Source organism: Pongo pygmaeus, chromosome 3 (assembly GCF_028885625.2).
Source record: "Pongo pygmaeus isolate AG05252 chromosome 3, NHGRI_mPonPyg2-v2.0_pri, whole genome shotgun sequence".
In the NCBI taxonomy this organism is placed as follows: Eukaryota; Metazoa; Chordata; class Mammalia; order Primates; family Hominidae; genus Pongo; species Pongo pygmaeus.
Window position 1 is genome coordinate 2,826,643 of NC_072376.2, and position 51,705 is coordinate 2,878,347.

Below are 51,705 nucleotides of genomic sequence, written 5' to 3' on the forward strand. Positions count from 1 at the left end.
TCTCCACAGCTCCCTCCACCCACCTGGCCCTGAGGGCTCCCCAGGGAAGCCATTTTCTCCCAGGAAGCCGCCTCCTCTTCTCGCCCCTGCCCTTAAACCAAGGAATCTGGGCCTACTATTAGGGAGAGGGGGACGGTGGAGGAAAGGGAGCCTCAGAGCAGGCCAAGTGTAAAGCACCCGGTCTCCTGTGCCTCCCAGCCCCCAAGACGACCTCTGGGCCACCGGGGTCCAGACCTGGTCCAAGGGGCGAGGTCCCCCTGGGAAGTGCCTGAAAAGTACCATTTGGAAACAAAGACAAGGTTCCCGGGTGCCCAGCAAGCCCTCGCCTGCCTCCCCTGCTCTTGTCTTGGCCTGGGCCTAAGTCGCACTCACGGGGCAGGGGTGGGGCCGCCCAGGATCAGGACCACGGGGCTGGGGGGGTGGACAGCGCCCTTTCCACCTGGATCGCTGGGCACCGGGGTGTCACAGGGAGGGACAAGCAGGAGGAACAGACACGCTACCTCACTCACGGGCGAGAACTAAGCACCTACTGTGGACCCGGCGTCTAAGCCCGCGACAACGCCAGCCTTCACCCCCCAGGGGCCTAGTCCCGGGGCCGCGGGGGCCACGTGCAGTTCCCCGCCCACCCTGAGGTCCCGGCCCCGCCCCACGCCCAGCTCGGACCTCCAGGACTGCGGGACCCGCCCGGGAGGGGCGGGGCCGGCCCGGGGCGAGGCCAGGAGGAGGGCGGACTGGGCGGGCGCGGGCGGGACGGAGCTGCGGGCGGCCGGCCCCGCGGGCGGGAGCGCCTGGCGGCCGAGTCAAGCCGCCGCCTCGACCCAGGGCCCGTGGGCCAGGAGAGCGCTCGGCGGGTAAGCCTCGGCGGCGGGTCTCGGCGGGTCTCGGGGGTCTCGCGGGGGGGAGGTCTCGGCGTCTGGAAGGGGCTCGGCGGGTCTCGGCGGTCTGGGGGCTCTCGGCGGGTTTCGAGGGTCTCGGGGGAGTCTCGGGGTCCCGGCAGGTATTGGCGGGTCTCGGGGGTCTCGGGGGAGTCTCGGGGTCCCGACAGGTCTTGGCGTCTGGAAGGGGCTCGGCGGGTCTCGGCGGTCTGGGGGCTCTCGGCGAGTCTCGGGGGTCTCGGGGGAGTCTCGGGGTCCCGGCAGGTATTGGCGGGTCTCGGGGGTCTCGGGGGAGTCTCAGGGTCCCGACAGGTCTCGGCGGGTCTCGGGGGTGTCGGGGGAGTCTCCGGGGTGTCTCGGGGGTCCCGGCAGGTCTTGGCAGGTCTCGGGGGTCTCGGGGGAGTCTCAAGGCGGCAGGTATTGGCGGGTCTCGGGGGTCTCGGGTGCGCAGCAGCCTCCCCCGGGCCCCGGGGCCTCCGTGTCCTTGCCAAAGGACGCACGGGGCCTGGGCACGGCGGGCACTGCCCGAGGGAGCGCGGCTTCGGGGCGGGGGCCGGGTGTCCCCTGCCGGGGGCTCAGGGGTGGGAGGCGGTACGACGCATCTGTTTCGTACCCCTTGCGCCCCTCTGGCCCCGCCGCGGGGCCCCTTTACGCGACCCTCCCCACAAGACTAAAAGGCTGCGGCGGGCACTCGCTCTCCACCCTTCCCGGAATCCAAACTTCCCTTCCCTCTGCAGCGGCCGCGCTTCACAGACGGCAAGAGAAGCCGCCCACTGACGCTGATTCATACTGAAGTGTGAGTGACTGATAGCCGGGCGTCTGAGACTCTCATGGGCAACAGGGAATCTCAGGGATGGCAGAGGGACTGGAGGAGTTAGGGGGAGGGGACAGCCCCTTCCACCTGTGCGCCGGCCTCCCTGCAGCCCAGCACTTTCCTGCTGCTCTGGGCCTCGGCTCCCTGGGGGCATTGAGGGCGTGAGCCCTGCTGTGGGGAGCCTTCTGCTGGTGCTGCGTTCCGTGAGCACCTCCTATCCCCTCTCTGTGCCTCAGTTTGCTCATCTGCTGACACTGGGGACAGCTGTGCCTCCTGGTCTAGTGGCCACACTTAAGTCCTTCGAATTGGCTGTGGCCAGGGGCGGGTACTCCGTGTGGGCTGCTGGGGTGGACAGCCTGCCTGGATGACATGTGTGTGGCCTTGCAGGTGACATGGGCTGGTGATGAAATGTGTAGAATTCTTTCCACAACCGCCTGAAGGCAGGGCCCATGGCCTTCTCCTGACCGAAGACTCTGGGTTCAGGTCAGCCCTGTACCAACTCCATGTGCCTGGACAAGCCCCTGCCCTCACTGGCTCAGGCCCTGTGGGACCAGAGGAGGGGCTGGGCCCCACCCCCTCTTGGTTCTTCCCACTGTGTCCACTGTCTCCTTTACGTAGACACCCTCGAAGGGCCCTCTTGGAGCCCAACCTCAGGGCCCCACTCCCGGCACTCCACTCCTGGCAGGACAGGAGGCCTGGGACGAGGGCTGCAAGGGAGTGCGGAAACTGTCTACACCCTCTCCCTGCCACCCACCAGGCTCCCATTGCCTGGCTCTGTGCCCTGCATTGGGCACACCCTGGAGGGGGCAGGCAGAAGGAAGACAGATAGGCAGCCGTGTCTAGGAACTGACAGCCAGGGCCATCTGGTGAGAGGGGTGCTGACAGGGGGCCTGGCCTTTCGGGGAGTCCCCAGGCCTCCAGGGTCATGGGGGAGCCCACCAAGGAGGCTGGCCTGGAGAGGCAGACAGAGGGAGGGCAGGCTCTGGGCCTGCCTTGGCCCTTTCTGCCCACATGGACAGGGGAAGCAGGGTGCTGAGTCAGCTGGAGCTCCCCACCCCCCAGGGATGCATGCACACAAGCAGGCCCACAGACAGGAAGTCGAGATGGCCAGCCTTGGTTCCTGAGGGGCAGGGAGGAAGGGCACAAACTCAGCCAGGATCTTGGGTGTGAACTCAGATGCCACCAATTTCCAGCTGTGTGATCATGGCCAGGAGGCTTCCCCCTGCCACGCCTCCATTTTCTCATCCATGACCTGAGGGCTGTGAAGCACTTTCTACCTGGTGGGTGGCTATGAGTGTCTCTGGGGGGGGATGGTAGAGGTGGTGACATGTGCTTGGTATTCAGTGACAGTGGGTCGCTGAGGGTGCTCTCCCTGGTCCTCAGGGCCGCTGTATGTCCTGTCTTGGGTGGGGGCAGGGCCTGGCCTGGAGAGGCCTGGGTAAAGGGCAAGGCTCCCAGGTTCCTGCCCACATTGGGCTAAGGCCTGAGTCCATCAGGAGTGGCCAGTGTTGGGCAGCCCCTGGGTCTTCCTGGATTCTGTCCTCAAAAGCTCCCTTGTGGGGACACCCCAGGTCAGTGACTATGTTTGGCAGGCTCTGCCCTCCTCACTGTCTGGCCTCTCTTGACCTCATGATCTGCCCATCTCCCAAAGTGCTGGGATTACAGGCGTGAGCCCCCACGCCTGGCCGAGTATATAGTTCTTTAATAACTGGGTGGCTTGGCCCTCACTGTGCAGCCTGGGCGGGTGAGGACAAGGGCAGGCTGGCAGGGAAAAGACGGGGAATTTGCCACAAGGTGAGAGCTGTGCTACCCCAGACGCAGTGGGCTGCCTCCCACCCCTTGGGCAAATGAATACAGGGTGTGCCGTCAGGAGGAGGGATCTGAGCAGGGCGGGCAGCCATGCAGGTACAGACAGACCGAGCCAAAGGCAGGCGGTAGAGAGGGGTGGCAGACCAGTTTGACGGGAGTGGCCTGTGTATGCCAGGTGTGGTGAGGATATGGAGGAGCCTGGGAGGCAACGAGAAGGGGCTGTGCAGACCCTGGAATCCTTCCTCCGGGATAGGCGGCTCCTCCCCAGAAGGCCTCTGCATTCTTCGGTGGCCCTGTCTGGACACCCAGGGGCTGGAGACAGTCCCACATGTGGGCTGCCTAAGTCCCAGAGGGGGTGGTAGGGAGCATTTCGGGCTCACTGGCTGGCCCTCCTCCCTGGGGCACTGGAGCCCTCCTCACCACCCCTTGGCCTGTGCACGGGAGGGCAGACAGGATGGTGCCAAGAGCAAGGGACTGCCTCTCAGCCATGGGCCAGGAGACCTGAGCCTTGTAGGCGAATTGCACTTCCTGACCTTCAGTTTCCTATTCTGCAAAACGGGATGACAGAAGTCCCTGGCTCTGGGCCAGAAGTCCCAGTGTCAAGAAGTCCAGCGTGGCTGCTGGATTTGGGTTCTGTGCCGGGCCCCTGACTACACTCATCCTTCAAGGGTGATGCGAGAGAAGCATGTGCCCAGGTTCGGGGCCGGTGGAGACCTGGGTCAGACAGGAGTTCAGGGTGAGGAGCTCGAGGTGGTGCAGGCTCCCAGGAGGGGAGAAAGGTGCTCTCCCCCAACCTCCTCTCTTCTCCCCAGGCTCTGTAACTTCCAAGGCCATGAGAGGGGTCAGGCCCTGCTTGGTCTCCCAGCCCCCGATCACAGATCATGCTGGAACTGCTGGCCCCAACACCCAGAGGCGGCTGGCCCTTTCTTCATGGATTCTAGTCACATCTGGTCCATCTTTGCCAGCTGGCCTCTGGGAAGAATGTGGGCTCGGCCACCTGGAGCAGTGGCCTGGGGATATCAGAGGAGCCCCGAGGGGTTGGCAGAGCACCCTCGTAGTATCCATACCCTGATCCCTGTAGCCGAGCTGATTCCAAGAAGTGCCCTCTGCTTCCTTGTGAATCAGATGTTTACTGCGCTCCGGCTGAGCCTGCTCCAGGCAGCTGGGTGGGGTGTAGGGTGCCTGTCTGCTCAAGCCTGCAGAGGGAGGCCAGGTCCCCGCCCCAGGGTCAGCCAGGCTGGCAGGCAACAGTCTCAAGAAGGCAGTGTGCGTGCCATGGCACACGGGGCTGAGGCAGCGAGGCAGGGGCTGAGGGAGGAGGCACAGAGCTTCTCTCAGGCACCAGAGGGGAGCTGACTTCTGGGCTCAGAGCAGGCTTCGTCTGAGGGCTTCAGCATCCTCCTTGTGAAATGGGGTGAAAGTAGGTCTAACTCATGGGAGGCCAGATCCCCAGACCCGAGCTGGGGCCTCCCTGCCCTTGACCCTGTGTGAATGGGCAGCTCCGTTTGGGGGAGTTCCTTCAGCCTTGATCCAGGGGTGTTGTAATCTAGTGATGCTCTTCTGTGGCATTTGAGGGCCCTGGGTCCCCATGCCCTGGGCTGCCCCTGCAGCCCTGCCTACTGTCCTGAGCCAGACATAGGGGTGGGCCCTTGCTGCTGGCTGCCCCTGGACAAGGTGGGAAGGAGTCAGGGGCCAGTCTGGGAGCCTAGAATGCTGGGCGGTCCTTGGCTGTGTCTCAGCCTTGGGAGTCTGGGGCAGTGGTGCGCCTTTACCACCCACCCAGGTCTCTGCCTCTGGGGCAGTGGTGGACCTCCTTCAGAAGGCTGCTGCCCAGCCCCGGGCCCCGCTCATGCAACGCTGGGTGCCTGTGTACTGGGCCCTGGGCTAGGCATGTGCTACAAGAGCAGACAGGCCACAGGTCAGACGGCAGGACCGCTGGCAGGTGCCCATGGGTAGCAGCTCGCCTGCCTGGCCCACCTTGCCACTCTCTCCCTTAGAAGCAATTTCAGCTGAACGCATAAGTGTCTGTCCTGCTTGGTGCTCAGGGTACCCTCCCTGGCCACCCCCAACTCCACCCCGAGATGGGTGCCTTCCTGAGCCCCCAGCCTGGTCTATGGCCACCATGCATGTTGACCCATCCATGGTGACCTGTCTGCCTGCCCCTCCTGCTTGGGAACTCAGGAAGGACAGGGTCGCGTCTGACAGCCCATGCCCTGGTGGTGCCCATGTGGGCCTGTCCCAGAGGAAGGGTGAGGGGAGTGCGGGCTCTCCCAGCCTCCCACTCCTGGGCAGACAAGTGGCGCGAGCAGCGGGCGGGCTGTGCCAAGCTCTTTGAAGGTGGCTCGTCACTCCCCCCACCTGTGTTTAACTCTCTACTGAGCATCAGAGCCTAATGTGCCAGTCAGCTTGGCAGCTGCCGCCCAGTTGGTGGAGTTTCCAATCAGATAATATCAGACTGTTGTGCTTTGGCCTCCCACGAAACTCTTCAGGTTTCCATCAGAGCCTCCTCCCTTCCCCCTGCGGGCTGCTCTGTGACAGCCACCACTGCCTGCCACCCGGCAGCAGGGACCCAGCTGCTTCTGGGCCTGGTCTCGGTGGCCCTGCCAGCGGTAGATAAGAGGACCAAGGCCTGGTGAGGAAGGAGCCGCCGAGCTGAGTTGGTGTCCCCTGTCCTTTCCCTGAACGAAAGTGCTTTCTTTCTCTGTAGCTGCTCTTCCTAAACATGTGTGTTGGCGCAAGATTGGAGTTAGCCTGGCCTCCCTGTTGCCACCAGGGCTTTGGGTCCCATAGAGCTGGCACCTGAGGCAGGTCCAAGCTAAAGGCCGATTTCTCACCATTAGGAGGGCGATGGGGAAAGATACAGAAAAGCTGGCCTGGGAGCCCTGAGTGGCAGGTGGGGGGGACACAGCCCTGCATGGAGACCAGGCTCAGAGCCAGAGGAGGCAGGCCAGGAAACTCAGCACTCATCTTCTCTCTCGGAAACACCCCTCCCTGACCCCAGCTGCTTCCTTTCCTCCTACTTGAAGCCAGAAAGGGAAGCCCCTTTCCAGTGGGGCGAGTGGCTGGCGCTGCCCCAGGCGCTCCGCTGATGGCTGGGCAGATAGTGCTGGGGCCTGGCCTGGCAGGCAGATCAGTGGTCAGCAGAGTGAGTTTGACCAGGGCAGAGGGGAAGATGACGTGGCTGCATCCCCCGAGTGGGGGAAGGTGACTTCCCGTTGCCATCACCTCCTGTGGCCTCAGGCGTTCGCAGGCTGAGACCTCTAGGAACACAGGTGCTGGGTGGCTCAGATGGCTCCACCAGGCCAGGCCGTGTGACCTGGGCATCCTCCACCTTCTCTGGGCAGGGCAGGGACAGGAAGTGCAGCCTCATGGGATACGTGAGGGTGAGGGGGTGCCCACCCAGCTGCTGGGGCGGGGTGTGTGGGAGTGGCCCCCCAGGAGCTGCACGCAGCACGGGGCCTCGGAAACTCCAAAGCTGGCGTCAGGTCATCGAGGCCTCCGGGCTGACCAGGACTAATGGCGCTCAGGGGTGCAGCCTCAGCCTCCACCCGCCACCTGTACCCGCCCTGCCTCAGGACCTTGTTCCTGCTGTACTGCTGCTGGCTGCCTGTCCCCACAGGTGGCTCCTTCCTCCCCACCGGAGGAGCTGCTCCCAGGCGGGACCCTGAGAGTGGAATCTGTGAAATGCCTTCCCCTGGGGACCCTCACCTTGACTGGACTTCGCTCAGCTTCAGACCCTGGGCTGCAGCTGCCTAATGAGGTGGGATGGGGCCCTGGGTGTGTAAAGTGGAAGGAGGGGCAGTGGCCACCTCTGAGCCCTGAGCCATCCTGGGGTCCTGGGTGCTGGCTTCAGGAAGGTTTGCTACTTGGGGCAGGGGCTCTCTGAGATCAACCTTCCCATTTTCTTGAGGATGTGACCAGGAGGGTGATGTTTGTGGTCGGAGTGGCTGTGCCTGCCTCTGCGGCAGGAAGTTGCTGGGGAAGGAAGAAGATTGAGAAAGGACCCCCAACCCCCACCTCTGCAGAGGATCTAGCGGGCCTTGCCCCATGCCAGGGTTCCTGCCAGCTGGCATCAAGGGGACAGCTGTTCCAGGGCTGCGGTCCTGAGAAGCAGGGGGGACCCACTTGGCACTCAGGCCCCCTCGAAGACCTACCCAGAGCCGCCCTTGCGGCAGGCAGGGTCCTGGCCCTTCCAGTACGAAGCTGGGAAAAGGCAGCACCAAAGATGCCAGGGGCGCCTTACGGATCCCCCCGGGGGGGCCTCCTTGAGGGGGAGCAGGAGGAGGGGCCCGGCTGAGGGCTCGGGCTGTGTGAAAGACACCCTGGTTTTGAAAAGGGAGAGGGGCTAGAGAGGTGGGGCCCGAGGGCCTGGCGGGGTTTCCAGCAGGGACTGGCTTATGTTTTCAAGCTTACTCTGGGGTCTGGAGACCACCATCGAACACACACCCTCCAAGCAGCGGCCACAGGAAGACCATGAATTCAGGCGGGGTCTGGGGAAAGGGTGGGGGCTGCCACAGAGAGAAGTGGGTTCGTGGAGGCTGCGGAAGGCTGGGTGGGAGTGGAGGAGGTGACGTGACCAGGATGGGGTTGGTGACCCCTGCACAGGGGCTACTGGGGATGAAAGGGGAGGGAGAAGCAGACTGGTGAGATTGGGGTGGCATATTGGCCCTGGTGGTACTGACTGTCCCCGGCTCAGTCTCCCTCCTTCTTGGCTGGTTTTTCTGGCAGACAGTGGCATGGTCCAGAGCTGCCTCCCTGGGGGGGGAAAGGGCATCCCCAAGTCACTCCTGAGGCTGTGTCCCCAGAGTGTCCATCGGGCTGTGCCACCTCCCTGCCTGGTGCAGCCTGCCCCTGCCTGAGCTGCCCGAGCCTGCCCCGTGGCTGCTTCCCAGCCAGGAGGAGGCCTTAGGGGCAGACACCGGCGGGCTTGCTTACAGGCCCTGCTGACTCTGGAATCCCTCCTGCCTCCAGAGTCTTACTGCTACAAGAGCATTAAATGGAGGTGCTTGTCCTGGGACCCTCCCTGGGCTGATGACGGGCCAGGTGGCACTTCGCCTGGGGGCTCTGGGGAGGCCGTCTCAGGCTCCCGTGCCAGGGGTGGGTGCAGGGAGGCTGGGCAGACAGGAGAGCTCAGGCCTCGGCTTCCACAGGTCTGGGGCTGTGGTGGTTGGGGGCCCTGACTAGAGCCATTCACCCCTCTGAGGATGGACCTGGCCTGGAGCGCCATCCCCAGGGAGCAGTAAGGGCATTGGGGGTGTCTTGGGGTGACCCGGCCTGGGGTAGAAGGCCAGGCAGGAGTTTGCAGGTGGGGAATGGCACGAGGAACTCATGGAACGGCCTGAGAGGTGTCCGGCGAGGTAGAGCATGGGTGGCCTTGAGCCCTGAGGCTGAGCGGAGCTGTCTTTGAGAGCCACCTCTGCTGAGGCTGCAGCAGAAAGGCTGTGACAGGCTGGCTCCGAGGGAGGAAGGAGCTGGGCTGTGGCCGGCCTGGCCTTGGGAAGGGGGCAGCACAGTTGCATGGTTGGGGGCAGAGAGGAGGAGAGGAGGAGACCCTGATCCGGACTCTGCCCCTGCCTGTCTTGACCACGGAGGACTGGAGCCAGACTGCAGGGGCACAGGGAGCCTGCGGGAGAGGCTGGGGGCTGGGCTCCTTTCCCGGCAGCCCGGGCCCACCGCCAGACCCTTGTCCTCACTGGGCCTCTGAACAGTGGAGCATTGTGAGGGGCCTGGGAACGTTCAGGTCACCCAGGCCCCCTCTGGGCCACGCTGAGGGTGAGGACAAGAGCCAGCGGGCATGAGTCATCCCGTCCCCTGCCCAGGCCCCGAGGCTCTGGGGTTCCCAGGCTGCGGAGGAACACACAGCTCTCGGTTCCCCAACCGGGGGTCTGGCCCACTCCTTCTTCCTTCTTTTTGCCCCTCTGTCAGCACCTCTTCCTGGGGCCTCCCTCTGGCTGCTGGACCTGCCTGCATCTCCCCCTGTCCAGCCAGATACCCCGGTCCAGGAGTGGCTGTGGCCGGCTCTCCCACCCCACTGCCTGTCGCAGCCCCAGCAGAGGGGCTGGCCTGTCACCTTGAGCCCACCTGTGCTGGCCTGTGAGTGGCCCCAGGAGGAAGCCAGTGCAAGGATAAGACCCAGCCTAGATAGGAAACCTCCTGAGGCCAACCTAAAACTTACTAAGGAATAAAAAATGACAAGAAGCAGAAGGCGAGGGAATAAAATAATAAACCCAGAGAGTAAAAACGAACAACATCCGAGAAAAAAAAACCCATGTTTGAAAACAGTTTAAAAATATTAGCCAGGCGTGGTGGCTCATGCCTGTAATCCCAGCACTTTGGGAGGCCAAGGCGGGCGGATTACTTGAGGTCAGGATTTCAAGACCAGCATGACCACCATGGTGAAACCCCGGCTCTACTAAAAATACAAAAATAAGCCAGGCGTGTTGGCGCATGCTTGTAATCCCAGCTACTCGGGAGGCTGAGACGTGAGAATCGTTTGAACCTGGGAGGCAGAGGTTGGAGTGAGCAAAGATTGTGCCACTGCACTCCAGCCTGGGTGACAGAGTGAGACCCGATCTCAAAAAAAAGGGGCCAGGCGCAGTGGCTCACACTTGTAATCCCAGCACTTTGGGAGGCCGAGGCGGGTGGATCACCTGAGGTCAGGAGTTCAAGACCAGCCTGGCCAACATAGTGAAACTCTGTCTCTACTAAAAATACAAATTAGCTGGGTGTGGTGGTATGACCTGTAATCCCAGCTATAGGAGGCTGAGGCAGGAGAACTGCTTGAACCGAGAAGACAGAGGTTGCAACGAGCCAAGATCGTGCCATTGCATTCTAGCCTGGGCACCAAAGTGAGACTGTCTCAAAAAAATATATGTGTGTGTGTGTGTGTGTGTGTATGTATGTATATATGTGTGTGTGTATATATGTATGTATATACATATATACGTATGTATATACATATATATGTATATACGCGTGTACGTATATACACATATGTGTATACGCGTGTATGTATGTACACATATGTGTATACGCGTGTACGTATGTACACATATGTGTATACGCGTGTACGTATGTACACATATGTGTATACGCGTGTACTTATGTACACACACGTGTGTGTGCGTGTACGTATGTACACATGTGTGTGTGCGTGCACGTATGTACACATGTGTGCGTGTACGTATGTACACATGTGTGTGCGTGTACGCATGTACACATGTGTGTGTGTACGCATGTACACATGTGTGTGTATGCGTGTACGCATGTACACATGTGTGTGTATGCGTGTACGCATGTACACACATGTGTGTGTATGCGTGTACGCATGTACACACATGTGTGTGTATGCGTGTACGCATGTACATATGTGTGTGTATGCGCGTACGCATGTACATATATGTGTATATGTGTGTGTATGTATATGTATGTGTATATATACACACACACACACATAACGTTAGGGAAAAGGGATCACAGCGAATGCATTAAGGCAGCAGAAAGACCTAACCCTCAAGTGCTGAAATGAATGGACAGAGGGAAGGGACCCTGTCGTGCTGACTCAGCCTTGGTGGGTCCCAGCCTGTGGCACCCGCTGACAGATGGTGACGGGGTTCCTGGGTAAGCGAGGGGCCCAAGGACCCCCAGTGGTGCACAGAGGAGCCGTGATGGGGGCCACGCCTGGGCCCCAGCGTGCTTTGCCCCAACCCAGGAGCTTGTCCAGATAAAACGCCGTAAAGTGCCTGGGCTGAGCCCGAGGTGCGTGCAGGAGCTTCATGGTTTTCTGCGGTCCAAGCGAGGCCACCAAGGCCGCCATGGTACAAAAAGTACCACAGTGATGAGTAAAAGGGACAGGTGATGCAGGACGCTCAGGCCACTTACTGCTATACGGTCCCAAGGCCTACCCTGTAGGGCTTACACAGCTGCCTACACAGGGTGCCCATCGTGGTGGCTCCTGACCTCTCCTGTTGGCTCTGGGCGGGAGCAATGGGGCTGGGTTTCTCTGACTGGCGCCCCTACTGCATCCCACCCCAGCAGGAGCCCCATGGCCTCGGCATCTCCGCTCTGTTCCCTTGTTACCTCGCCCTGGTGCTGGGATCTGGGATAAGCAGGGTGCTCTCCACTTCCAGGGCCTAGGGACCCAGTGCTGGGCCAAGTGCCTATGGCAGAGTGCTTGGGAACGGTCTGGTTTGGTCCTCAGAGTCCTGTTGCTAAGAAGCGCAGAGGGGGAGGAGGGAGCAAGGCTCAGGGAGTGAAGTGACTTGCCCCTAGTCTCCAGCTTAAGGGACCAAGGCTGGGACTGGAGCCCAGGCGTGAACAGTGCCCAGGAGCTCATCCCAGGGAAGGTCTGAGATGCTGTCTGCCTCACCTGGGCATGTGGCCTGGACTGGCGGTTCTAACTAGGACCCACGTCTGTCTCTCATGTCAGAAGGTGGGTGCCTTCTCTTACCTGCAACCCCAGGGCCTTTGCACAAGCTGTGCTCTGTCTGACTCTGTGTAATCCCATGCTTGGCTAACTCATGTGGAAGATTGCTCCCAGGACTCTGGCGGATGTGTCAACGTGTCTGGGTGGAACAGATGTCACAAGGATGTGAGTCAGAGGTGGCTGCCTCCCCAACAGATTGGGAGCCCAGACAGAGGGTGACAGTAGCTTGGATCCCGGGTGCAGGGTGTGGCGTCTGCCTGTAGTCACAGTGCCTGAGTGCCTCCCCTGTGCCCGATACCACGAGACTTCAGGCCGAGTGGAGTGACACTGTGCAAGAGAGACAGGGTCCAGCTGACCAGCCTCACCATGACTCCAGCCGAGCCCGATGGATAGGTGGGCTACCTTCCACCATTCCCTGGCCTCGGTTTCCTGCTCTCAGTTTCCTCGGCTGCCTGGTGGGTTCCACGGCGACTCTCTGGGGGTCTCCTTCTGTCCCGGCACCGCCTGCTCCTGTTCCTCATCCGAGTCTCTGCGGATGTGTGGACCCCGCTCTCTGTGCAGCCTCAGCATTAAGTCCTGGGTCCAGCAGCTCCTGGGACTGCCCCAATTACTCCTGGGGAAACTGAGGACTGGGGCTCTGCTTCTTTGCCAGAGTTTTCTCTAGGGTGAGCACCAGACCACTCTTTCTTCAAGGGAACCAGCAGCATTGAGCGGGACCCAAAAGGGGGCTGTGGCCTGGGAGAGCTTCCCAACCAGCCTCCCCAGGGGCTCTTGGGATCAGTTTAAAACAGAAGCAGCTCCTAACTCCTCAAGGGTGGGCTGGAGCCCCTGCTTCCCCAGGCCTTCCTGTCCTGCTGAGCTGGGCCCTGCGGTAGCTTCCTCCCTGTACCCCACATGGCGTGGCCCACCCTGTGTCCCCTGGCCTCCTGCCCAGAGCCCTGCCCCCTCCACAGAGGCCAGGGCCCACCCCCACTGTCCTTGAGGTTGGTGGGCTTCCTTCTGAGAGTGGGCCTGGGGCTTCTCCTCTCCTTCTTACCCACCCCAGAGCCAGGCTCAGCAGGAAATGCCTGGTAGGGGCCCTGCCAGGGCCATAGGCTTTTGGGGCACCCTCAGGTTGTGTGGTAGGGGTGGGCCAGGTGGCCCCAGGCTCTGGGTGACACTAGCCATGCTGGCTAGGACTCAGCCTCGAGGTCCTAATCAGGAGAACAAAACGAGCAGTTGGCGAGCGCACGGAGCTGGCGCATGAGTGGGCATGGAGCTGGCGCACTCAGAACACAGTGGACATTTCCTTGGGGGCTCCCCTCCCCTCCCTTGTTCCAGAAGCCCAGCCCTCCTATCACAAGAGGTGACTGTGGGCAGGGAAGCACCCCCAACCATCACACCGTCTGTGCCCATGGCCCAGGCATCCCACGCATCCCAGGAGGGTCTGGTTGGCGGGAGCTCTCTGCTTCTGCTTCCTCTAGATGAGGAAGGTGCCTGGCAGATTTCCCACCTAAGCACACCCCCTGGGCCCGGAGGGTCAGCAGCCAGGCTGGCGTGGGCGTGGGGTGTCCTGGCCACAGCTGATCTGCTCAGTGACTGCTGCTGCCCTTGCCTGTCGATGAGGATGCTAGGGCTTGGAGGTCACCCTGGAGGCCCAGGCTGCGTTTGGTGGGTGCAGAGCCCCTGGAGTGCCCCCCTCCTGCAGCCAGAGGCCCCCCGAGATAGAAGAAGTGGGGTGCCTGGGGCTGGCTAGATAGTGTAATTCAGCACATGAGCCCGTGAGCTAGGCCCCACAGAGAGTAGGGGTTCCAGCCAGCTGGGGTGTGGACGAGGTCTATTCATGCTGCAGGAGGCACCTGGTGCCAGTGTCACGCTGGGCACTGTTCAGGCGCCAAGGACATGGGGGACGGACATGCAGAGATCTCTCCCCACAGAACTGGTGTCAGGGGAGGGGCAGATAGCCAACAGACATGCTGAAAATGCCACAGCGTCGGGGGTGCCGGGTGGGGGCCGCCTCTCTGAGGAGTGGAGTCCCTGCCGTGGAGTGAGCCTGTGTGGGAGAAGGCCCAGGGCCTGCGGGTTGGGGTCCAGCCCAGGGGAGTGTGGTCTATATGAGGGGCCAAGGGGCAAGGGCAGGGCAGAGGAGGTGGAGAGGGTGGCGTTCCAGGTGGAGGGCACTGCTGCCTCCAAGGTGCAGAGAGGGAAGGGTTGTGGCACTGGGAATGTGGCTCTGTCTGTGCCAAGGGCCGCGGGGAGATGCGTGTTCTGGAGGCCAGGCCCGCAGGCACGAAGGGAAAGCACGGCCAGACGCTGAGCGGGGCGGTTCCTCCCTTCCCTTGACACCAGAGCAAGCCCAGCAGCCAGCTGCCCCACCCCCACTGCTCAAGTGAGGAAACTGAGGCTCCGAGTGGGCCACAGGCCAGGAGGAGGGGATTGAGCCAAGCTTGTTCCCACCAAAGCCTGCACGCTGACCACGGTTCTATTCTGCCTGCCAAGAATGGAGGCATGCGTGGAGTGGCCTTCTCGGGTGGGAGCCACTGGGTGAGGCAGGACTGCCACCCCTCTCGGGACCCTGCGGGGCTGGGGCATGGGGTGCCCAGGCTGGCTGCGATAGGGGACAGTGAACCCCTTCAGGCCAGGAGAGGCAAGGCAGGGCGGGGAGGAGGTGGGCCCCAGCCTTGGGTGGGGGCCAGGAACTTGGGGTGGTGGACCCGGCCCACCCCACACATCAGGACTCTGGAGAATTTTTTCTCAAGCGATTAAAAGGTGGAAACTCGTCAGTGTTTGTGAAGAACTGAAGTGTGAATCCTGAGCCGCCTCTGCTGCTTGTGGTTTGAGACTGGAGAGTGGCTCCAGGCGAGCAGCAGTGCCAGCAGTGGCTTCCCCCAGACCCACCTCGCCTCACCTCACTGTCCCCAGCCCCACCTCACCCTCATCACCCTCAGCCTGGAAGCCCGCCCTGGCCTCCTCCCTCCAGCCAGTGTGCTGCCCCTGCCTGGCCAGGCCAGAGCTCCGCCTAGGACAACCGTCTCCCAGGTGTGGAGGCCTCCGGGCAGTCCCGACTCCCATGCCCATCTGGAGAACCATTCCTGGGGACAGAGACACCAGGCCTGAGAGAGGAAGGCCCAGTGGGGCACCCGGAGATGTGAGAACATTGCAGCTTCCCTCTGAGGACAGAGCTTGAGGGCCAAGCATCCACCGACAGCTTGGCCTTGCCCTCTGAAGCCCAGGTGCCATGCAGGCAGCCGTGCCTACAGGGCCCTTGTCTGCGCTTTTCTTAATTCCTTTTGTCCCTCGCACACAGCAGCGGCCTGACCGTCTCTGCCTCCACCCTGCACCGCTCTGTGAAGGCCCTGGGGCCTCTGAGCCCCGATCACACTGCGTCTTCTGGGAACACTGCTGTCTCCAATGCACCAACCTTTCTCTGTTTTGCAGCGAGCAGCCTCACGTGCGTGCCCAGGGCTGGCCGGCGGCTTGTCTCATTGGGCAGAGGTCCAGGGGTGTGGAAGGGCCTCAGCTGTGGCCGTGCTGCACTCCAGTTCTTTGAAAATCTCTGTCATTGAGAGTCCAATTAGCGCTAAGTCACATTTTTTTCACTCTGAGCTCTGAAGGATGTACTGGTTACAACCTCGCTGGGGTCTGGCCTCATGTATGGACATGACAGTGAACTCATCTGTTTGTCTGTCTGTCCTTCTCTTGGGTCCTGCCATGGGCCTGGTGCCCACCTGGGCCTTGGAGATTCAGTGGGACTTGGACCTGTGGGGAGTGCCAGGGACACATGGGGTAACGCTGGTGGCAGAACTGTGCCATTGACTTGGAGATTTCAGAGAAGAGGGCAAGGTTCTAGATGGTTCCGTCCTCAAAGGATGAGGGAGCATTTGGTTTCCATGTGGAGGTGACTGCAGGTACCAGGATGGGGCAAGTGCATGACAGGTCCAGTGTTGGGGGCCCAGCGCAGGAAGGGAAAGCAGGCGCCGCACCCCATCCACTTGGACAGGGAACCAACCTCGCCGCTGCGCCGTGGTGGATGCGGCCTGAGCCAAGGAAGGGCAGGCCAAAGGGGTGAACGCGAGGCCAGGAGGTGGGGTCAGCAAGCCTGGTGGGTGTGGGTCAGGCATGGCAGGTGAGGCTGGTGGGCCCTGTGTGCAGGAGGATGGGAGGTGGAGAGCCTAGCCTTCAGGAAGCTGTGGGCGTCCGCGGAGGCAAGCTCAGCAGTGCCCGTCCAGCTTGGTCACAGCCTTGTGGTCACAGCCCGTCCAGCTTGGTCAAGCCTTGATCACAGCCTTGATTACGCCCACACTCAGGATCAGACTAAGTGGAGCCTGCAGTTCATCCTGGGGAAGGACTCAGGTGAGTGCCCGTGTGGACTCATTTCCTGGGGCCGCCCTAACAAAGCTCCACACACGAGGGGCCTGAAAACAACAGAAATTTACTCTCTCATAATTATGGAGACCAGAAGTCTAAAGCTGAGGGGTCTACAGGGCTGCATTGTCCTGGTGGCTCTGGGGAAGCCCCTTCCTCCCCTCCCAGCTTCTGCTGGTGGCCGGCGATCCTCGGTGCCCTTGGTGTGCGGCCACATCCCTCCAGCCTCTTTTCCATCCTTACGTGGTCCTTTCCAGGCACCTTCTCCTACTCCATCTCTTACAGGACAGTTGCCTTGGATTTAGGGCCCACCTGGTCAATCCAGGATGTGCTGCTTAACTTAATTACATCTAAGATCCTTTTTCCAAATAAGGTCGTGTTCACAGGTTCTCGGGATTAGGATGTGGACAAAACTTTTGGGGGCCACCATTCAGCCCACTATACCATGTGACCCCAGGCAGGGTCCTTCTTTCTAGGGTGCCCTCTCCCTGTGCCCCAGTTGGGTAGTGCCCAGTCCGAGTTCCCGGGAATCCTCCCGGTCCTGCATCATGGGACAGCAATCAGAATGGGGCAGAGAGGGAAGGGGCTTCTGGCTGGGGAGAGCCTGGGAGGGTCCCAGGGCTGGCTGTGGAGTGGACCCAGGTCCCATGGGAAGGGCTGATGCAAAACATCTTATTTTGAGAGCTTGAGATTTTCCCCCGGGGGTGCCCACCTCCCCCCAGGCTCAGTGCCCTCCCTCCCTCCCCGGGCTCAGTGCCCACCTCCCCCCAGGCTCAGTGCCCTCCCTCCCTCCCCAGGCTTGATGCCCATCTTCCCACAGGCTCAGTGCCCTCCCTCCCTCCCCGGGCTCAGTGCCCTCCCTCCCTCCCCGGGCTCAGTGCCCTCCCTCCCTCCCCGGGCTCAGTGCCCTCCCTCCCTCCCCGGGCTCAGTGCCCTCCCTCCCTCCCCGGGCTCAGTGCCCTCCCTGAGCTCAGCAGACCCTCCTTGGCATGTTCAGCACCTGAGCCTCTCCTGAAGGTGGCAAGCAGGCACCAGGCTGGGCACAGGGTCCCTGGATGCCAGTCCCCATGCCACTGATCCCTAGCTTCCTCTCTGAACCCCAGAGATGCAGATGGCAACAGGACTGTCCTCTTGGGCTGTGAGCCTTGAGATGAGGCAGGTGCCGTGAGGCAGGAGGTGCCAGGGCAGGGTCAGCTCTGTGGTGGCTGCAGATACCACCCACTGTGCTGGGTGTTTGCCTTACTCCTGAGCGGGCTGAAGGCCCCCAGAACCCAGTAAAAGCTCCCTCCCTCTTCTTTTTCAGGCTGACCCTTGGCCCTCTGCCTGCCCTGCCGGCTGGCTCCCACTCATCCTGGTAAGTGCCCTGTGTCTGGCATGGTAGGAAGTCCCCAAGCCTGGCAGTTTGAGGCACCAGCTCAGGGGCAGGGGAGCAGCTGCAACTTGGGAAGGATGGAGAGGGACACCAGGGCTGCCCATTGAGGTGGCCCCAGCCATGCCCCGCTGCACACACCCCCTGCTTGGATGCAGGCATGGGGTCATCTCCACGGTTACCAGCACGGGGTAAAGGTCAAGGAGTGGCCATGGCTGAGGAGGGGAGAATGGCCTGTGTTTAGGAATATAAACGGTAGTGTCGTATGCCGCAGAGATGAAGAGGAGTTGAGAGAGCAATTGGAGAAGCTAAGGCCCAGAGAGGAGGGGTCTGCAGAGGTCACCCAGCAGCCCAGGACTCCCAGCTCCAGCTTCCTTCTGGGAAGCTAGGGTTGGGGAAGGGGCTGGTGTGGATTTGTCCCCCACCCCCAGCGTCCCCTCACCTGGCCTGTTCCTATCCTCTGGGCTGGACTCCCCCTGTAGCATCACAGCATTGGACCAGGGCTGCGGGGGGAATGGGCCTGGGCCAGGGTCACGTGGGTCTTCTGCTTGCTTCTGCCTCTGCTGAGTTTATGAGCGTGGGGCTTTTGGCGAAGCAAGGGCAGGGGCGAGCCTGGCTTCTGCTTCCAGCTCAGGCCTTGTCTGCTCTTGCATTTGCCTGTCCAGTAAGGGGTGGCGTGTTCCCGAGAGTGCTGGCTGCCTCTGGGTTCTTATCCTCATGGGTTGTCATCCCTGAAGCTGTGCGTTGGCCACCTCATTGCCTGTGGATTCCTCCCAACCCTGGGGTGTGCTCACCCCAAGCTCCTTCCTCCCGTGGCTCCCTCACCCCGTCCCCTTCCAGCAAACTTCCTCCTCCATCAAAGCTGGGCCTCTCCTCTGGGAGGCGTTCCCCAGTCCAGCACCCACAGGGCCTGGCCCCTCCTCTGGACCCTGCAGCCCCAACTGTCTGAGAACTGCTTGCCTCATCGTCCAGGCTGGGCCGTGGCCCAGGGGTTCCTCACCTGCTGTTTGATCTCAACCCTCCTTCAAGGAGGGAGAATGGGAAGAGGCCCCACTCTGTCCGTGCCCCCCTCGCCGCCCTCTGTCTGTCTGTCTGTCTGCTGTGGCCAGCCTTCTGCTGAAGGTATGGTCTGCCCTTGGCCACCTGAGGGGACTGAGGCCGGCACAGGCTGGGGACGCCAGGGTGGCTGTGCCCATGCTAAGGAGGCCCCAGACCTAAAAGCCCAAGCTCCTCACCCTCTAGGAGACAGCGGGGTGTCTGCAGCTCAAACGGGCCCCGAGGGGGGCCTTGGCAGCAGGGCTGGGGCTGCAGACACAGCTCGGGAGACGGAGCTCCTTAGCCCGGGAGCTGCCTTTTTTGAGTGACCCGACACCTAGGCTATGGGACAGCTTGGGACCTGCATAGCCGGTTACGGGGCTGGAGTCCAGGGTTTGCTGGGAGGCTGAATTCAGGGGGCCGTGCCCTAGGAAGCCTGGCAGGCAAGATGAGACCCCCGCAGCTTTGCGGCCCTGTGCTCTGTGGCCTCTGTCACCCTCAAATCCTGCTGTGAGGGTGGCCCCAGGCCCCAGAAAGCCCCTTTCTCCAGCTGCCTCTGCCCAGGGGTCCTGTCCTCCCTGGGCAAGTTCTGGGAGGAGAGGGAGGGCGCTCAGCACCCAATGGCTAGAATCCCCATTCCCCGCTTCTGGGCTCTGGGCCTGGGCAGGGCACTGGGCTTGGTGGGGGCAGAGCAGCCCTGGGAGGAGCAGGATTCTGAGCAGGTCCGGGGGCAGGGGCTGGTGAGTACGGGAGTGGGCTTTGCCACTCAGCCATAATGTGCTTTCTAGCAAACCAGATGTTAGTAGAGCTGCTGTGGGTGTGGGGACACGAAAAGGCTGGGGGTAGAGTAGGAATTCAGAAATGCTAGTGTGTCCGGAATTGGTGGGTTCTTGGTCTCACTGACTTCAAGAATGAAGCCGCGGACCCTCGCGGTGAGTGTTACAGCTCTTAAGGTGGTGCGTCTGGAGTTTCTTCCTTCTGGTGCGTTCGTGGTCTCGCTAGCTCAGAAGTGAAGCTGCAGACCTTCGCGGTGAGTGTTACAGCTCTTAAGGTGGCGTGTCTGGAGTTGTTAGTTCCTGCTGGTGGGCTCGTGGTCTCGCTGGCTTCAGGAGTGAAGCTACAGACCTTCGCGGTGAGTGTTACAGCTCAAAAAAGCAGTGTGGACCCAAAGAGTGAGCAGTAGCAAGATTTATTGCAAAGAGCGAAAGAACAAAGCTTCCACAGTGTTTAAGGGGACCCCAGTGGATTGCCACTGCTGGCTCGGCCAGCCTGCTTTTATTCTCTTATCTGGCCCCACCCACATCCTGCTGATTGGTAGAGCCTAGTGGTCTGTTTTGACAGGGCGCTGATTGGTACGTTTACAATCCCTGAACTAGACATAAAGGTTCTCCATGTCCCCATCAGATTAGTTAGATACAGAGTTTGGACACACAGGTTCTCCAAGGTCCCACCAGAGCAGCTAGATACAGAGTGTCGATTGGTGCACTCAGAAACCCTGAGCTAGACACAGGGTGCTAATTGGTGTGTTTACAAACCTTGAGCTAGATACAGAGTGCCGATTGGTGTATTTACAATCCCTGAGCTAGACATAAAGGTTCTCCAAGGCCCCACCGGACTCAGGAGCCCAGCTGGCTTCCCCCAGTGGATCCCGCACCAGGGCTGCAGGTGGAGCTGCCTGCCGGTCCTGCGCCGTGCGCCTGCACTCCTCAGCCCTTGGGTGGTCGATGGGACTGGGAGCCCTGGAGCAGGGGGTGGTGCTTGTCGAGGAGGCTCCGGCCGCACAGGAGCCCACGGAGGGGGTGGGAGGCTCAGGCATGGCAGGCTGCAGGTCCCGTGCCCTGCCCCACAGGAAGGCAGCTAAATCCCAGAGAGAAATCGAGCTCAGTGCTGGTGGGCTGGCACTGCTGGGGGACCTAGTACTCCCTCCGCAGCTGCTGGCCCTGGTGCTAAGCCCCTCATTGCCCGGGGCCAGCAGGGTCCTCCAAGCCCACGCCCACCCGGAACTCCAGTTGGCCCGCAAGCGCTGCGCGCAGCCCTGGTTCCCACTCGCGCCTCTCCCTCCACACCTCCCTGCAAGCTGAGGGAGCCGACTCCGGCCTTGGCCAGCCTAGAAAGGGGCTCCCACAGTGCAGCAGTGGGCTGAAGGGCTCCTCAAGTGCCACCAAAGTGGGAGCCCAGGCAGAGGAGGCGCCGAGAGCGAGCGAGGGCTGTGAGGACTGCCAGCATGCTGTCACCTCTCACCAGAGCCCAGGCCTAGTCCCTCAGTCCCTTGGTGTCAAAGGGCACAGAGGTGGCCACCTTGAAATTCATAGAACCGGGTGCAAGACATAACAGCCCTCTGTGTGGCCTCAGATGGCAGAGCAGGGCGGCAGCAGCTGCCCTGGCAGGAAGAGCGTGCTGGTAAGGTGACACCATCCCTGTGTGTGCTGTAAATGCTGCTCTGTGCTGGGCCTGACACCCAGGGTGCAAGTTGTTTCATGGTTTGCTAGGGAGAAGCCAAGTATTCAGAGGTGGCCCTGGGGGGAGGCAGTAGGGAGCTTCCTCCCAGGGATGCAGCTGACCTTGCACTGGAGCCAGAGAGCCCTGGTCTCTGACCACAGGATAGGAGGGCAGGAGCAGTGGAAGGTAGGGGTTAAAACCCGGATGATGGATGAGGGGCAGCCCTGGGCCCCAAGCAGCCTTCAGGACCTCACGGGGTAGAAGGCAGGAAGTGCCGGCTACTTGGTGCTGCCCAGGGAGCAGGGAACAGGAAGTCCCGGGTGGGGAGGAAGCACTCGCTGCCACAGGCCTCAGACGCAGCAGGAGTGAGCTGTGGGCACAGCTGTGGGGCAGCCAGGCGCGTGAGGCCTCACATGTCTGGGAGATGCAGGCTGCCTGGGCTGGTGGCCCCTGAGCCACATGGCCTCCCTGGGCCCCAGGACACCGGCCCTGAGCAGGTCACGAGGACGGAGGGCCATGTGTTGGGTCAGCACCATCAGGTCAGTGGGGCGGCCCCAGGACTGGGGCTCGGGAGGTGGCACTGGTCTAGCACCTGAAGAACCAGTAAGGGGGCCCCACGTGGGAGCCACAGCCTTCCTCGGGGCTGGCCGTGGGGGCCCACAGGAGGTGGCCCTGGGCCTGCAAAAGGCAACAGGCTCTGAGGAGAGTGGCCTCTGTCTGGCTTGAGAGGCCCCCGAGCTGGCAGGCACAGGGGGAGGCCAGAGAGGGAATGTGATGCTAGAACCCCCCCCACCCCCCCATCACGTGCGGCCGATAGGGAGGCGGGGGCCAGCCTGCTGGGGTGGGGCCCAGGTCCGGGAACTTCCCGTGATACAGCCTGCAGGGTGGCCTTGGTGTTTGGGTCCTAAGTACACACATGTTGTGTATGTGAGTGTGTGTTTCTGTTGTGGGGGGGTAACAGAGAGAGCTGTACAAGGTCCCTTGCCCAACTGGGGAGTGCCATGCTCTGAAACCTGGTGCAATGTGGAGGACCCGCAGGGACCGCCGGGCTGGGGCTGTGCTCACGGAGCCCAGGCTGGGTCAACCTGCCCCTGGCCGGCAGTGCCTCTCTGGCGTAGCTGGTTATTGGGCCCTTACTGGAGAATTTTGGTTTTGATTATGTTAAAAGAGAAAGATTCTGGGAACAGGAAGAAAACAAGGGAAACCGAAAAGGAAGAGCAGACAGCTGTGAGGAGGCAGGGCAGCCAGGGCTCCACGGTGGAAGCCGCCCCATCTGCACATCCCACCCCCGCCACCAGCCACCCACTGTGCGCCAAGCTGGGCAGTGGCTGTGCTGGGCCGGGGGTGGTGCATGAGCCACCATTTACTGGCTGTGTGACTTTGGCCAAGTTTCTTCATCAGTGACTTGTGGGGGGACTCTGGTTTGAAGCTCAAGGTGTTGGATGATGGGGCGATTGCTGAGAAGCACAGAGCTTGGCCCACAGGGAGTGCCCAGTGCACTCGGCACAAGGCCTGATGCTCTCCCAGCCTCTATACCCAAGTCTGTAAAATAGAAGTAAAGTATTGAGCTCAGGTGGACCCTGGGCGATTTAATGAGCTGTGAGGTACAGCTTGGCACTGGGCCCTGGCAGGGCTGGGAGTGGTGGTGATGATTCTGTGCTCAGGCTGCAGGACACTGAGACACTGAAGACCGCACATGACAGGTCTTGTTGGTCGTTGGAGGCTGTGTGTGTGTGAATGAGTGCTTGCATATGCATGAGTGAGTGTGATGAATGTGTATATCAGTATACATATGGGTGTGAGTGTGCACGTATGAGTAGATATGAGTGCATGGAGTGTGTATGAGAACATATGAGAGCGAGTGGGCATACGGGAGAATGAGTGCACGTATATGTTTGAGTATGGATGGTGTGAGCGTTAACTGTACATGCGTGAGTATGACAGCATGCATGAGTGTGTGAATAAGTGCACAGGGTGACCTGGTATCTTCTCCCTTTGGGCTGGCTCCCCAGCCCCAACTTGCCCTCTGGCTCCCACAAATGGGGCCAACCTGATCACCACTAACAGTAAGTCCTTGACCCTGTGGTCACATGAGGTGCTGGCTCCCTCACCACAGCCAGGATGATCCTGCAGGAGCCCAGCCTTCCTGAGCCCCCACCTGCTCCTATGCAGGGGCTCACGCCTGTGTGCACACGGGCCGTGCAGCTCATGTGCACGTCCTGTGTGAGTGCACCACCTGTGACATTAACGGAGTGTGCAGAGACACGGCGCACATGAGGGCTTGCACAGGCCATGACCACACACGCCTCAGGGCTCATGGGGCCCCAGGGTGGTGGGAGCCACAGAGCCTGCATTAAATGGAACCTGATGGGGTGTCTCTGTGGGACTGAGCACTTTTCACCTGACTGCTCTGCCCCCCACCCCAGCAGCCTCAGGCCTTGGGGTCACCTGAACCAATTGCAACTTTGAGAGAAGATAGGGAGATAAGCACAGAAACAGAGACCTGGAGAGTGTATCCCAGGTGCCCCGTCTTCCCTAATGTGCACGTGCACACACACACTCACACACGCACAAATGTACAGGCTCAAATGCAAATCTCCACGTGTGCACACATGCAAAGATCACATACTGTCTGGAAGGGCTCATGGAGCCCAGCAGCCACCACCAGCTTTGGCCACTCAACACTGGCCCATGTGTCTCCAGAGCCCTGCCCCAGAGAGTAGCTGCAGAGGTGTCAGGGGAGCCTGAAAGTAGACTCCTCCATACCCACTTTACACTGGAGGAGGTGGGGGCTCAGGGGAAGAAGGGGCCCCAGGAAGGATGTGAACCCAGATCTTCAGCACTCTCCTTCACAGCTCCTGCCCATGTTAACTCAGCCGACACCACAGCAGCATGGTGACAGGTCCCCCCAGGGTGTCTGCCTCTACAGAGGAAGGGACTGAAGCACCCAGAGAGCTGGCAGGTAGGCCTGTGGAGTCCCCTGGAATGAATGAATGGAATTTATCCATCAGGTCCCTGGAAGAGGGGCTGGGCACTGAGAAGCACAGCCAGGGAGGCCTGGCTAGCTAGGAGTGTGGGTGCTCCTTGGGGATGCCCCTTGGTTTTCCCGAGCACAGGTGGAGCCAAAGTCTGCGAGCTGGGCTGAAATTCCCCAAGAGCAGCATGGTCACCATGGCCTCCATGGCCCATCAACACCCTCAGCCTCAGCCGACCTTTCCCCTTTCTGCTCTCAGCCTGGCCTGGCACTGGGCTCCTGGCCAGGTACCACCCCCTGGCACAGGGCAGGGCCAGGTGGGGCAGAGGATAGTAAGGTGGCAGGGGTGGGTTTCCCCTTGAATGGCCCCTCCTCTGGAGAGGGGCTGTGGGTGTCAGCGTCTGTCCCTGAAGCGAGGAATTCCCAGGGGAGGTGAGGGTGCCACATGACCTGCCCTTGTCATGACCTGCCCCCCTGCCCAGGGTCAGCTGATGATCACCTAAGAGCCTTCATCCTGCCCACAGCGGGACAGCAGCCAGGCAGGAACGAGCCCTTCACAGGCCTGCCTCTACCTGGCCACTGAGCTGGACCCATGTAGGACTGTAACCTGTCCCTGCAACTCTTCCTGCTGAGCCTTGTCCAGGTGTGGAGCCAGGAGGAGGTGGTGGGTTCCATTTGTTCTCACAGTGGCTCCTCCCACTTTGACACACAGGCCAGGCCTTATAGCTTTTGGGTGGCGGGGGTACAGTGGGGCGTGATGCCCCATGGTAGGGGCTCTGTTTCAGCTTCCTGTGCCTTCCAGGCAACTTGCAGTCCCCGTCACCCACGGGGTGAATATTCCATCCTTCTTTTGGGGCTCCCTGGGTGTCCCCCCTGGGCTGGGTCTGAGCCGGTGAGGATGGAAGACAATGACCAACTAGTGTGGTTAGTATTAGGGGCAGAGAAGGCTATGCCAGCCCCAAGGGAGGGACACAGGACTCCAGAGAGGTTATGGGAGACTTCCTGGAAGAGGGAATGCTTGAACTAACTCTTCCTTTCATTTTTGGATTGTTGCTAGTATATAGAAATAGAATTGATTTTTGTATGTTGATCTTATATCCTGCCACCTTGCTGCTCATTTATTCTAATAATTTTTTTTTTTTGAGATGAAGTCTCCGTCTTGTTCCCCAGGCTGGAGTGCGATGGCGCGATCTCGGCTCACTGCTACCTCCACCTCTCGGGTTCAAGCAATTCTCCTGCCTCAGCCTCCCAAGTAGCTGGGATTACAGGTGCCTGCCACCTTGTATTTTTAGTAGAAATGGGGGTTTCACCATGTTGGTCAGGCAGGTCTTGAACTCCTGACCTCAGGTGATCTGCCTGCCTCAGCCTCCCAAAGTGCTGGGATTACAGGCGTGAGCCACTGCACATGGCTATTCTAATAATTTTTAAGTGGATTCCTTGGAATTTTCTGTATGTAAAATAATCTAATCAGTGAATAATTGTTCTTCTTTCTTTCCATTCCAGATACCTTTTATTTCTTTTTATTGCCTAATTAATCTGGTGAGAATCTCCAGTACTATGCTGAATAGAAGTAGAGCAGACATCCTTTCCTTGTTCCTGTTCTTGGGGGAAAAACTTTCAGTCTTTTACCACTAGGTATGTTAGCTGTGGGTTTTTCATAGAACCCTTTATCAGATTGAGGAAGTTCCCTTCTATTCCTGGTTTGTTGACTGTTCTTATCATGGAGGAGTGTTGAATTTTGTCAAACACTTTTTCTTCATCTATCAAAATCATGTGGTTGTCCTTTATTCTATTGATATGGTGTATTACATTAATTGTTTTGAATATTAAACCATCCTTGCATTCCTGGGATAAATCCCACATGGTCTTGGTGTAGAATCCCTTTTATATGTTGCAGGATTCAGTTGGCCAGTATTTTGTTGAGGATGTTTATGTCTATACCCATAAGGGATATTGGTTTGTAGTTTTCTTGTGATGTCTTTGTCTGGTTTTGGTATTGGGATAATGCTGGCCTCATAGAATGAGTTCCCTCCTCTTCTATTTTCTGGAAGTTTGTGAAGGAGCCATGTTCTTTTGAGCCAACTCTTGATGGCTGGGTTAGTTCAGTTTCAACTTTAGGCTGTGGCAACAGCATGGGCTGAGGCCTGCAAGTGGGTGCTTGCTCAATTCAGGTAACTGGAGCCATAGGGTCTGGCTGGCATAAGAGCACAGAAGGTAGAGGGCAGGAGTGGCTGAATCAGGAAGGGCCAGGTTGGCATGAGGAGGCCCTAGAGGTTTAGCACTGAGCAGTGATGGGAATGGTGTGCATGTTGATTCTGTGCTGGGTGGAGGGGGCTGGAGGCAGAGGAGGCCTGAGGAGAGGAAGTGGAGGGGGCTGCCAAGAGGCAATGGAGAGGGGCCTGGTAGGGTGGCTGGAAGGAGGTGGGATCCTTGAGGCAGGCCAGACAAGGGCACTGAGAACAGAGGCACAGAGATGGGACAGAGCCTCGAAGGCTGGGTGCAGTGGGAAGAAGCCCAGAGAGTGGGCCTGAGGTGGGGCCTTGAAACCAGGGTGGGTGCCCAGATGGACAGCTAGGTAGGGTCAGGCCCAGGCTGTTAGAGCCACATCTGCACCTGGCCCATCTTGGTGGCAGCCTGTGTGCAGGTGGAAGATGGAGGAGGCAGGATGCCTGGGAGGCCAGCAAGGGCCTCTGCTGGCCTTTGGCCACCCCAGGGGACTCTCCTGGGTGAGGCGCCTGTGTTTGGGCAAGCAGGTGGGAGGTGCCAAGGACCAGACCCCTGGCTCCTTGGAGAATCCGGGGCTGGAGGCCCATGGAGTCCCACAGGAAAGTGGAGAAGGTGAGGGCGGGGCACGTGCCCGATCCCTTGCCCCGTTGCCGCCCTCCATGCAGGTGCCGTTTTGCCGAGGCCACTTTCCCGAGGGAGCTGGTTGCAAGGGCCCGGCGAGATGGGACCTGGGCGGGGCCTCAGAGCCGAGGCTCCCGCGCCCGCCGTGGATTTCCAACCAAGCTGTGTGGACTCGCAGGTGTTGGGGGAGTGGAGCGGGAGGCCTCGTTTGCATCGAAGCCTTCTTGATTCCAGGCTGCACCGACAGATGTGGGTCTCCTGTCCCAATCGCCCACCAACCTCCTTGCAGCGTGGGGAAATTGAGGCCCGCAGGGGGCTGCCGCGAACGGTGACGCGGCAGGGGGCGGGGCCGGGAGGGGCGGGCCCGGGATCCTCACCTGCCCGCCCCGTCCCCCGCCGAGAGGGGAGGAGCCCGCGGCTGCCGGGCCAGGGCCGGCGGGAGGCATGGCGGGGTCCGGGCCGCGGCCGCGGAGCTGGGGCCGGCGGGAGGCGGGCGCCCGGGACGAGGCGGCGGCGGCCGGGGGGCGCGGCCCGGGGCCGTGCCGGTGCTCCCAGGGGAGGCGGTCGTGGACCGCCCCGGGGAAGCCGGCCGTGGCCGCCGCGTGGACGCCGTGAGTACCGAGCCCCGGCCCCCGACCCCGAGCCCCGGGACCCGGGCCGCGAGCATTCGGGTCTGGACCCCGCACCCCGAGCCCCTGAACCGGGGCCGCGAGCCCCGGGCGCTGCTGGTCGCCCACGCGCTTCTTGGGGGAACAAAGGCGGGCGTGGACCTTCCCGGCGGGCGGATGGGGGACTCAGGCCGGCACGGGGCTTGTCGGTCTGCGGGCAGCTCCCCGCGGGCGGACTGGGCACGGGGCTCCCTCCTCCATCCCCACTGCGGGGCTCCCTCGGGCCGGGCGCGGTAGGGCGGGCGCCGGGGTGTGGCGGCGCCTTTGTTCCAAACCTTGGCCTGTGGTTGGAGGTCCTGCGGCTGGGACCCGCCCCTGACCCCTCTCCGCCCAGAGGGGCTGTCTTTGGGTGCAGAAGGAGCTGGTGGGGTCCAGCCGGGTGACCCAGGCCGAGGCCGGCAGAAGACAGCCTGATGCCTTGAAGACTTCCTCTTGCACTTTTGTTGGAGGGTGCTGGTTTGCTAAAAGCGGAGAGTATTTTTCTTTTTATTTATTTCGTTTTTAATTTTTAATTTTTAGCTCCAGCTCAGTTGCCCAGACTGGAGAGCAGTAGCCAATCATAGCTTACTGCCTCCTGGAACTCCTGGCTCAGTCGATCCTCCTGGATTAGCCTCCTCCAGGGACTATGGGTGTGCACCACCAAGCTCAGCTAATTATTTTTTAGAGGTGGTGGTCTCTATATGTTGCTCAGGCTGGTCTTGAACTCCTGAGCTCAAGTGATCTGCCTGCCTTGGCCTCCCAAAGTGCTGGGATTACAGGCGTGAGCCACTGCGTCCGGCTATTTTATTTATTTATAGAGACAGTGTCTCACTTTGTTGCCCAGGCTGGAGTGCAGTGGTACGATCATAGACCACTGCAGCCTCAAACTCCTGGGCTCAGGTGATCCTCCTGCCTCAGCCTCCTAGAGCAGCTGGGACTACAGATGCGCCCCACCGTGCCTGACTAATTTAAAAAAATTTTTTTTAGAGATAGGGTCTTGCTATGTTGCCCTGGCTTAGTTTTCTTTATGTATGTTTTGGGGTTGGAGCTGTAGTGGAACCAGTCCCAGCCCCACTGGGCATCTGGGTCTGACCTTAGCTGCTCCACTAAGGGCTTAACAGGACACTGGCCACAGGCCTGCTCCCATCCATCTCCACTGGGGCCACAGGAGGGACCCTACCCAGGATGGAGTGAGGGCAGGCACAGACCAAACAGTGCAGGGTGGGGGGGTACTGTTCACTGGGACAAGAGATGAGGAAGATGCTGGATTTAAGTGGGCAACGAGGGTGCCTAGCAGAAGAAGAGACTCTTAACCTGGGTCTTGATGGATGAGTAGAAGTTCTCTGCATGGGAAGGGGTGGAGGTCATTTCAGGCAGAGGAGGAAGCATTAAATAGCATGGTGTATCTCAAGGAGAGCAGCTGGAGCATGAGTAAGGGGGGCTGGAGTAGGGAACAGGGCATGATGTTGGGTCCCGTGGGCCTGGGTTAGCCCCAAGGCAGTCACTGGTCCTCCACTGACTGTGTGGTCCTCACTTGGGCTCAGAGGGAAGGGGAGTGATATCCTGGGCTGGTGGGGTGGATAGCAGCCAACCCACCAAATGGTGGTCACAGCCACTGCTGACCCAGAGTGGGCTGGGTGTCCACTCTGTCCTCCAGCATCTGAGGCTTGGGATCTCCCAGAAAGTCACACCAGGATGGGAGCCCAGGTCGTTTGACCTGGGAACTGGGGGCTCTTGGCTGCTCACTTGCTTTCTTCCTGTGTAGGCCCCTTATAGGCTTACCTGGCACTGGGACTTGAAGTAGTTATGGACTGAGGTCTGACTTACCTGGGCTGGCGGTTTTCTGACTTCGTTCATCTCTACCCAGCCCCCATGGGGCCTTGCGCTCAGTGGCTGTGTGCAGAATGAACCAGTGGAGAGAAAAGGCTGCATGTAGCGCTCAGGATCTTGGGGTTGGGTGCGTGGCTGAGTGGACCAGGGGCTGACTGAGTGGACCAAGTGGCTCTGTCTCTCCCTGGGGTCCCACCTGGAAGCCCAAGGCCCTCAGAAAAGGTGTTTCCTTGCCTGTCATGGCCCTACCTTCCATGCTGTGTCCTGGATCTTGGCAGTGTCCCCCTGAGCCCCCTGGCTCAGCCATCTCCTGCCTGACCGTAGCTGAGCCATGTGCCTTTGTCCTTTATTGCAGCTTCATGGCGGCTGAAGAGACGCATTGGCCTGTCCCTATGAAGGCCATTGGTGCCCAGAATCTGCTAACCATGCCTGGGGGCGTGGCCAAGGCTGGCTACCTGCACAAGAAGGGCGGTACCCAGCTGCAGCTGCTGAAATGTGAGTCCCTGAGGTGGTAGGGAGCACAGTAGGAGGGCGTGGGGGCAGGGCCAGCCATGTAAGTGAGCATCCTCTCCAAGCCTCTGCTTCCTCACATGGTGTGCCCTCTGGATTTTCCCATTCCCTCTCTGGTGGCTGGCACCCCTGGAAAAGCAGAGGTTGACCTTCCTAGCCCCCAGGACTGTAGCAGGGTCCAGGGTGGTGCACAGTGCTGGCCAGCTGGCAAGGGGAGCTGCAGCCTGCAGCCAAGACCCGGGGACCACAGGTGGCCAGGTAGGTCTGGCCTCTGGTGCTGCCCTCACTGAATCCGTGAGTGTTCAGCGAGTTAGTTGGTCACTTGGCCCACAGTGAACCTATGTGTCAAGTCCTGGCTGGGTACTGGACCTCTGGAGCTGCACAAGACCCAGGCTGTGGCCCCCAGGACAGCTGGCTGGGAGGAATAAGCAGCCCTCAGGCTTGAGAGATACCTAAATGCTGAGATACTGAAGGCCAAGAGCATCAGGGCCTGAGCAGCAGGTGCTCCATGCCTTTGCGGTAGCAGTGCTCTCTGCCAGGGACTCCCTGGTCCTGGGCCGCCTGGTTGAGATGTCCTGGCTGGACTGATTGGTTCCTGTGTGGGCACTGGTTGAGCTGTTCTCCTCTTTGCACAGACAGGCTCCTTGGAGGAGCTGTAACTGGCTTGTTCCGCAGCCTGGGACAGGGCTGGGGCAGTGGAGCTAGGGTGGTTTCAGTGTAACTTTCCACCTAGGGGTGGCCCCACACCAGTAGCTCTCACTGGCAAACTCTCCGGGCTCCTGAGTCTCCCTCTTTTATTTTATTTTTTCGAGACAGGGTCTTGCTCTGTTGCCCAGGCTGGAGTGTAGTGGCATGATCATGGCTCACTGCAGCCACAATCTCCCAGGTTCAGGTGATCCCCTCAGCTGGGACTACAGGCATGCCACTATGCCCTGTTAATTTTTTTAAAGTTTCTTGTAGAGATGGAATTTCATTATGTTGCCCAGGCTGGCCTGCAGCTCCTGAGCTCAGGCAATCCACCCGCCTTGGTCTCCCAAAGTGCTAGGATTACAGGTGTGAGCCACCGCATCCAGCCTATTTTTTATTTATTTTTGTTTTTTATTTATTTATTTTTTCGAGATGGAGTCTTGCTCTGTTGCCCAGGCTGGAGTGCAGTGACTTGATCTCAGCTCACTGTAACCTCCATCTCCCGGGTTCCAGCAATTCTCCTGCCTCAGCCTCCTGAGTAGCTGGGATTACAGGCGTGTGCCACCATGCCCAGCTAATTTTTGTATTTTTAGTAGAGACAGGGTTTCACCATGTTGGTCAGCCTGGTCTCGAACTCCTGACCTCAGGTGATCCCATCTCGGCCTCCGAAAGTTCTGGGATTACAGGCATGAGCCACCGCATCTGGCCTATTTATTATTTTTCTGTCTCACTCTGTCACCCAGACTGCAGTGCAGTGGCATGAACACAGCTCACTGCAGCCTCGACCTCCTGGGCTTAAATGATCCTCCCACCTCAGCCTCCCAAGTAGCTGGAACTACAGGTGTATGCCACCGTGTCTGGCTAAGTTTTGTATTTTTTGTAGAGATGGGGTTTCACATGTTGCTCAGGCTCACCCCATCTTTTATTTTTAGAGACAGTCTCACTCTGTCACCCAGGCTGGAGTGCAGTAGCATGATCTTGGCTCACTGCAATCTCTGACTCCCGGGTTCAAGCAATTCTCCTGCTTCAGCCTCCTGAGTAGCTGGGATCACAGGCGTGTGCCACCACTCCTGGCTAATTTTTTATTTTTAGTAGAGATGTAGTTTCACCATGTTGCCCAGGCTGGTCTCAAACTCCTGACCTCAGGTGATCTGCCCACCTTGGCCTCCCAAAGTGCTGGGATCGCAGGCGTGAGCCACTGCACCCGGCCTTAGTCCCCCTCTTTTAGCTCTGGGGTAGTGGGAGCCTCCAAGAGCCCTGCAGAACCCAGCAAGTCAGCTGTGGCCTCCCTGGGCCTCTGGTCCTGGCTCTGCCTTTCCTCGTGCTGGCTCCACACAGCCCCCAAATCTACCCCTTCTTTGTGGGCAGCCAGGCCTGCCCTCGGGTGGCACTCTGGGGCTAGCCAGTGTGCCTACAATTTTTTTCCATATTTGGCCCCAGAGTGGGCTCCTGGGGAGGGGGCAGCATGCCAGCCTTGCTCCCTGCTCTTCCATTTGGTAAGGCTTGGAGGCAGGAGGCCTGGCCCCAAGTTGCCCTGGGGAGGGTCCTTACAGTGGGTCTTGGCAGCCGCCCCTCCAGGCTCACCCTCCTGCCCTTGCCACCTCCCACAGGGCCCCTGCGCTTTGTCATCATCCACAAACGCTGCGTCTACTACTTTAAGAGTAGCACCTCCGCCTCCCCGCAGGGCGCCTTCTCCCTGAGTGGCTATAACCGGTAAGTGCCCGACCTGCTTGCTGACCTCAGGCCCCCACAGCCAGTGGGTACCTCCCAGCAGAGCCCCAGCTGGGCCTGCCCCTTATTCCCGCCCAAGGAAAGTGCTTTCCCGAAGCAGCCTTCGTACCCATCCCCTGTCCTCCCCGCCCAGCCTCCACAGTGCCTCGCCCTCTCCGCGTGTCCTGCCCTCAGGCCCAGGACCTCGGGTGTGCCAGGGTCTTCCTGTGGCTTTGTGCACAGGTCCCAGAGGCCTGGACAGGCTGCTCTCCAGGGTCTCCACTCGGCCACCACCCAGTGACTTCTGCATCTCTCCTCCCTCCCCACCTTGCCCTTTCACCCACCGTGACCTCTTTCCAGGCAGCCCAGACCCCAGCCAGCCCAAGCCCTGTCCCAAACACAGGCTGGGCCCCAGGATTCCCTGCTCCAGGGTCCTCCCAGGCCGGGATCAGTTTCCAGCTTCACGCATGTCCTGGGCTGGGCTCTATCCAGTGATGGGCCATGAGCTGCCCTGGAGAGCCTTCTGCACTAACAGGCAGGTGGGCGGTGGCCAGGTGGCAGGTGGGTGGGGGAGTACACTGGCACAGCCCATGGCCTGGGGCCCACACAAAGGGTTAATGCTGGCACCCAGCTCTGGTTCTGGTTGCTATCCCATCGGAGCCCTGCACCCCACAGCATTCATCTATGCCTCTTACCACCCCTTAAGGGCCCAGCCCCTCCTGCCTATGAGGAACCAAGGGTCACATGGTATCAGTAGTGGGAGTGGGACCTTCGGAGTGACTCTAGGCCCCAGCCTGCACCCTGGCCACAGGCCTGGTAGGGCAGCCTTGCCAGAGCACCCAGCCCGGTGCCAGGCCCCCAGGCTGGCACAGAGTGCTGGGGTCCCCTGGGGAAGGTCATTCCCTTTCCGCAGACAGACACAGCGCCTTCCGGCCTCCAGCATGTGCCAGCCATGCCTTGAACCCTGGGCCCAGTGGCAGATGCAATCATGCCCCAGGGAATTGTCTAGCCCATCAGGGAATGCTGGGCCTGAGGAGTTTTGGCCAGGCTCTTATGGGCCGTATAAGTGCACCTGCCCCGGTGCCTGGCTGGCAGGGCTCCCCACATGATAAACTCAGCGCAAACCCCACATCCTGGCTGTGTGAGTGGGCCACAGAGCAGGCACGAGTCATTCCCTGAAATGCACTCAGGGCTGCTGCTGGGCCGCAGGGGCACAGAGCCCTGTGGGGGCCCCCAGGCAGGCCAAGCAGGCCTGGGCAAATGGGGCCAGAGGTGGGAGGGTGGCATCCATGTAAAGTGGCATTGGCAGGCATCGAGGCAGGTTTGTGCTTATCTCCTGTGCACTGCTGCTCCCAGGAAGCCCACCCAGCACCCCTCTTTCACGCCCCTCTCTGCCCCCTTACGCCTGCCTGGGCATGAAGCTCACTACCTGGAGCATCAGCAGCCAGGGCCCACCCAGATCTGCCCTCTTCCATTGGGGCGTGGTCCTGGTGCCGAGATGTGTTCACAGGGGGGTGCTGTGGGAAGGCCATCCCTACCGCTGTGAACCAGGCCGTGACCCCTGGCGCTGTGCCCCCAGGGTGATGCGGGCAGCGGAGGAGACCACGTCCAACAACGTTTTCCCCTTCAAGATCATCCACATCAGCAAGAAGCACCGCACGTGGTTCTTCTCGGCCTCCTCCGAGGACGAGCGCAAGGTGACTGGGGGTCCGAGGACGAGTGCAAGGTGACTGGGGGTGTGGGCCTGCAGGCACCAGGCTGGACCTGCCTTGGGGGCTCGCTGGTCATGGGGCGCTGGCCTCTCAGCCCTGGGCAAAGAGAAGGTGTGGCCGGGACACAGGCAGCTGGGTGGGCACCGCCCCAGCCCCATCCCCATGCCTAGAGCCTGGTGCCAGTGCCCACACAAGGAACATGCTGTCCTGGGAGGTGCCCCTGTGGGCTGAGGAGAGCCACACAGCCATGTTGTATCCAGCCGGGTCGCCTCCCCTGACCTTGGGAGTCACAGCAGAGTAGGCAGGGCAGTGAGGGTGGCGAGGTGCGGTGGGGCCCACCCTGGTGGCACCATGCCCACCACAGCCCCGCTGACCTGCAGAGCTGGATGGCCTTGCTGCGCAGGGAGATTGGCCACTTCCACGAAAAGAAAGACCTGCCCTTGGACACCAGGTGAGCCCGGGCCCGGGGCGTACCGGGCAGTGAGGGTCCCTGGGGTGCCTGGGCCTGACCCGGGTGTCCGCCTCCCAGCCCCGGGCTTGGCATAGAATTCCCTCCTTAAAGGTTTCCTGGAGGTGCCAGCCGGGCTGCGTGTATGGGCGTGCATGCACCTCTCTGCTCCTGTCTACCTCCAGCCCCATCTTGTCACATCTGTTTCTGTGTTGCTGCCATGGGTAGTTCCTGTTAGGGGATCATGTGTGTTTATACGCCTGCCACCGGGGAGGCCTGGCATGGCAGCAGCTGGGCACTTTGGGTTCCCAGCCCCCTACGCCCACCCTGCCTCACTCAGAGTGAGACCAGAATGAATCTCCTGGTGGGGCGCCGCTGGGCAGTCTGAGCCTTGGCAGCCTCCCCCGTGAGCTGGCCCGATGTGCAGCAGATACTCTCTGGATTGGGACTGCCTGGCCCGAGACGGTGTGGAGGGAACAAACCTTCCTGTCCTTTCACAGGTGGGGACGGGAGGCCCAGGGAGGGCTGGGCACAGCCAAGGCTGCCCTGTAGGTCCCTGCCTGACCCCGAGCTCCTGTCCCCTGGTCCAAGCTGTCCAGCCTTGGGCCCAGCCCAGAGTCGCCCAAGCCCTCTTGAGGCAAGAGCAGGTGGAGACGTGGGCACAGTCAGGGCAGCCATCCTTGTGGGCCAGGAGGGGCACCTAGTGGAGGCACCACAGCCTCCAGTTCTTGTGTCTGTCCTTGTAACTGTGTGTGCATGTCTGCGTGTTGCTGTGTGTGTGTGCGTGTCCGCGTGTTGCTGTGTGTGTGTGTGTCTGCGTGTTGCTGTGTGTGTGCGTGTCCGCGTGTTGCTGTGTGTGTGTGCGTGTCCGCGTGTTGCTCTGTGTCTGTGTGTGAACATCTGTGCTTGTCCTGTATCTGTGTTTATCTGTGTACTTCCATGTCTGTGTGAAGGAGTCCTTGTGTCTGTGTGTCTACATGTCTGCACGTGTCCCCGTGTCTTTGTGTATATATATCCATGTTTGTGTGCCTGTGTTCCTGCGTGTGCATATGTGTGCACGTGTGTATCTGTGTGTCTGTCAGAGTATCTGTGTGTGCATGTGTGTGTGTCTGTCAGCGTATCCATGTGTGCATCTGTGTGTCTGTCAGCATATCCATGTGTGCATGTGTGTGTCTGTCAGCTTATCCATGTGTGCATGTGTCTGTCAGCATATCCGTGTGTGCATCTGTGTATCTGTCCGTGTATCCGCGTGTGCCTGTGTGTACTTTTGTGTGAGCATCAAGGGACCTCCCAGGCCTGGTGCTCACCATCCGCCCCAACGCACCCTGCATTGCAGCGACTCCAGCTCGGACACAGACAGCTTCTACGGCGCAGTCGAGCGGCCTGTGGATATCAGCCTCTCCCCGTACCCCACGGACAATGAAGGTAAGGTCTTTCTCTGCGTCCACTGCCCGTCCGCCTCTCCCCACCTGGCCTCCTCTTGGCCACTGTGGAGGAGAGGGAGGTGTGTTCGGCTGTGCTCCTTGCTCTGGCCTTTTGGCAGTGTGCAGTAGCATCCCTGGGCTCTGGCCTTCAGCAGCAGGGTCTGGACTCACAGTCCTCCCAGCGGGTGCTTGCCCCTTGCCTCCTGGACTCAGCCCCGTGCATGGAGCATTGCTCGGAGATGGCCTGGGCTGGTTTGGCTCTCACCACCCACCCCTCCCATGCAGACTATGAGCACGACGACGAGGATGACTCCTACATGGAGCCCGACTCCCCGGAGCCCGGAAGGCTTGAGGGTAGGTGGGGCGGGTGGGCCTGGGGAGCTCTGGGTGCCTGGGAAGCAGGGGCCGGGACCGGGAGCAGAGCCCGTCCGAGGCTGGGGATGCTGGCCCAGGTACCGCTCTGGGTGGCTTCCGTTTCCCTGCTGTGTCCCAAGTATCATGAGGATTGGAGCAGAAGAGGTGTACCTGCTGCCACCTCTGCTCATTTTCTCCTCCCATCTCCCAGGAGGAGGGACAGGCACATGGCGATAAGTGGCAGGTGGAGCCAGGGTGGCCCTGGGGGCTAAGCATGGGGAAGGAAGGACGTTGAGGAGCGTGCAGGCTCAGGGCAGGTCCATGTCCCCATGGCTGCCAGCTTGTGTGGACACTGCTGCAGGCCAGGTCGTTGTCCCACCCCACCCTATCCCATCCCAGTGTCCAGCTACCTCCTGCAGCACACAGCCTAGTCAAGCAGACAGGCTGATACAGGTGGTCACACGTGGATGACGGAAGCACGAGCTGGGTGGGGAGGACGTGCCTCTGTCCTCCTCTGTCCCCTCCCTCCCTACTGTTTCTCCAGCCCCCTCATCTTGTCAATTTCCTCATGTCTGGGGCTGATCCTTGATCCTTCCATTTTCCCTGCGTCCGCCCTGCCTCCTTGTTTTCCAGCCTCTTGTCCTCACTGACCTGGCCTCTGCCAACCCCAGCCCCTGACCCCGTATCCTCTCTGCCTCCCATCCCCACCCACCTTCAGGCTCCCGGGTCCAGTCCCTCTTCTGCCGCTCCCTTCCTCCTTCCCTCTGGGGTCCCAGTGCCAACAGTCATTCAGCCCACCAGGATCTGCGGGCCGCTTGCCTCAGTTTCCCTCCATGCAGAGCTCTCGTCTCAAAGTGTTCACCATGCCTGTCCCTTCGCCCACACACTACTGCCTTCCGTCTTAGCCTGGCTGGCCAAGCCTTGGTGAGCTCGGACTCCGTCTGCCCAGCCCTGAGCTGCGGCCCAGTGAGGCTAGAGATGGCCCTGGGGAGCCACCGGTGCTCCTGCGTGCTCCTGCTCCACTCACCCTCCCTCTGTACCCCCTTCATCCTCTCCCCAAAACATTTCTCATCCAGGACCCCTGTGACCTCCCCATTCCCAGTTCCAGCGCTCAGTCCTGAGCCACACCAGCCTGGCGCCTGCCCTGTTCCTTGCCAGCCCGTCCTCCAGGCGCCCCGTGCTCCCGGGGCCCTCTTTCTCCTCAGCTCCTGTGCTGGCCCATGAGGGATGCCTGGGACTCAGGCCTCACGCCTCTCCTGAATTCCCTGGGTGACAGCCTGGGCCATCTGCAGGCTGCCGGCTCTGAGTCATGTCCAGCCGGGACTTCTGAACTCTGCACACATTCCCTGCCCCCGTATCCCCTGGCATCTCCCAGCTTTCTGGACGTGTTCTGAGCAAACACGGGCCTTCACCTTCCTCCCAGCTGCTCCCCTCCCCTGTCCTTGGGAATTCCGTCCTCCCTCTCGCTCCTGCCAAGCCCTGAGATCCTCCTTGACTTCTTTTCCTTTCACTTCCTTCCGCCTCTGGGAACCTGATGGGCTCCTCAGGTGTCCTCTAGGCTTCAGGAAGCGTGCACAGGCTGACACAGGGAGGATGAATGGGGAGGGCTGGGGGTGGTGGGTGGTCTAGGACCCTGGGGAAGGCAGGATGGGAGTGCTGGGTGCTGGGCTGCTGGGTGGGCAGGCTGTGGGGTGGGCCTACCATGGGTTGCACTCCTGGTTGGGCTGGCTGACCACTGCCAGCAGAGGGTAGTGTTGGCCCAGTCTCTGTCAGGGTCCAACCTGGGTCTCTTTGCTCTGCAGATGCCCTGATGCACCCACCGGCTTACCCACCACCCCCAGTGCCCACGCCCAGGAAGCCAGCCTTCTCCGACATGCCCCGGGCCCACTCCTTTACCTCCAAGGGCCCCGGTCCCCTGCTGCCACCCCCGCCCCCTAAGCACGGCCTCCCAGATGTTGGCCTGGCTGCCGAGGACTCCAAGAGGGACCCCCTGTGCCCGAGGCGGGCTGAGCCTTGCCCCAGGGTACCTGCTACCCCCCGAAGGATGAGTGATCCCCCTCTGAGCACCATGCCCACCGCACCCGGCCTACGGAAACCCCCTTGCTTCCGGGAGAGTGCCAGCCCCAGCCCCAGCCCGGAGCCCTGGACCCCTGGCCACGGGGCCTGCTCCACTTCCAGTGCTGCCATCATGGCCACTGCCACCTCCAGAAACTGTGACAAACTCAAGTCCTTCCACCTGTCCCCCCGAGGACCGCCCACATCTCAGCCCCCACCTGTGCCAGCCAACAAGCCCAAGTTCCTGAAGACAGCTGAAGAGGACCCCCCAAGGGAGGCAGCCATGCCTGGACTCTTTGTGTCCCCCGTGGCTCCCCGGCCTCCTGCGCTGAAGCTGCCAGTGCCTGAGGCCACGGCGCGGCCCGCAGTCCTGCCCAGGCCAGAGAAGCCGCAGCTCCCCCACCTCCAGTGAGTTTGTGTGGCGGCTGCAAGCCCTGCCTCCAGCTACAGGGACCCTGGCCTGGCCTCTGACAGGCACTCTGCCCACCTCGCTCCTGGCACTCTTAGCCCACGACGGGGTACCAGGTGCAAGAGGTAGGAAGGTTCCGTGATGCCTCCAGTCCACCTTGGTGATATGTGGAGCATGTCCATGACTCAGCCCTGAAGCTTGCTGGAAATGCTTTGTTTTTTTTTTTCTTTTTGAGACAGGATCTCATTCTGGCAACCAAGCTGGAGTGCAGTGGTGCGATCTCAGCTCACTGCAACCTCCACCTCCGGGGTCCAAGTGATTATCCTGCCTCAGCCTTCCAAGTAGCTGGGACTACAGGCATCTGCCAACACGCCCGGCTAATTTTTGTATTTTTAGTAGAGACGGGTTTCACTATGTTGGCCAGGTTGGTCTTGAACTCCTGGCCTCAAGTGATCCACCTGCCTTGGCCTCTCAAAGTGTAGAGATTACAAGCGTGAGCCACCGCATCTGGCTGAAATGCTTTCCGCTTTATTTCTGGGAAGTGCCAGGAGACCAGTTTGTCCCCCACTCCCACAGAGTTACACCAATGGCTGTGGTCAAAGGCATCTGGGACCCCAGGTGGGCTTCCTGCCTTGCCTGGCAGGCAATGGGTCCAGGAACTGCAGGGGCAGGTTTTGCATGGGTGTGCTGGCCGGCACGCGTACCCCCGAATGCCCTTGCCCACAGTGCCCTTCTCCCAGGGCTCTGCGAACACCTCTGAGGTGACTGCTGCCTGCGTGGAAGTGCCTGTGAGCAGCCCTTGTCACACTCGTGGTTCTAGTTCACCAAGGGCTGCAGAGGTGCAGATGTTCGGAAGTCACGTTTTTCCATGACTGTGGGGATAGCGGTTCCAGGGCTCAGCCTCACCCACAGGCTGGCCGCCCGTGCTGGCGTGGCCCGTTAATCCTCCCTAGAGCCTTTGAGGCTTTGCTGAGCAGGACCAGCTAGCCACACAGGGAGGGGTGCAGGGACGCCATGGGCGTCCCTTGGGGTCACATTGCATTGTTCATCCAGTTCACGTCCGCTCCCCTGTGGCTCTGAGTGGGCTGTGATTTGGCCATGGCCGGACCTCCCCTCCCCACAAGCATCCAGAGCACTTGACGGTGTGATGACACCGAGCTCGGGCCCCTGGCCCCCCTTGCCAGCATCCGTGGCAGCCCTGACCCCTGACTCAGGTGTCGGGCGATTCCTGCTGTCCCAGGGTAGTCAGCACGGGCCCTACCCAGATCTCTGTTGTCCTGGGCCTTTTATGGTCACAGGGGCCATAGCAGGCAGCTTGCTGTCCTCACACAGAGGGCGGAGTGGGGAGGGGAGCAGAGGGTGGCCTGCCCCGTGTCTGACAGTGAAATGGTCCTGCCTTCCTCTCCCTGCCCCTCCAGGCGATCACCCCCTGATGGGCAGAGTTTCAGGAGCTTCTCCTTTGAAAAGCCCCGGCAACCCTTGCCGGCTGACACTGGTGGGGACGACTCGGACGAGGACTATGAGAAGGCAAGGTTGAGCAGCAAGCCCGGGTCCCAGTGGCCAGTAGGTAGACAGGTGGTGGGAAAGCCATAGGCCAGGGCGGCCCCTCACAGACCGTCCTGAGCAAGGACCCCCTGAGAACCCGGGAGCCTAGGGGGACACGGCACCATGTAAAGCCCCGGATCCAGCACCGGGTGGCCACCATCCAGGGAGTGGTGGTGCGGGTGGATCACTCCGATGTTGGCACTGACACCGTCAGCCTCTTGCAGGTGCCACTCCCCAACTCGGTCTTCATCAACACCACGGAGTCCTGCGAAGTGGAAAGGTCAGCACAAAGCCCTGTATGTGCTGGGGCCCCCGCTGTGCCTGGCTTCTGTGTCCCTCTCACTAGCTTCTGTGTTGGGGAGTTGCTGGCACAAGTACATGGCCCTGCATGCAGCAGAAACCAGAGGAGTGGACCCCCCCGCTCTGTCCCATGCCCAGCTGGCACCCTGGCTGGCCATGGCTCTGCTGTGCTGCTTCTGTCAGCCTCATGGCAGCCTGACACGCTCAGTGCCTGAGACCTGCAAGAGCGAGAGGACAGAAAGCCAGGCTTGGGAGCGGGGCGGGAAGGTCCCTGTGAAAGCTGCCCGGACCCGCCAATATGACTGTCTCATTTTAGGCTGTTCAAGGCTACAAGCCCCCGGGGAGAGCCCCAGGATGGACTCTACTGCATCCGGAACTCCTCTACCAAGTCAGGGAAGGTAGGCGCCAGGGGAAGATGCCCCAGGGCCCCATGCGGTTGGCCCCTCTGGCTCTCCACACACCCAGGCTGTGGGTGGGCCCAGGACTCCACAGTTCCTAAACCACTCCCCTTGTGGACTCTTACTTGGTGTCTCAGCTGAATTCTCTGCCCAGCAGCACCTCCCAATCTATTCCCTAATAGATCTCCATCTGCAAATTGGGGGCAATGATGGTCACCTCCCAGTGGGGGTCAGGACTCGGGTGGGGTAGAGCTCATGCTCTGGGGTGGGGGAGGCCACATGGGGCAGTGGGAACGCCAGGTCTGCCCGTGTCCCTCCGAGCGTGAAGTTGTGACCTCACTGAGCCATGCTCTGCCGGGTGTGTCGGAGTGGTTATTGGTGGTTATGAACTGTTGCTCATCAGAGGCTCTCTGAGGGCTGCCAGTGTCGTCCCCACTGTCCCTGTGCAGGTGGTCTGGAGTCCCTCTCCACCCCCCAAGGGCCACAGCACCCAGCCTTGATGGTTCTGCCCCCCTATCCCCAGCCCATGATCTCCCGAGGCTGGTCCCGCTGTTTCTCAGGGAGCTGTCAGCCTCCCGCTTCCCTCCTGTAGGTCCTGGTTGTGTGGGATGAAACCTCTAACAAAGTGAGGAACTATCGCATTTTTGAGAAGGTGAGAGGGCTCTGGGTGGGACGGGGACCCTGGCCGCATGGCCTGGCAAGGGGCAGGGCAGAATCTCCCTGATCAAGCATAGGCAGCGGGTAGACTGAGACTGGCACCTCCGGGATACCGCCCTCCCCTTCCCCTCCACCATCGCTCACCCCCCACCCCTCCCGCTCAGCCTCCCTCCTCTCCTGGCCTACCTTTGTCTTCCACTGACCCTAGTGGGGGTGGGTGGTCAGCCCTAGACCCTGGGTCGCTTGTCTTGTCTTTTTCTTTTTGCGGGGACAGGGGTCTCACTGTCTTTCTCAGGCTGGTTTCAAATTTTGGGGCTCAAGCAATCCTCCCACCTCAGCCTCCCACAGTGCTGGGATTACAGGCGTGGGCCACCATGCCTGGCCTAGGTTCATTTCCTGACTTTGTCTGAAGTGCTCTGGGTGCAGAGGCTCCTGGACACGGAGGACGGAGGGGAAGTGAGGTGGGAACATGGAGAGCACAGGCCTGATGCGGAGGCCACCTCGGGGGCACCACCGACAGCCAGGGGCTGGCCTGGCGATGCCGCTGTTGCTGCTGCTGCCTTGTTTTACAGACGGGGAGACTGAGGCCTAGAGCCGCAGAGTGGCCTGGCCCTGCTGACGCTCCCCCTCTCTTCTCTTATAGGATTCTAAGTTCTACCTGGAGGGCGAGGTCCTGTTTGTGAGTGTGGGCAGCATGGTGGAGCACTACCACACCCACGTGCTGCCCAGCCACCAGAGCCTGCTGCTGCGGCACCCCTACGGCTACACCGGGCCTAGGTGATGCCAGCCCGTGTGGCTGCCAGGCCAAGGCAGTCACAGGGGCCCTGACCCCAGGCCACACAGATGGACACGGGCCCACATGGGAGGGTGAGCAGGAGCAAGGCCGTGCTTGCCTAGGGCCTCAGTGATGGACGTCTCGTAGGACCCAGCCAGTCTCATCCAGCAGGCTGATGAGGGCTGGACCAGGCTCCAGGCTCCAGAGGACGAGGGGACTCTGTTGCCCCACACTAACTTGCCCTGTCCCAATCTCAGAAACTCAGGACCGAGCCGTGCCTGGGCTCCGAGGACAGGAACACTGGTTCCCCTCATCACACTCACCCCAGGCAGGGCCAGGGCAGCTGGGTGGGGGCCGGGGCTGGCCCTGGGACCCTCAGGAACGCTAAGACACAGGCTCCAGTAGGGGCTGTTGCCTCCAATAAAGCAGCAGTGAGCTTTGCCTTGGTGGCTGGGGCTCGATTGGGAAGGAGGGGATTACCAGCTTACTGGGTGCCTATGCTGATGTCCAAGTGGTGACCGCAGCAGTACCCAGGAACCCCAACAGTTGGTTGTCTTGTCTTCCAGGGTGCAGGTCACTGAGTGACTTCCCCAGGGTGCACAGTGAGTAACAGATCAGGACCCAAACTTGGGCAGTCTGGGCTGGGAGCCCACACCCCACGCACCAGTTCTGCTGCCTCAGGTCAGGCCAGGGCAGTGCCGCTGCAGAGCTAGAAGCTCTGCTTCTAGCTAGAAGCAGCTGCTTCATTCCCTGCATTAGTGCCTGGTTACTGGGTACCTCCTGAGTGGCTGTCCCCGTTCAGAACTTGCATACACTGAGTGGGCTACAGAGCTAGAAGGCCCTGCAGCTACAGCTGCTTCATTCCTTGCATTAGTGAGCAGTTATTGGGTACCTCCTGCATGCCTGGTCCCATTCCATACAGGGGCCTCTGGCCTGGCTGAGTTCACAGCCCAGTCTGGGGACAGCTGGGTATGAGGTGCTTACGGCATAGTGTCCAGGGCAGCTGGGTGTGTGCAGGGACTGGGGGCTCCAGGAAGATTTTTTGGAGGAAGTGACAGCTATGATAGGACAGGAACAGTGGACCCTAAGCAGGCCAAGTGTGGGTAGGGACGGTGGTACCCAGATGCCCAAGTATTCCAGGCAATACCTGGCTGAGGCCCAGCCCCAATCCATCCCCTTACTTTCTGCCATGGAGTTCCAGCAGGTCACTCTCCCTGGCACATCTTCCAGGCTGGATTTTTAATGAAACAGACTCGGGGAGGTAGGGGCTGGCAGGGACCCTAGGATCCTTGTGATTTTTCTTATAACTTTATGTCAGGGAAACCTAAACTGAGGCCAGCACTTGTGCCCACTGACAGTGACTGACTGGGGGAGAAGGTCCTGCGGCCCCCTTCCCCCGGGTGTGTTCTGGGGGCCTGTGGTTTGCTGACGGAAACAAGTGATGAGGCTGGTTAGCGGATGTGGGAGGCTGTGGCCCTAGGGGGCCATAGGGTGCGGTGGAACTGCAGGCTCTGCAGATGACGGCAGCCAGCTGCTTCCAGGAACCAGATGTCCAAGGCCACCTCTGCAGGGGTTTCCTCTTCAGCCTGCCTGGGGTGAGAGGTCGGTGCACCACAGGCGAGGCTGGAGCACAGGGAGCTTCTGTTGTTCTGATCTATCTCTGGAAAACCAGCCATTCCTCCTCCCTGCGGTCAGAATTCTTTGCCCTGTCTGACCTGAACTCGCTTAGGGAGTCATGCCACTCCCCACTGTGGCCATAGTTTCTCTTCCTGTAAAATTTTATTTTATTATTTTAGTTTTTTGTTTTTGAGATGTAGTCTCACCCTGTCGCCCAGGCTGGAGTGCAATGGCGTGATCTCCGCTCACTGCCACCTCCGCCTCCCCGGTTCAAGCGATTTTCCTGCCTCAACCTCCCAAGTAGCTGGAATTCCAGGCGCCCACCACCATGCCCGGCTAATTTTTTGTATTTTTGGTAGAGACGGGGTTTTATCATGTTGGCCAGGCTGGTCTCGAACTCCTGACCTCAGGTGATCTGCCCACCTCAGCCTCCCAAAGTGCTGGGATTACAGGCATGAGCCACTGTGCCCAGCCACTTCCTGTAAAATTTTTAAATGGAGAATTGGGTACGAGATGTGGTTTCCAGCCTGGTGCCTGGGTTGCTGAGCTAGTGAGTGGTGCACTCCAGGACACCTTTGCTTTATCTCACTTACACGGTCACCTGGAGCCGGCTCAAGTGGCTAAAGCATCCTGGGGCCTAGAGCCAGGTGATAGGTCCCTCTGGCCAACTGGACAGCTGAGGCCTATGGTTACCTGAAGCCCAGCTGGGGTCCTGGTCCAGCCTCGCCTCCCAGACTCTGCACCTGCTAGCACAGCTGTCCACCTCTGTGTGAGCTGCTCTAGGCCGAGGGCCTCAGTTTCAAGAGTGTGTTGGGGTGGGGTAGGGGGCAGGCCATGGTCCTCCAGCATGAAGAAGGAGCCATGAGGGGTTCCCACGACTTCCCGAGACTTGCCATAAATGTTCTAGTCCACATATAAGGGTAGGGTTGGGATTACCATTTACTGAGCACATCTGTGAGGTGCCGAGCTGGGTGCTTGACATCATTTGCTTGGAGAAGCAGCTGCTATTAGACCCATTTTACAGGTGAGAGAACCAAGTCTCACAGAGGCCTGGGTTCAAGTCCCACCTCTCCCACTAACTGGCATGTGACCCTATCTATCCTTCACTGCTCTGATCCTAGACCCTGGCCCCTGCCTGGCTCCCTGCCACCCCTCACGGCCTCTGATGGTCATTGTGGGGGTCTCTGCCTGGCTCCCAGGGCTAGGGTTAGGGCTCTGGAGGTGCTTTCACTCAACCACGGGGGCCATGGTACTGGGGAGTGAAACAGCCCCGCCTCAGCCTGCATTGCCCTCTGGGTCTGTGAGGGCGGGCTGGCAGGAGGCCTAGGCCCTGCCCCAGGGGCAGTCCTGCTTCCTCATTTTATAGGTAGGGAAACTGAGGCTTTGAGAGGACTCACTGACGTGCCTACCTTCAAGATGAGTTCAGGTGGGCTTAGTTCTGGGGCTTGGGGAAAGGGTGGCTTTGGGAAGCACCCCCAGCCGAGGGTGAAACATGCTGCTTCTCTTCCTGTGGTTCCATCCGAAGGACTGTGGTGAGCCCTGTGCCTTCCGTGAATAAAGATTTTTATTGTGAAAAGATTTTTTTTTCTTTTTTTTTGAGACAGAGTCTCACTCTGTCGCCCAGGCTAGAGTGCATTGGCGTGATCTCGGCTCACTGCAAATCTCCAGGGTTCAATCGATTCTCCTGCCTCACCCTCCCATGTAGCTGGGATTACAGGTGCCTGCCAAATTTTTGTATTTTTAGTGGAACCGGGGTTTCACCATGTTGGCCAGGCTGGTCTTGAACTCCTGACCTCAACTGATCCGCCCACCTTGGCCTCCCAAGTGCTGGGATTACAGGCGTGAGCCACTGCGCCTAGCCTTGAAAAGATGTTTTTAGAACCAGAAGAAGCCTCGGTTCCCACTGCTCCTTCTGGGCCATGTTGTGCAGAGCTCCCCTGCTGGTTGGGCGTTGCGGGAGAGGGGGGCCTGGGACCTGCGGCTTAGTTCCCTGAGGCAGGCAGGGCTTATTGGGGCCATTTCATAGAAAGGCAGATTGAAGCTCAGCAGGGAGGAGGCTTTTGAGGGTGATCCAGGCCCTGGAGGGATGGCCTAGGACACCAGGGTCACACCAGGAACATGGGAGGGCCGTGCTTGTCTCTAGAGGAGGGGAATGGGGGAAGGGCCACAGCCTCTGTTCCTGTGACCCAGCAGCATCAAGCCCCTCGCTGGGCACCTCGCACACACACCCTGCCTTATCTCTGCCTGCACGCCCTGTTCCCTCCACCTAAATAGACTGCCTGCTGAGGGGGCAGCGCCAGGAGGATGCCTGTCCTTGGGGAAGAGGAGGCAGTGACCCCGTGAAGATGCTTGACAGACAACCCCCATCATCTCAGAAGTGTGTAACACACTGTTAGGAAGTGAACATCTGCAGCCTCCATCAGGAAATAGTTTTGCCAGCACCCAAATGCCCTCCCCTCACAGTGTCACTTCCGGCCCCTCTGCCCTGGCTTATGTGAGTCTTGTGTTCTTGTTTTTCTAAAAAGTCTTCAGCACCCAATTATGCAGACATTGCAGTATTTTCCTGTTTCTGTGCTTTATCCCCTTGAATCATACAGACGCAAGTTCTGGCAGCTGGCTTCTTTGGCTCATTATTATGTCTGTGAGATTTATTCATGTTGCTGTGTGTAGTATAGTTTGTGCATGTTCATTGCTAAAAACTTCCATTGTCTGGCTGTATCATAGTTCACAGATTCATTTTACTGTCAGTCAAGCTTGTCCAATGCATGCAGCCCAGGATGCCTTTGAATGTGGCCCAACACAAATTTGTAAACTTTCTTAAAACATTATAGAGATTTTTGTTTGCGATTTTTTTTTTTTTTTTTAGCTCATCAGCTATAGTTAGTGGTAGTGTATTTTATGCGTGACCCAAGACAGTTCTTCCAGTATGGTCCATGGAAGCCAAAAGATTGGACATGACTGCTGTAGATGGACAGTTGGTTTGTTTCTAGTTTGGGGTAATTACACACACTGCTGCTAGCAACAGTTTTGTCCATGTCTCTGATGCACGTGTGTTTTTTGCAAATGGTGCACAAATTTTTCTAGGGTTTGTACTCAGGAGTCTGACTTCTGAGTTCTAGGGTATGAGGATCTTTCTAAATATTGTTCTAGTTTACGTGCCCACCAGTAGTAAAACAGAATTCCCTTGCCTTCCCATCCTTGTCAGACATGTCACTTTTGCCAGTCTGGTGGGGTGTATAGTTATGGCCTTAATTTGCATTTAGCTAATTACTAAGGAGATTGAGCATATTTTTATGTTTTTATTAACCATTTTGATTTTGTCTCCTGTGAAGTGTCTGTCATCTTTTGCCCATTTTTTAACGTGTTGTTTTTTCTTTTTCTTTTCTTCTTCTTCTTTTTTTTTTTTTTTTTGAGACAGGGTCTCACTCTGTCGCCCCGGCTGGAGTGCAGTGGTGCGATCTCAGCTCACTGCAGCCTTGAGTCAAGCTCAGGTGATTCTCTCACCTCAGCCTCCCAAGTAGCTGGGACCACAGGCCCACACCACCAAGCCCAGCTAATTTTTTGTATTTTTAAGTAGAGACGGGTTTCATCATGTTACCCAGGCTGCTCTCAAACTCCTGAGCTCAAGCAATCTGCTGGCCTCAGCCTCCCAAAGTTGGGATTATAGGTGTGAGCTACCAGATTTTTTCTTATTAATCTAATAATTCTTTATATAGTCTTGATATTATCCATAACGTGTATTGCAAATATCTTCTCTAACTCTGGCTTGACTCTTTATGGTGTCCTTTTTTGTTTTTCGGGATTTTTTGAGACAAGGTCTTGCTCTGTCACCCAGGCTGGAGTGTTATGGCACAATCATGGCTTATTGCAGCCTCAATTCCTGGGCTTAAACAGTCCTCCCACCTCAGCCTCCCAAGTAGCCAGAAGTACAGTCGCACACTGCCATGTCCAGATAATTTTTTTTTTTTTTTTTTAGAGATAGGATCTTATTATGCCCCAACTGGTCTCAAACTCCTGGACTCAATGAGCCTCCCATCTTGACCTCCCAAAGTGCTGGGAGTACAGGCATGAGCCACTGTGCCTGCCAGTTCTTATTTTTAATGCAGTTGAATTGATCAGTGTTTTCATTTTGGTTAGTGCTTTTTGTGACTTAAGAAATTCTTTCCAGGCTGGGTACAGTGGCTTACACCTGTAATGCCAGCACTTTGGGGGCAGAGGCAGGAGGATCACTTGAGCTCAGGAGTTTGAGACCAACCTGGGCAACATAGCGAAACACCATCTCTACAAAAAATACAAAAATTAGCTGGACATGGTGGTGTGTGCCTGTAGTCCCAGCTACTCAGGTGGCTGGGGTGAGAGGATTGCTTGAGCCCAGAAGGTCAAGGCTGCAGTGAGCTGTGGTTGTGCCACTGCACTTCAGCCTGTGAGACACAGTGAGACCCTATCTCAAAAACAAACAACAACAAAAAAAACCACTAAAATTATTTCCACTCCAAGGTCATGAAGATAGTCTCTTAGATTATATTCTGAAATCCTTATAAATTTAAATTTCATATTTAGGCCTTTAATTCACCCAGATTTGTTTTTTTGCATATGGTGTGAAGTAAGGATTCATTTTCATTTTTTTCTCTCCGTAGGGTTACACACCTATCCTATCATTGTTTATAATCTTTCTGCACCCATCTGCAACGCCACCTCTGTCATATGTCCACATATGTGTAGATCTGTTGTTGGATTCTTTCCTCTGTCTATTCTTGTGTCTGTCTATTCTTGTGTCTGTCTATTCTTGTGCTGATAATCAAGCTATCTTCATTATTATCAATTATGTATTGACATCTGATAAAGTAAGTCATTTCCACCTTATTTTTCTTCTTTGACTTCTTTGAGAGTGTCTTGACTATTCTGGCTCTTTGTATTTTCATGTAAGGTTTTTCTCCCATATAAGTTTTAAAATCAGCTTGTCAATTCCAACAACAATGATGCACTTGATAGTTTGGGAATTTATTATAGCTATCAATCAGTTTTGGGAAAATTGACATCTTTACAATATTGAGTTTTCTGATTCATGAACATGGTCTACCTCTCTATCCATTTGGGTCTTCTTTAAGGTTTACCAATAGGATTTTATAACTTTGTCCATTGTGGTCTTGCTCATCTTAAGTTTGATTTGTAAATATTTTATGTTTCTTTTAGTCTATTGTAAATTGTGTATTTTTAATTTCGTTGTTTTGTTTGTTAATAGCATATAAAACACCTTGTCTTTTAACTGGAGCATTTTGTCCATTGTGTATTTAATGTAATTAAATCTACCATCTTATTTTATGCTACATATTGTCTCACTTGTGTTTGTGTTTTTTTCCTCTCTTTTCTCTCCTTTTCCCCTTCTTTGGGATTGAGCAACTTAAAACAAATCATTTCATTTTCCCCCTTCTCCTAGTTAGAAAGTTAAACACTCTCTATTCTTATTGAAGTCTAGAGTTAACTAATAAATACTTTTATCCTCCTCCGGACAACATAAGGACCTCAGGTGACTTTCATTGGTCTCCCTAATTACTTGATATTATTGTTGTATATACAACTCTAATTCTAACTCAATATGTTTTAAAACTCTCACCTAAGACGAGTATTTCTTTGGTTTTTTTTTTTTTTTTTTGGAGGCAGTCTGTCTCTGTCACCCAGGCTGGAGTGCAGTGGTGTCATCTTGGCTCATTGCAAACTCCATCTCCTGGGCTCAAGCAATTCTTGTGCCTCAGCCTCCTGAGTAGCTGGAATTACAGGTGCCTGCCACCACACCCGGCTAATTTCTTGTATTTTTAGTAGAGACAGTGTTTTGCCATGTTGTCCATGTTGATCTCTTAACTCCTGAGCTCAGGCAATCCTCCCGCCTTGGCCTCCCAAATTGCTAGGATTACAGGCAAGAGCCACCGTGCCTGGACCTTTTTTCTTTTTTGTAGTTGGAAAAGGAAGGAATATTTTAATAGCTTTAAAATTGTTTTATTATAAAATTTTCATATTATAAAGTTTATGATTGTAATTATTTTAAAGTGTACAGTTCTGTGGCTTTGTGAATATTCATATTATTGTTCAGTCATCACCACCATCCATCTCCAGAACTTTTTCATCACCCCAAGCTTAAACTCTGTAGCCATTAAACACTAAATCCCCATTCCTCCAGCCCTTTGCAACCACCATTCTACCTCCTGTCTCTCTGAATTTGACTACTCTAGGCACCTCATACAAGTGGAATCATACATTTATCTTTTTGTGATTGGGTTATTTCACATAGCATGTCTTCAATGTTCATCCGTGTTGTAGCATGCGTCAGAATTTCCTTCCTTTTGGCCAGGCATCGTGGTTTATGGGCTTATGCCTGTAATCCCAGCACTTTGGGAGGCTGAGTTTGGATTTGGGAAGATTGCGTGAGCCTAGGAGTTTGACACCAGCCCTGGCAACATAGTGAGATCCTGTCTCTACAAAAAATAACAAAAATTAGCCAGGCATGTTGGCACGTGCTGGTAGTCCCAGCTACTTGGGAGGCTGAGGCAGGAGGATCCCTTGAGCCTAGGAGGCCAAGGCTGCAGTGAGCCATAGTTGCAACACTGCACTCCAGCCTGGGCGACAGAGTGAGACCCTGACTCCAAAAAAAAAAAAAAGGCACAAAACCCCAATAAATAGAATTTCCTTCTCTGCATAATGCTGCTATGAACATGGTACAAATAGCTGTTTTCATTTCTTTTGGGTATATATATCCAGAAGTGGAATTGCTGGATTATGTGGTAATTATGTTTAATTTTTTGAGGAACCACTCTACGGTTTTCCACAGCAGCGACACCATTTTACATTCCCGTCAGCAATGCACAAAGAGTTCCAATTTCTCCGCATCTTTGCCAACACTTTTCTTTTTCTTCCTCTTCTTCCTCCTCCTTCTCCCCCCTTGAAACTTTTTTTTTTCTTCTCGTTTTTGTAGAGAACAGGGTCTCCTTATGTTGTCCAGTCAAGTCTGCCAACTCCTGGGCTCAGGCTATCCTCCTGTCTGCCTCCCTAAGTGCTGGGATTTTAGGCTGAAGCCACTGCGCCCAACTCCCCGCTTCTTCAACTGCCATCCTAATGAATGTTAAGTGGTATCCCACAGTGGTTTTGATTTGCGTTTCCCTAGTGATTAACTATGGGAAGCAGAAGTGAATGAGACAGAATTGTGAACTTGACAGAAAAATCGTCTTGGAAAAGCCAACGTCCAACAGAAATGGTCGCTGGCTTCCATCCAGACAGTATCCCTGACCCTTGTTGGGGCAATGTCACAGAGGCTCCTGCTGAGCAGGGAGGTCTGGATTCCACACTCTTCTGCCACTGCCCAGCTCTGGACCTTAGCTTTCTATGGGTGTCAAGAGGACAAGCAGCCATGCCCATTTGTCTCGCTGGTTTTTTGGGTGTCAGATGCGCCAGCAGGAGGGACAGTGTGCGGGAAGGTGCTGGTCTGGGGAAGGTGCTGGTCTGAGGCTGGTCCTGCCAAAGCCCCGCAGGCTCACTCCCTGGTTGTGCGGAGGTGGCTGGTGCTCGCTCGTCCCCTCAGCACCCGCAGGCCGGGCCCGGGTGCCAGGCAGTTGTCCTCTGTGGAGCCTTATCGGGGCCCACAGGCCCTGCTTCCTTGACCCCACCCGGGCCTCAAAACTCGGCCTGGGGACCGCACAAGGCGGGG

General features: G+C 58.5%; 1 protein-coding gene across 11 annotated transcripts; it reads left to right on the forward strand.

Moving 5' to 3' along the window:
- Positions 1 to 757: 757 nt before the first annotated feature.
- On the forward strand, positions 758 to 45,585 carry SH3BP2 (SH3 domain binding protein 2). Of its 11 annotated transcripts, XM_063664424.1 has the most exons (15): positions 778 to 851; positions 1,613 to 1,671; positions 17,571 to 17,621; positions 29,764 to 29,903; positions 32,216 to 32,318; positions 33,895 to 34,012; positions 34,408 to 34,478; positions 35,812 to 35,900; positions 36,185 to 36,253; positions 38,056 to 38,716; positions 40,136 to 40,244; positions 40,487 to 40,542; positions 40,879 to 40,960; positions 41,553 to 41,612; positions 42,261 to 45,585. In XM_063664424.1, exons 4-15 carry the CDS (start codon positions 29,768 to 29,770, stop codon positions 42,396 to 42,398), a joined length of 1,692 nt encoding a protein of 563 aa, XP_063520494.1. In that variant the 5' UTR covers positions 778 to 851; positions 1,613 to 1,671; positions 17,571 to 17,621; positions 29,764 to 29,767; the 3' UTR covers positions 42,399 to 45,585. The 11 variants fall into 11 exon arrangements, with proteins under 11 accessions (XP_054342564.1, XP_054342565.1, XP_063520496.1 ...); XM_054486589.2 differs by lacking the exon at positions 1,613 to 1,671 and having other exon boundaries at positions 758 to 851; XM_054486594.2 differs by lacking the exon at positions 17,571 to 17,621.
- The last annotated feature ends 6,120 nt before the right edge of the window (positions 45,586 to 51,705 follow it).

What these genes read in the sequence shown, in the direction of transcription:
- SH3BP2 (XM_054486587.2), top strand. Translation starts at nt 27,376, where the DNA reads ATGGCGGGGTCCGGGCCGCGGCCGCGGAGCTGGGGCCGGCGGGAGGCG. An exon ending in CCAGCTGCAGCTGCTGAAAT is followed by an intron (nt 29,904 to 32,215) that starts GTGAGTCCCTGA and finishes CACCTCCCACAG; the next exon opens with GGCCCCTGCGCTTTGTCATC. An exon ending in CCTCCGAGGACGAGCGCAAG is followed by an intron (nt 34,013 to 34,407) that starts GTGACTGGGGGT and finishes GCTGACCTGCAG; the next exon opens with AGCTGGATGGCCTTGCTGCG.